At 40.2% G+C, this 58,152-nt stretch overlaps 1 protein-coding gene and 2 long non-coding RNA genes across 5 annotated transcripts; 2 read left to right on the top strand and 1 right to left on the bottom strand.

Annotated features, from left to right (window-relative positions):
* Positions 1–3,687: 3,687 nt before the first annotated feature.
* Positions 3,688–15,941, bottom strand: LOC117454924 (serine/threonine-protein kinase Sgk1). 3 transcript variants are annotated; one of them, XM_071204784.1, is made up of 13 exons: positions 15,842–15,941; positions 11,243–11,318; positions 9,978–10,055; positions 9,842–9,883; positions 9,676–9,733; positions 9,488–9,571; positions 8,974–9,105; positions 8,773–8,885; positions 8,543–8,666; positions 8,333–8,428; positions 7,785–7,940; positions 6,610–6,699; positions 3,688–6,137 (listed from the first exon to the last, which is right to left on the bottom strand). In XM_071204784.1, the coding sequence occupies exons 1-13, from the start codon at positions 15,855–15,857 to the stop codon at positions 5,973–5,975; spliced, it is 1,230 nt and encodes a 409-aa protein (XP_071060885.1). In that variant the 5' UTR covers positions 15,858–15,941; the 3' UTR covers positions 3,688–5,972. The 3 variants fall into 3 exon arrangements, with proteins under 3 accessions (XP_071060885.1, XP_071060884.1, XP_033950099.1); XM_071204783.1 differs by lacking the exon at positions 15,842–15,941 and adding an exon at positions 11,797–12,024; XM_034094208.2 differs by lacking the exon at positions 15,842–15,941 and having other exon boundaries at positions 9,842–9,882; positions 10,000–10,055.
* A 13,436-nt stretch (positions 15,942–29,377) lies between these two features.
* LOC139434746 (uncharacterized) lies at positions 29,378–31,826 on the top strand. Its single transcript, XR_011644047.1, has 3 exons — positions 29,378–29,411; positions 30,233–30,312; positions 30,648–31,826. It is a non-coding gene; the product is annotated as an uncharacterized lncRNA (long non-coding RNA).
* A 5,195-nt stretch (positions 31,827–37,021) lies between these two features.
* On the top strand, positions 37,022–53,845 carry LOC117454794 (uncharacterized). Its single transcript, XR_004553030.2, has 6 exons — positions 37,022–37,100; positions 50,605–50,674; positions 50,758–50,866; positions 51,064–51,162; positions 52,758–52,939; positions 53,713–53,845. It is a non-coding gene; the product is annotated as an uncharacterized lncRNA (long non-coding RNA).
* Positions 53,846–58,152: the final 4,307 nt, after the last annotated feature.

Here is a 58,152-nt window from a genome sequence, read left to right as displayed (position 1 = left end):
ATTAAGGAATTGTTGATTTAGGACTACAAACTGATCACTTGTACCCAGAGTTCCTTTAAATACAATAACATAGTTGTCGTACTTTTCTCATAACCTTCGAGAGAATTTACAGTCATTGTTTCTTCCAGAAAAGGTATTTGTGACTAGGGGTGGGCGATATTGAAAAATATGTTATCACGATATTTTCAGGCAGTATCACGATAGACGATATATATCACGATATTTTTTCATGTCGGTTATTATGGTTATTTTTCAAGTTACTTAACAGTACAAGCACCTACAAGGTAACGGAAACTAAAACAAAAAGGAGTAACAGACCAAAATAGCATTTCAAGCTGGTTTTATTTCAGAAATGAAACCCTGAATGAACAAGTGAGCAGTGAACATCAATAAACATGAAAAGGAGGGTAAAACATAACTAAGTAAAACATCAATGAGGAAAAGTCAGTGCCAAATAATTAAAATGTAAACTTTAGAGTAGACTTGAAGTGTAATAAAAGACTTTAGCATAACTGAAGGGAAAAACATAAAACGCCACAGCGTCAGTTATGTCTTTCCACCGTTTGCTAGTCTTTTCATAAGGAGCCCCATTATGAAATGCCTGCCCTATGGTTGCTCGCTGCAAAGAAAGGGGGCGGGGACTTTGGGAGCGTGTCAAACAACTCGGACTGAACGAAAGCAGAGGTGCTCTGACATTGTGAAATCGATCGGGCTTGATATATGGTGAAATTAAAATCAGTAGAGGTGAGGCTGGGGGAGCGGGAGGGGAAGAGGCTCTCCGTCCACTGTCATAGCCCCCTGCGCCGCGCACGGAGAGCCTCTTCCCCTCCCGCTATTTTTTTTTTCCAATTTTTTTTTTTTTTATCACGATAGGACGATATATCTGAAAAAGCATATCGTGGAGACCTAATATCGTCACGACGATATATATCGTCATATCGCCCACCCCTATTTGTGACCTATACATTTTTTTACTTTAAGGTCTTCCGCAGAACTATTGTTGTTAAGTTACAGAGTCTATATATCCTAAAGGACTGTTGTAAGTGAGGTTCCAAACAATATTGCTGGCAGCCTGGTTTGGTACTTGTCGAGTCAGGATCTGGATGTCTCCATCACTGTAGTGTAGACCCTCTAACCCTGGACATAACCTCTCCCCTCTGGTTACATTACAGAACTCTGTAAGCCAAATCAACTGGGCACAAGAACAGTTACTTTCCAGACATCAATCATAAAGTCCCTTCAGCATCAATGTCTTTGCACCAGTTGTTCCTGCTCTCTATTCTTCACCATTTGTCCATCTCTGTTGTCCTTGTCCTTGATGTTATTTCTATTTGTTTTGTAATTGCATTTTGAGCAATGCCATAAAAAGAAGTCCTTCCTTGTCTGTGTAAAGGGCGGTTCTGATCACTTTCTGGTTGGATTCAAATTATTTCACATTGGTTGCAGCAAATACATCTCTTATGAAGACAAATACTCTCGACACCTCAGTGCCAACACCTCTGTTTGATCTAACACCCATGTATGCAGTACTGTTTGTCCTGCACAGACAGCCTTCACACCGTTTGGCAGACATCCAGGCAAAACATCGACTCAAAGTCCCTCTCCATGTCATCTGCAAATGTTAGCCGAGAACCGTTCCGTTAGCTGAATCCAGCAAATAACCTAGTCGAGGACAGTTTGCTGTGAAGGTGAAGTCTGACATCAGGCTAATTCCTGGGAGAGTAGCTAATTTATATTTAATTTAAACGCAGATAGGAATGAACATAATTGTCCCAATCAACACATGAAGTTAGATAAAGACAACTAACGCCATCTGCTACTATGAGTTATTATCCCAGGCATTAATTAAGCTTAGCATTGCAGCATTTAGACGCCACCGTGCAGGCTTTCCAGCAGAAACGTTAGCTTGCTAGCGTTAGCAAACAGAGTCAATACATTAACGCGCTTTAACGTCAATTATATTAACAAAAAGTGTCACTCTCTGAAGATTTTCCATGTATACTAGCTTACTTGTCTCGGGTTAAAGGAAGTTAAATGACTACGCTGGCTGTAAGTGACTTAGTTTTGCCCGGGCATGAAAGTTTTCCGCTCCAGTACTTAGTCGGAACCCGCAGCAGCCATTAGAGTGGGTAAAAATAATTAAATCCAGTCTTACCATTGAAGGAGTGCACAAGAAACGCTTTTAATCAAGCGACTTCCACTGAATCCACAAGCTTTGTCTGTTGTTAGGGAGCACTATTTTGCAGGAAGTTTTCGTTGGGCCTACTGCGCATGTGCAGCATGTTCATTCACAGTAGTCCTTTCTTTGGCTCGACGGGGGACGACAGGTGTGGCGGGGCGTCAGCAACACAGGTGAGAGATAGAGCTGTAAACATTTGGTATTTGAACATATTAACCATCTTCTTACGAATGATTGTGTTAAAACAAAGTGTACAACATGTGTTGGAAATTGATTGTTAATTCAGTATTATTATTTGTCTATTCAAACAAGGACTATGCACAAAAAATAACTAACTCAAAGAAAGAGATGATTGATGACATATAGTTATTAGACAACATCCATCTTTACTGAGGGCAGGTAGAACAATCAGTAGAAACCCCATAACAGTATTTACATGCAACAACATAACACAGTACTTACATAGTCAAATAATAAGTATACAGCAAATCTACAAACAGGCACATTAATTCAGTTCAACTTTAAAAACATTTTAAATAACTTGAATTATAGTCAAATTGATGGACTGGATGCTACCTTTTTTTGCAACATCGAAAAAGAGCGCGAGTCTATGATAAGAGTCATTTAAACATTAGTTAGGAATCACAATCTGAAGTTATTGGTCCCACCATTTCCCAGCTGAAACATTTAGGTAATGAACATCAATGTGTTTATAATTATAATCCAATACATATTTTCCATTCTGAACAACAAATAGCCTACTTTTACTATCTCCCAAGTTTGTTTTGTTGCTTACTTTTGTTTTCTCACGTACATAGAATTTTGAAGGCAAGACTTTTACTTCTAACAGATCATTTTTTACACTTTGGTATTAATATATTCCACTTGAAAGGTCTGAGTACTTCTGATGAGTTCAGGTTTAAAATGAAAGTTTAGGCAATTGTTTCGTTTTTAATTGTAAAAAATTATATTAAATTAACTTCAAAACTAGATAAAATAAAAAAACTAGGAGGACATCAAGAAAAATAACATATCATTCTATAAAATATGGGACAAAGAGTTTAAAGATAGAACAATAAAAAAGGTAGTAGATCAACTGCACAACCCAAACGAGTTGATAAACTGGTTAGTCGACCAGATAATTATTCATCAGCTATTTATAATAGTTTTATTCATTTTTTCATATAGTTTCAGTAGGCCTAATACTTAAGCATAAGCTCAAATTATTCTCTGGTTCTAGCCTTACGGATAACCTGCTTTTCTTTGTGTTAATTTAAAATAAACCTAATATTTTATGGTTTTGGGCTGTCGGATAAAACAAGATGCAAATTGAGCTTTAATTTTTGATGGGCATCTTTGTTAATTTTCTTATATTTGATAGATCAATCAATTGATCACTTAATGAATACAGCAGATTACCCGGAAATGAAATAAAGCTATTGGTCCTGATGAAATGATTGTGAAAAGTAGCATCAATAGAATTTCAAAACAATAACAGCACACCTTCATTGAATTTAGAGAATTTATTTGCCATTTCTGACACATTACACAATTCAATATTTCACTTGATCATGTCAATGTTTCTTCTTTATACAGTAGCAGTGGGTGAAAATAAATATACATACAAATACAAAACAGAAAAAGGAATGCTTCCAAATATGGAAGAAAATTATCTAGAACTGTGTGTCGCCTTATTATTTATTTTCAGCAGGCTTGAAAATCCACTTCCAGTATGCAAACGGCTAACGTGAAGATTAACCATTCCATTGTCTTCGTGTTCCCCCCCCCCTTACTTTGGTTTTCGCGGTCAAATTTGACCGGTCCTGTTTTAACTGCTATTACATTAACACAAAAACCATTAATCATCACCAAATGTCATTTAACACCCTTTCAAAGTGTACATATTGGATCAGACTACTGGTATACATGAACAACTGCAGTACATATACAAAGAACAGACACTGAACATGTAGTGCGTGTGCCAGGTGTGATCCATGTGGGGGGATGGGCACATAAGGGGGGAGAACACATCTGGAGTGTGTGTGTGTGCGCGTGTGCGTGTGCGTGTGTGTGTGTGTGTGTGTGTGTGTGTGTGTGTGTGTGTGTGAGACCGGGAACACCATGGGTGTTACAAAGTTGACTAAATCATCCAAAATTCAATGAAATTGGTGATCAGTAATTTTCTATGTTCGAATGTCTCCTGTGAAGGATACCATGAAGCCTGAATGCAATCGAATGTAAAACAAAAAAGTTATGATTGATGAAAGTAGTAAATCGGTCAAATTTGATCCGAAGACAACAGGAAGGTTAAACAAGCAAAACATGAGCAATCCGTTTGAGAGAACATCCTCGCTTAATAACTTTATGAATATCAGATCATAAATGACTATTTACAAAGCCAAAAGAGATGAAATGATCATTATTCTTGATTTTATTGCACTTTCCACAGCCTTACTATGCAGCAGGCCGGTGGCTAATCACTGTTAGCTTTCAGCCACGGCTGCTCCACCTAATGGATCTTTCTTCAAGTTAACCAAGGACTTTTTATACTGATGATTTCTAGAAAAGGGAGCCAGAGGATTAGGGAAAATAGATATGTACACACAGTAAATATGGATCAGGCCGCCTTGGACAGGCACGAGACATTCACAGTTCTTCTCTACACGATGCTTGAATACAAAAACATTGTTCGTCCCAAGTGTTTGCAAAAAAACAGCAAATCACTTCTATTTAAAGGAGTTTGATATACAGTATGTGCTATCATCGATGTGGGCCTGTTATTGCTGGTTGAACTCTGTACGCATGCTCCTGATCGTTCATAAACAGAAGATATAGATTAACACAGACACTGGTTGAAAATTGAAAAGTAATTGGAAAAATAAAAATAAAATATACAGCCATATACATATACCAGGAAACAGTAATAATTACTTTATAATATATGTGCTTCTTAAAATCTCTCTTAAAAGTAAATATTGGATGTGTGTTGGTATTTAAACATGGAAACCCTTTTGGTTTGCAATATAATATATGTCACTTTTTATCTTTCACACAGTACAGTAAAACGTTGATCTTCGGTTTCTGAGGACAAACAGGTCAAGACAAAAGTGTTTGAGTTGAAGCATATTTTGGTCCACCATCAAATACATTTAAATAATTAAAAAGCCAATCTGTTTTTTGTCCAAAGCAGAAATAAGAGTGTAAAGATATGAAGCGGTCTAATCTAAAAGCTTCTGACGTTTGAAGCAGAATTTTCCTACACTTTTCCTGACCTTTGTTTCCTCAAGTGCAATCGAGCATTCACATGAACATAACAATGTAACAAAAACAAACTGAACACATAGACATGTAATGAAGGCCTACACCTCAACGGCTCTCGCCCTGGTCCAAACAAGTGAAATGTTTTTGAATTCTTTTGATGAAGCTGGCTCTTGCCAACTCTGCTGCTGCTGCTGCTGCTGCTGCCGTTTAAACTGCCTTTAGAACCTCAGGCACTTCTCCTCATGTCACCTCACCAGAAGCTGTGAGAGTGATGCTTTTTGACCTCGTAGTGCATCCATACTTGGCACACATGTTTCATAGTTTTGGGTGGTTGAGGCGGAAGAGTAGGGTGTCAAATGAGAGTCCCCATCTGTACAATTGTCATGCACAAGATCCCTCAAAATCTTCCGCTCCTGTCCATTTGGAGCTCCGTAACGCCGCCCCACCACAGCAGGCTGCTCTGGCGGGGACCCTGGGGACCAGAGCGCGTGTCTCTTGAGTTCTCGCCGAAGAAGGGCAGAGATGTTGCCGTTTACATGAAGGCTTGCCCTGACGGAGCACCATAGGAGAAGCCTGGGAACGCTCCGGCTGCTTCCTTCACGCTGCTGGTCACCATCAGCGAGTCGTTGCACAGAGAGGCGGGGACGGGCATGTGGGTGAACTCGGGGTCGAAGTGACGGAGGTCTGTGGGGCCGCTCTGTGAAGCCAAGCAGGGAGGACATGATTTAGTTAGAAAATACAAGTCAAAACAGTAATACATGTTGCTGTTATGCATTACACTGCTGTATTTTTTAAATTGGTAGTGATGGGAAGATGAAGGCTTTCTTTTTGCACACATATAGCAGCCCTTTAAGAATTGTTATTATTATTACAATCGCTTTATTATCTGTAGATACAAACAATGTACAGTAAAAAAAAGAAATATATCTTAAATATATATCTCATCTGAAACACTACATATACATTACTTTTATTAGACAAAAGTATTAATCACAAGAGTAATTGTGTGAGTACTTGCAGCCGTATATAATGGTTGATATATTTTAATATATATATTTTTTTTCCCATAGGCCTTTAGTAAATTGTAGCCATTTGTATATATGTTGTTGTGGTAGTGATGAATAGAATATCAAACATACAGCTGCTGAGCTACACTCCTCTGAACTCACCACTGAGGGGATGAATGGAGGTGTGATCTTCTTGGCCATCAGGTCGTCCCAGTTGATTGGAGAGAAGAAGGAATGGTGCTTGAGTTCAAGCTGGAGGAGACAAGACAATTTAGATAACTTGATGTTCACATTCATAATTCATTAAAGATAACACCCTTTTCACCCCGGTTACATTTTCCATTTGCCCTGAGAGGCAGATAGTTCAGAGTTAGATAGTTCTCTCAGTGGGTGTCAAACGGTTTTATCACAATTTATGTAAACAAATATTTCTAAGGCACTCCTTTATAATTATTAAGATAAATAAAAACAGGTTTGAAATCATTCTAATGTATACTATAGGACAGTAACCAAACATATCCTTTAAAACTGGAGGGATTAAAAATATACATAAATAAATAAATGTTAACTAGGTAAAATAAGATATGAATGAACAACAACAAATAAAGTACGTTACATGTATTTGTTATTGGCTGTGGTAGGTTATTGGTTATGTTCACTACTTATTTGATTATTAAAATGCAAACCGATCTTTTTCATATGGGTGTTTAGAGTTGTACCCCCTAGATCTAGTCTCTAGTAATTCTGCTCAAAGTGCACCAGATTGAAGCATTTTACTTTAAAATGTTAAAGAAAATCTTCCCATCGGGTGCATACCCCCGGACCCCCCGAAAGGATGTGATGTCCACCCCTCAATTAAAACATGTTGATACAATACTAAATACATTTGAAGCCTTTTTATATAAGCCGTCACCATGTCAATACGTTTCGATCTTTATCTTTTCTCCATTACGTTTTTCAGGCTGCGCCAGCAAAGATCTAGCCTAGGGCAGCAAATTGGTCAGAACCGGCCCCGGTGCCATCCCCACAGCACTCCCCATTTGAAACATGTTCCCACGGCTATGAATGCCAGAAAACACAATGGCGGCTTCACAAAACTTTTCCGAGTCTTACGGGGCGTGGTTTGCAATCCACCCAGCCAATCAGAAATGGGAAAACATTTCTCCCATGAAAGTGCCTGAAAAGGTTCTCATGAACTAAGTTCTAGTTCCGGATTTGTTTGGTGTGAACGCAAGAACTATCGGAACTATTCTGGGAAAAGTACTCCGGTGTGAAAGTGCCTCCAGATAGAAAAAGTGGCTTCCAATAGCTTCATATGGTTCTGTTATGTTACTCACAAAGTCATCCTTCACTCCCAGCCTCTTGGTGCGGTCCTTCTGCAGCAGCCCCTCCAGCAGCTCCCTGCCGGAGTTAGACACGTTGGGCTTCAGCACGGGAGACTTGTGCAGGATGTTGTTGTACATCTCAGCCGTGTTACGACTGTAGAACGGGGGCTGGAGAGCAAAAGGGACAAGAAATTAAGTTTGCTTTAATATATGAATAAGCAGTCAAGTAGAGATGGAAGAATATAGAATTGCATCTTGTATTGTAATAATAAAACACCAATATTTAGTTGATTGTGGTGAATGTATAATTGTAAATGACCTCAAATTAGTGACTTTAAAAAACAATGTCGAGCTGGAATTCATTGTAGGGAAGTGAAAAATAGCCCGTTATCATTCACTCACACAAAGTTGCTGTTTTTTATATGCAAGGGGAACTTCTGAGTTATGATTATTTTAGATCACATTTATTTGGCTGGATACTCGTGACCTGAAACATTCTTATTGGCTCATGCCTACTACAGAGTTGCATTAAGAAGCTTAAAGTCACATGTTTCACTTACAAGTCCATAGAGCATCTCGTAGAGCACAGATCCCAGACACCACCAGTCCACTGTGCGGTCGTACGCCTGCTTCTGGAGAACCTCAGGAGCCAAGTACTGAAGGGGAGAGCAAAAAGGAGACAAAGAGTTGAACCGTGATCGACAATTAGAATTTGGTGAAGTCTCTTTAGTTTTAGGATGCACTAAAAAGCCTAGAGATGAGTTGTGTACCTCTGGTGTCCCGCAGAAGGTTGTTGTCGTGCCGTTGTTCTCAAGGCCTTCTTTGCAGAGGCCGAAGTCTGTGAGGACGATGTGGCCCTGGGAGTCCAACAGGATGTTCTCAGGCTTCAGGTCCCTGTGAACAAGCAGAATCATTTGTTTTTAACTTCAAGGTTAGTTCAGTTCAGCATCGATGTTGTTGACAGATGTCCACTAGGGGGCGCTGTAGGATCGCTCATTACCTGTACACAATGTGCAGGGAGTGGAGGTAGCCAAGTGCACTTGCAATTTCAGCAGCATAGAACCTGGCTCTGGGCTCCAGGAAGATCCTCTCCCTCTGGAGGTGGTAGAACAGCTGGAAGAGAAAACACAAGCCTGTCAGCATCATCAAAAGACTCTGATATTCTGTCCTGATGTATGGATGTTTTGAGATGATCACTGACCTCGCCACCGTTGACGTAGTCGAGGACAAAGTACAGTTTGTCAGTAGTCTGGAAGGAGAAGTGCAGCCCCACCAGGAAGGGGTGCTTGATGTTCTTCATCAGCACGCTGCGCTCTGCCATGATATGCTTTTGCTGGAAGGAAGATCAAGAAGTTGATGTCATGCTGTGTTCATCACAAACATTTGTTACAAAATCATACTTAAGTAAAAGCGGTTTTACAAATTCTCATAGAGCTTTAAGAGCGGTTATTATTGATATATTATTACTGAAGCTTAAATGTGTAAGCAGCATTTTAATGTGAAAACTTCAGCACAATTTTACACTATGTACTGTTGAATATTTAATATAGCAGTTTCATATTTAAATGTCTCGTTTTATTTTAAAGTTCTTTATCTAAGTAACTTGTAACTTAAGCTCTTAATACATTTAGAATAATACCGTAGTATTAATTATATGATGAGATATGTGTCTTGTTCCGTAGATTCTTTGTCCAAGATATGCTATGAATACACACCTCTTTCTTCTTCATGATGATTTTCTTCTGTAGCACTTTAACAGCGTAATAATTTGAGGACTCCTTGTGTCGAGCCAACAGAACCTGTTACACATCAAACAGTTGCGTCAGGGACCGTGTGGCAGCAGGCGGTGAGAGACATCATAAAATAAGTGTCCACACGTCAAAGAGAAGACTGACGGACTCACCTTTCCAAAGCTTCCTTTTCCGATGATTTTCAGGTAGTCAAAATCACAAGGTTTTATCCTATTGAAGAGAAGCGAACGGAGGATGAGGATTTGTATTCACACACAGTGAGGTGTGCATGTTTTACACAATTCTTCACATTTCAATGATACTTATAAGGCTACTTACTGAGTGTCCTCAGCCAGTGAACTTCGTGAAGTTAGGTACATCTGTAAGAGAAATAAAAAGGAGAACATTTATAAATGCGTTGCCACATCTTGAAAAGGAAATGAGATAAATAGTCAGAAAACACTTCCTGCTTAACGAACTATCAGGAAGTTCATCACCGTCTTCCTGCTCGTTTTGATTCTCATCAATCTTCAGGAAGTTGTTGACTTCAACACTGAAAAAACAACAAAGAGCCATACATTACATTTGATATCAGCTATTAACATTTTACAATATCACTCAGTGTAAATGGTTTTCTTATTTTGTTAGATTGAATTACTCAAAATAAATGACATTATAATTGAGTTAATTAATTTAAGTCTCAACCCCCCAGATCTAAGCTGGGTGTGACTGAAAGCTGAAAGGAGGCTCCCTGCTGCTGTGGTGTGGATGACGGTCTGACACTGAGGGGTCAAGCTTCGGCCAAGCTCATCTGCATGCAGTCTAACCTGTCTGAGGAACACCTGAAGCCCCTGAGCCGACAGACAGGAGACGGCTCTGCAGGACTCAGCATTCCGTATCAGAAGCCCTTTCATTCTAGAAGGGGACACATGTAGCCTAGTGCAAATGTTTTCATTTATTATATTTCCACAGCCGCAGACCCCACCCTGGGAGTGCGCACCTTGTATCATGTTATATAACTGAATAACCGGTTTATCCCTGTCGAGGGAACATAGGGGATTTGCTGGTGATTAGGCAGCAGCGGTGGAGAGGTTGTTAACAGACTCGTCATAAAGGACTATTCTTACACCTGCTGCCTCCTTGGACCCAGATTACGCTTTTCACAGGATGTCCTGCCAATATAGGGTGGATGATTGGATTGGCAAGTGCAGGCTGCCCGTGATTGGGCTAATGATTGAGAAATAAATACCAGACAGGAACTGACCTAGGGATTCTAATTTTGCCTCGATTTAAACCCACTTTTTCTATTTATTTCAGAAATAGGATATACATACACCATACACTCCAACTACAACAAACAAAATAACACCAGCAGCAACATAAGGATCCTCCAATAATGTAAGGGTTATCCGGATGAGATCATATCATGCTTTTACAGCACACTGTGATGTTTTTTCTGTTTCATAGAATGCCATAATGTGAATAATATCATAGAGTTCTTTCTTAACAAACACCCATTTCTAAGAAGCCTGGGCTGTGATGTCAGATGTGTAAAAAGGCAGCTCTAAGTAGGTCATTCTCATGTTCTCATCCTTGCCCCGTTATTAATCGTGTATCTTTTATTCAAAACATCTCAAATATTTCTGTATAAAATAATATTTAAGGACAGCAGACCAGATTTGCGACCAATTCGAACATATTTCCCCTCTTGCGGAACATATTTTGAATGGAAATACTCACTGTTGGCAGATATGTGGGGTAGACACCAGCTTCTGGATGAAGTCATTCAACCCCATTTTTCTCTCCTTGATGAAGGCTGCACAGGAAAACAGAAGGGAAACACTTGATGTCAGTATCAGACATCACACATGATGCAAAGATTATTTCTAATTAGAGAAACAAAAAAGTCAGTGTTGAGATTGAATACTCTATTTCTGCAGTTCCTAATACCCTGTTACGGGGTAGATCTGCGTGCTGGTCATGGACCTCTAATGCTGCGGGCTTATAGGTTATGCAACCACTTCAGGTCACTCATCCGGACACCAGTGACTGCCAACAAAGCATTTTCCATCATTGATTCTAAATACAACGCAGATGGTGCGTTTTGATATTTTAAGAAAGATTTATTGTGAATTAAATGTTTACCTTAAAGTCAAACAAAAATGCACTTCGCTATTAGGTGACAGCCATATGGCTCACACATGAACACACATATGAATACATACTCTTAGTTCGCGTCTCATATCAATACATGATAAGCTTCAGTGATGGATTGTCATATTGTTGTTGCTCACCGGTGAGAACAGTAACAATCCCCCTCATTTTGCAGTAAGTTAGATCACATCCAGCTTCAGTCACCGCCATGATTGCGATGTTGTAGAAATATCCAATACAAAGAATAAAAACAGACAGTAGTATTTCCTGTAAGGTCCCTTAGTCGTCAGTTATCACAGTGTCACAACCTCTAAAAACTGACAATCCGCGCGCTTCACTCAACTGTCACTGCCCGGCACACTGTGGGAGCCAGCCACTTTATATATACGGGGCACGTGGTACTTTTCCGAGGTTACGCCCCCTCTCCCTTACGTCAACTGCGTAACCACGGCAACTGCGTGACATCACGGGATTCCGCTGCAGCCACACTGTGCATGTCGGAGATGACGAGAGGAGCTCACTGCAGAGGAGGTGAGAGACTGCACTCCCACCTCCTCCTCTTCATCTCTCAATGGAAACCTCCCACTGACTGTAAACACCCAAACAAAAGGGATTAAGTCACTTTAACGAATAACTTCAAACATGCGAGCAAGAGCTGCATGTTATTGCTCTTGTGAACAGTGGCGGTTCTAGACCAATTTGGCTGGGGGGGGGGGGGGGCAGGCTGGGGCCAGTTATTTTCTGAGGGGGGCACAATAAATGCAGAACGAAAATGACAAAGACAGTATGAAGTAATTGTGCATAAGAAAACAATGCAATACAGTTATTGGTATTTGTTTCAGTACACATATTTATTTCAGATACTTATAGTTACAGTTTGTACGCTCTAAAGCAGGGGACAACCTTTTTTAGGATGAGAGCTACTTTCAAAAAATAAAACAAGTCGTGAGCTACTTTTACTCCTCCTCCTCCTCTTTTTTTTTTTTAGTGTATATGTTTAGCACATTTTAACATTATTATATGCTTACCTTTAACCTTTGTGTGCTGTTTGGGTCTGTGGGACCCGTTTTCAGTGTTTACTAAAAGAACATGTATGCAATTTAATTATTTTAACCTGCTTTATTTGGGGGGTGGACCTCACATCCTCTAGGGGGGTCCGGGGGCATGCTCCCCCGGGAAGATGTTTTTTTAAATCACAAAATGAATTTATGGATACAGCTCTTAACACTCAGATGAAAGGGAGCTGTGTACTTATCAATAATCCAAACATCTTTAGAATATGATCATAACCAATAACCAATCATTTAAACTTGTTTATTCTTATCTTACGTTACCTAGTTAGCATTCTTTCTTTTTATTTATGCATATTTTACTAATCACTCCCCTTTTAAACTGTTTTTTTTTTACTGTCTTATAGTATACATTGGAATGATTTCTTACTTTATTTGTTACAACAATATTAAATAGATAAAGTCTCTCTCTCTCTCTCTCTCTCTCTCTCTCTCTCTCTCTCTCTCTCTCTCTCTCTCTCTCTCTCAAGAAATCATTTAATCATGAACTTTAAAAATATATATATTTTCAGGGGGGCCACAGGGGGGTCCAAAGTCAGTGTTAGGGGGGCACTGCACCATTTCATATGAGCATACAGCCCGTTCCAAAACGCTTCACATAGTAAAAAAGGAAACCAAATAAATATTTGCAAGACAAAAAATTACAACCAATAAATGTTCAAATGTAAGTCAATAGAATAAAAATCAAACAAACATCAGGAATTAAAAACATATAAATAAATACCAATGATTAAAGCACACATAACAAGGATCAAATAAATAATAAATATAACGTTTTTAATTTTCTTTAAACAATACACATAAAGCTTGCTTTACTTTATGCTGTATAGACATATGCAGCATTACATCAATGCAATTCCCAGGAATCTCCATATGCATTGCATTCAAAATAATTACATTTTAGTGGCTGATGATGTCAAGGTCAAAAAGGTGACTTAGCACGGGTGACTTATATACATTCTGAGAAGTCGCAGATGACATCATCCCTCTGGTCTAAGTCGATGCAGTGATTATTCCAGCTGTCACAGATGTGCTCCACTAACCCTTAGAGTTACATAACTGTGTCATAATGCAGAGAGCGATACTGCCATGCGAGGAGAACCAGCCGCATAGCAAAGTTTACAGTTATTTAAAGAAATATTTAGTATCTGCAGAGTTGGGTGTAACGCATTACTTTGTAACGCGTTACTGTAATAATATTACTTTGTCGGTAACGGAGTAGTGTAACGCGCTACTTTTATAATCCAGTAATCACACTACAGTTACTAACATTGCCCCGACACGCGTTACTTCGTTACTTTCTAAAATCAGTCATAATCAAACCTCAACAAACACCTGCAAAGAACACATGCTAGGTGAAGCTAACGCACATAGCTGTTGTTTATTTATATCACACACACGTAGTTCTTCTTCTCTGTTTTCCGGTTGTTGCTTGTTTTGAATGACGAATACACACTACCGCTGCCTGCTGGTAAGGAGAGTTATTGCCACTCACGCATGCGCAGTTCGTACGTGCTCGGCTGAAGTCTGGCTCCAGTGCAACACATGGCCAACACGCAGGAGAACACGCTGACGCAACAGCGTGAGCAGAGATAGACTGCGCAAAATATACAGATAGCAGGAGACAGAGGACAGCCACGGTCAGATAGCAGGAGACAGAGGACAGCCACGGTCAGATAGCAGGAGACAGAGGACAGCCATGGTCAGATAGGAAAACATTCAGGAGCTATCTGGATCAGTCTTATGCGACAATGGAAACTGAACTAAAGAGAACATTTGAAACTTTAGCAGTCTGCGTGATCTGCCTGTAGGGAGGGGCGGGCCGGCCCTGCGAGTAAAGTAACGAGTAAAGTAACGAGTAAAGTAACGAATTACTTTATGTAGATAGTAACGAAGTAGTGTAATATATTACTTTTTTTTAAAGTAATATGTAATATGTAATATATTACTTTTTTTTTGTAACGACCCCATCTCTGAGTATCTGTTGATAATATATTTGATATCTCGCAGAGCAATGACTCTATTTTTACTTCATGTGTATTTATTAGAGGAAACATTGAACATTTTTACTTTACAATTTATTTGACAGCTTTAGTTGTTTTACATATAGGGATGAATATTTAAAAAAAGGAAATGTTTTTTATTTTGATTATAATGAAACTATAGGTCATTAATCATTTGATTCAAACCAATTACTAGAAGGATTTCAGAATTCCATCCATATTACAGACAAAAGAAATATGGAAAAAGGCCAACTATTCTCTGTTTCCACGTAGCTTCTCAAATGTGAGAATGTTCTGCTTTTATTGAATATTTCACGTTTTGGACTTTTGGTCTGAAATGTTTATCAAACACCACAATAGAATACCTTGGGTACTTTTTGACTGCAATTTAATTCATAATGAAATGAATCCTTAGTTGTTGCCTTAAAATGTTATAAATGTAACTATCCAAGTGTGTTTACATTGAAGTATACAATATGTGGGTTGTATTTAAAACAAAAACTCGATAAATGTTAAGTCTCAGTCGAAAGAGAGAAATATTTGAGCACTTTGTTACAGTACTATTCTTTTAAACATCTTCTTTATCAGAGAATTATTCATCTGTCACAGGGTAACTCCCCATGTGACGGTCCTGCATATTTTTAAAGGAAGTGAGACATCACAGGACCAGTCATTCTTATAATGAGTAAAGAGGAAGTTCCTTATCTCTGGCATGAGCTGCAGCCTGCAGCGTATCGTGTTCTCCTCTCGAGCTACCTGAGAAACAGCTCCTCTAACAGAAACACCAGATCCCACAGCCTGACAGTGACACCTCTCTCCAGTCCTTGTGTGAGGTCTGTCATCGGGTCATGTAGTCTTAATATGTGTAACCCAAGTGTATCATGTTCTCATCTCTGGTAACAGGTGAAGGGACTTTCCTCACACACCGTCACTCTGCCACTTCTGTGAAGTTGTTTCTGTGGTTTCTGTGATGGAACAGAAAGACTGGTGCTTTAGAGCATAACACAGCTGCCTAAAGAAGCGTTTCCCCTTTTTATAAATATTTGTTAGAGTTAAGAAGTGTGACGGAGTCTTTCCTGTTATGAGAAAGAAAGATTCCGAAGTGTACTTACAGTATGTAATGAACATCCATTGGAGTTGATATCACTCTCAGTTTCTCTATGAATGTCTCTTCACCGCTAGATTAAGGATTGTTTGTATCTAAAAGAAAGCTGCCACGCTGTCCGATGCCCTGTCAGACCGTGTCATTGATGCTGAGCACAGGAAGCACTTCTGCTCGCTGATGCTTGTGTGAGTCATCTGCCAACTGATGCGTTAAAAGTCTCAATGTGATACCACTTGTGCTACATCGTGCTCTTTTTATCCGTGAACTTTGTTGAACTTTTTTTCCTGGTCATCTCTCACATAAAAAGCCATACATCACAATCTTTGAAAACCGAGACGTTTGTTTTACACGACTTGTTGTTATTATGGTACGTCGATGGCTGATCTTTATGCTCCAATAAGTTCACTTGTCGGTTATTGTCTGTTGCTGAACAGGAAGTGTACAGTGGTTTCGCAAAAACAGCTTCCTGCTACGGCTGAAACCAACATCAGATCAGAGCGCCAAACAGTAAGCTACATCGCACTAAAAAGACCTCTTTCACATTTGTACATTGCTTCCACACTTTCACTTGATACATTGCAATTATAAAATCACTAGCTGATTAAACATTTTCCCAAACATTAAAAGGTTTGGGAAAAGTGTTGCGACTGTGTTTCTTGATAACTTGAAATTATGTCAGATGTCCTTGCTATTTTTTGCAAAACGCATTTAATATGATTGTCTTTGTTTGAATTGGTAGAAAAACTTCTCAGTAAATACCTACAAAGTTAAAGGGGCTCTATTATGCTTTTTGGGGTTTTCCCTTTCCTGTAGTTTGATGTAGGTTTTGTGCATGTAAAGGATCTGTAAAGGCTCAAATCCCAATTGGCTAACGTTCAAAACGTTGTATGCGATATGGAAAAAGGGCAGGACGTCTCTAAGCGGTTGACCAATCACAACAGACTGGGCTCTGGTTTCAGACAGAGCGTGAAAAGAGGTGCTGCAGCACAGGCAGTATGAGAAGAATAAAGAGCTTTTTTAACCTTAAAGGTGGGGTAGGTAAGTTTGAGAAACCGGCTCGAGATACACTTGTTGATATATTCCATGGAATGCTCTTAACATCCCGATAGCAATGAATATCTGAAGTGCTTTGACACAAAATCCATTAAAAAATGTCATCTGTGGAACCCTTAGCGCTGTAAAAAGCACGACCAATCATCTGAGCCGGCCCGGCTAAAATAACTGGATGGCCTACCTGCCTGTCAGCCTTCCATCGGGGCACACACTTATCTCGTGCCCTCATTGGTCATGTGCGCGTTCGTGTGTGTTGGAGGAGGGGCTCTGTGAGGAAGTGGCAGATTTTTTCCGGTTGTGTATTTTCAAATTCTAGCGATCTCCAGCTGGTTTCTCCAAACTTACCTACCCCACCTTTAAAGCATGCTCACAGTAGAGACACTAAATACAAATATGAACTCTCAAAACAAGCATAATATGTCCTCTTTAACTTTTTTTATTTTATTGGTCCTGCTGCAAACAAGCAAGAATATATGACTTTCTTTTTGGATTGATAAACTGTTAAGTGTTTCTGACAGAGCTAAGGGTTTTTACAAATTCCCAGGTTATTTATCAGTCTTAACTTAACTCTGTGAGTCAAATGTGATAAATCAGAGGAGACCTCTACCTGCTTTGCCTCCAGTGTTGGGGTAGGAGGCAGCAGCAGGAGCTGGAGGAATGAGTCAGATGCTAACAGGTCCTGAGTGACCGACCCCGGGCTGTCAGGAAGGCTGCAGGCTAATGAGGATGCAGGATCTCCAATTACCATGTTGAGCGGCCCTAAAGAGCCATCATGGCCTCGTGTTTCACACCCACACAGTCATGCCAATCTCTACTCTGACTGAGAACATACATCTGCTAAAATCACATCTGGAGAATGAAGTGTTCTGTTTGCATCCTCCACAGCATTACTAGATAAAGCTGATGCAGGCCTGAGGTCGGACAGCGCTGCAGTGCATCTTGGGAACAGATTTTGGCTCATGAAACCAGACTCAGATTTACGCCTTTCTATTTGTTTCCCTGTAGAAATCCCAGGCAAGAGATGAGATGTGCTTTCCCCCCCTCCATTCTCCATGGGGATTAACTGGCTGCTGAAACGCTTGCTTCATCAGATAAAAAAAAGAGGAAAGAAATGTTTGCTCTCTTATGTGATGACTCACGCTGCTGCCAAAGTATCCCTAATGAAGCATTACTTTCATTGCTGCCAAGAAAGTGGGATGATGGAGCCTATTTTGAACCGCAAAGCCTCTAGTCATTATTTTAATGTGACTTACTGCTACTATCATACATTACTTAATCCGCCATTATATGACTGCTGACTGCCATTACTGCTACACTGTGATGCTGTGTCATGCTATGACTTTTGTCTGGTATTAGCTTCAGTCTAACATTGCATTTCTGCTCTGTAGACATACTCTGGAGCTGCATGTGACACTGAAAGCTATACAAGTAAAAAGGAAGCAGATAAAAACAGAGAAGCCATTTTCATTCAGAGCATCATTCACAAACTGCACATAAAAAACATGAATCAGGGATTTATTATTATATTATATAACTGTTATTGCAGTTCCTGTTTTTCTGATCACATTGTGGTAAATGGTAAATGGACTGTACTTATATAGCGCTTTATCCAGTCTTTAAGAGCCCTTTACATACTACATGTCATTCACCCATTCACACCCATTCATACAGAGCAGTGTACCTTACTAACTAACATCCATACATGTGAGACTGACCGTTGAGCGGCCCGACCAATCAAGGAGGCAGAGGCAGAACGTTCAAATACAACCCGGTGTGGGTACATCGACATGTTGGCTGTACGGGCTGGGATCGAACCCACAACCTTCTGGTTGAAAGACGACCGCACTCCCTCGCAGCCACAATCGCGATGATATGAAAGCAACAAGTGGAACATCCAAAGTTGCCTCCACAGATGCACAAAAACAAGCCCAAACAAGATGACAAATGTTAGTTATTGGATCCAGCTTGTGGTCTGAGTATTGATAGCCTCGCAAATTCAGTGTAAAACCTCATGAGGTCAAATTATTATTATTACATCCTCTGGGACCTAATTGAGTCCTGCGGCCTGAAACTAAACCAATTATTGAAGTGTGTGAAATGATTCAGAAGATGACAACAAGCGACATTGTTTTATGAAGTTGAACTGACTGCCAATGTGTGGCTTGGCATGTCTAGAACCTTGTAAAAAACAAGATGTGGATGTTTAAAAATCAAGCGTGGTTTTCTCACTTGAATCCAACTTCAATTTACAGAGCAGTTTTCAGTCATATGAATCAGTTGCTTAGAGTCTGATCCAATCACCTGCAGACTATAATAGGACTCTACGCCCACTCATGATGATGCCACTAATCCAAACAAATTCCTACTGAGCTTTTTCAGAACACAATGAGCAAAGGGCTTTGTCAGGCCAAATATCCAAACACAAATACAGCAACTGTTTGATGAAAGTATCAAAGTAAATATATGAATAGGAATTTTTTTTAACCTTTCTGTAAGCATAGGAAAGTGTAATGGAGTTTCACATCTCTTGCAACATGTTTACATACAGTAGGTCGTTTGGGAGTAGAACAAGAATTGCCTTAATCAGGTTCTTTTGAGAGTAAAATGAGAATATTAATACTAATCTCATGTCTTGGACGATAATCTTCTTTGTTTATTTCTTTGTCTTCTAAATCTAGATTTGATGTAGAATTTGGTTCTTTGGATTGTCGATATTGTATTTTTTTTTTTTTATTATAATTAATTTAATTTGAGGTTTCCCTTCTCTAAAGCGACATTCTAAAGTTACATCTTCTAACTTGCTGTCGAGATTGTGAAGCCCCTTCAGTGTTAATGGACTTTATGATAGGGTGACCAGACGTCCCCGTTTTCCGGGGACAGTCCCCGTTTGTATTGGCCTGTCCCCGGTTGAAACTGTCCCCGGAAATGTCCCCGTTTGTTAATATACAGGATACACTGGGTAAACAGACTGTGGTCAAGCCAGCCTCCACTTCGGAAAACACACTCAAGCCAGCCCGCACGTTGTATTGCGGTGCGCGAATATCCTATGCATTACGGTATGAAGGACTCTGGTCCTTCATGTTTTTGATGTCTTTGATGTGATGTCTCCTCTGTATTTGCGGGTAACCATTGCCATTGTTATTGTTGTTATTGTTATTATTATTATTATCATCATGCGTCGCTTTCCACCTTCTTCTCCAGTAGGACTCAGATGAGGGTGTTGCACTTTTCTTTTCCTCATACATGTGATGTTTTGGTGTTGTTTTGTTTCTTTCCGTTAACCGTCAAGTGGGAAATAAGTATTTTGTTTGTGTTTCTCTTAGTAACCTAAGATACTGTTATGTTTGGCTGTGAAAAAGTATTATTATGAAGGGCAGACCATCTATTTGTATTTATTTAGTTTTTTTTAGAAAGGGGCAGGTCACAGATTGTATTCTTCTCCCTGCTCCTTTTCGCTCAATGGTGTTTTGGTAGAGTCATGTTTTGTGGCAATTATTGTACATTTGGTTTTGCGTACCATGAGCGGGACAAATAAAAATGAAATGAAATGAAATATATACTGGAGCTTAAATTAAGAAATATGTACTATATAATGTGATCAATAATAATGTAAAACAAACTACATATAACTACCACATTATAACTGAGTGAATGTGAAATGTAAGGATACAGTTATGAAGACGTATCGGACATTTCCACTGGGTGACTAATTTCAATTGATGTTGACACCATCTCACAACACTCCTAAAATAACATTACTTTCTGAAGCACAATTTAAAATGTATGCTGTTTAAAATCTCAAATTAGATCTATTGTCCATCTATATTTTGATTATTATATAATGGAAACTGTCCATAATCAAAGAGTCATTCGAATTCAATAAAATACTTAATTCACTTCAATAAAATACTTATTTCACTTCTTTCTGTTTTTGTACAAGAATAAATAAAAAACTGTCAAATTATCAAAGACTTATTTCACTCCAGGGTGATAGCAGGACACCCCATCTAGTCACTCAGAGAGAATCAGGACAATCTGATGTAGAGTTTCAAAATAAAAGACCTTTGGAGTCTCATATATTAGCTATGATCCCTCTATTTTTAGATAAGAATAAAACAAAAACTATCCAGTATCAAAGACTTATTTCACTTCAGGGTGATAGCAGGACATCCCGCCTAGTCACTCAGAGAGAATCTGGACAATCTGATGTAGAGTTTCAAAATAAAAGACCTTTGAAGTCTCATATATGAGCTATCGTCCTTCTGTTTGTATCCAACAGTTCAAATGTTCGATTTACATTGAACCAAAATTGTCCCCCTTTTTTCTTTAACAGTGATGTCGCCAGGGAAAAGAAAGTTTGGGGCTCTCTGCTGGAACTGCTACCCCCGCGACCCGACCACGGATAAGCGGGAGAAGATGGATGGATGGAGTGAAGAAAATTGGATATGTTAATGATATATTGAGAGCAAAACTCAAAATGTCCCCGGTTTTAATTTTGAAAATCTGGTCACCTTACTTTATGAATACAATGTTCTGGTCTGAAAGTAGTAGCTCGTTAGCCTAGCATAGCATAAAGAAGGAAGAAATTGGCCTACAGCACAGTAATGTCTACAAAACCAAAGCGTCATCCAGGAAGAAAAAAATGCTATAGTGGTGGGCTTTAGAGGTGCTGGCAGGCTTATTTTGTTAGGTTCGGATGTAGTGAGGCTAGCTAGTTTCCCGCTGTTTTATGCTAAGCTAACGGTGGCGGTGGTGGCGAAGTCGATAGGGACTTGGCTTGGGAACTGGAAGGTCACCAGTTCAAGTCCCCGAAAGACCAAGTGCTACCGAGGTGTCCCTGAGCAAGGCACCGTTCCCCACATTGCTCCCCGGGCGCCGTTCAAAATGGCAGCACACTGCTCCTAACACTAGGATGGGTCAAATGCAGAGAAATAATTTCCCCATGAGGGATTAATAAAAGTTCATCTTAATCTGCTAGCTTTATTGACAATACGAGCAGTTAGCATTTTCTCAATTAACTCTCTACAAGCTGCTGCTTTAGGGTTAAGGAGGTATTAGAAAAGACCAAATGTACTTATTTAACTAGGAGCTGCATTTCAATATCTATGGAACCAAACGGTTTCTTTTGGGCTATCGCTGAATCCCTAAACAATCCAATCCTTTCAGCCCTGGTTTCTATGTGGAGGCCTGGCATTAGCTTTGATCCTCTCGTGTGACAAATGAGATGAGTAGCAAGGGTGCTGCAGGGAGGGGAGGAGGGGGGAGTCTCTGTGTTGGACATTACAAAATTAAACAGACAACGCAAGCACAGCACAAGAGAGCTGGATGAATCGAGTTGTTTGTTTGCCAAAAAGAAATCGAATCAATGACGTCAAGGCCAGCAGAGTGAGTGATGGGTAATACACAGCCATACACATACATGAGTCACATGATTGAATAAGGAGGAAACAGGATCATATTTAGCTGTTTGATCGACCCACAAAAGAGGAAAAGTTGCACGTGTCGTCGATGTGCATCCTCCTCTGCTGTATTGCGTCTTATCACACAGAATTAAAGGAGCTCCTACCTATGAAGGATCTCTTGCCGGTCTTCATGTCCTCTTAAGTGCTTGATTATATTAGCTGTCGTGCGTCTCTTGTGAAAGAGTGCGTCTGCTGCAGAGCGTCCAGGTGATGTCGTGCACCAGAGAGATGTAGTCCTGCTGTAGATATGCCTCTCTCCTCTCCGTCTCCGTCTTCTCTTCCTCACTGCAGCTCTGGTTGGAGAACCCTTTTGATTCACAGGCGAAGCAACTTTCCCCTCGCTGCACTTCCTTTCTTTCCCCTCGCTGCACTTCCTTTCTTTCCTCTGCTGCTTCTTCCTCTTAATGCCCTGACTGCTCTGAGACCAAATAGCTGAAGCGAAAGATGTGTGACGCACCTACCTCTCCTCCTCGGTACACCCCCCCCCCACACCCTCGAATGTTCTTTTATCTACCTGAGAACAAAACAAAAGCAGGTGTGTGGTTACGGGTCCCATGGGAGTCCCTCCGGGGGGGAAACCAGTCTCCATGACACGGGACCCACCTGAGGAATACTTGGGACAGACAGCAATGTGTTTTAATTGTTTTTTTAATTGGGCACCGCTGCAAAGTTAAGTTTCGCCTCCTCTCTACCGCTTTCATTTTACTGTCCCGGAGGAGTTAGAGGGTAAAGTCATCCTGTTAGTCACACTGTTGCTTTGTGAAAGGTCTGTGAAGGTCGACATACAGAACAGTAGCAGCATCCGTGATGAGTTAGTCACACAGAGAGGTGCTGCATTGAATCATGGGTTAGAAGCTGGACAAGTGGAATGCAATCACGACAGGATGTGACTAATTGATTGCTTACGTTTGCAACCTGACACGCATTAAAGCTTTAAGGACAAATGGGTATTTGCTGCATCACTGTTGCATTGTATCGTAGGGTTTACGTTGTATTGTTAACCCATCTGTGTACTCATGAGCTTGAAAAGTCAACACAATGATTAAAGATGTCATTGTGTTGTTAATTCAGCTGAGATCTGCCACCACACAGAAGGTTTTGAATGAAAGAGGACATATAACGCTCCTTTTCAGGTTCATATTTGTATTTGTCTCTCCTCTGACATGTCTCCATGCTTTAATGTTCAAAAGCCCTTTATTGTTCTCATACTGCCTGGGCTGCAGCACCTCTTTTCACCCTCTGTCTGAAACCAGAGTCCAGTCTGCTCTGATTGGTTAGCTGGCCGGCTCTGTTGTGATTGGTCAACCCCTTAGTCTATCACGTACAATGTGTTGGAGCGCTAGCTATTAGAATCGAGAGTGTTACAGTGATGTCACTATGTTACGGAAGTAAACAAAGAAGTCCAATTGAGGTGTTTCAGGCGGGGGAAGGGAAACTCCCTCTGGAGGTAACACAGGGATTTTAGCCTTTGCAAACCATTTACGTGCACACAAAGCTATAGATCTCACTACAGGAAAGGGGAAACCCAAAAAGCATAATAGGGCCCATTTAAATATAAAATGCAATGTAGTAGTAACAGATGAGTGAGAAATGAAGGGGAGACACTAGAGGAATATAATACTATGAAACTACCAAGGTTGATATCTAATTTCAAAATAATGTTTTGTTTGACAAGTTTCCGTCATGTTATGTTGAAAGATGGAGGCATACTCTTTTAACTTCTGGTGAATTAAGGATAACTCTAGAGTTTGTAAAAGGAACACTTTAATGTGTATTTTGGAGGGTTATTCTTCCACTTGTCTGAAAGAAGAAATGTCATTGAAACAGAAAAGCCCAATATTGACTAGATAAGAAAAACAACGTTTTACCAGGAAAAATGTATCTTTGTGAGATGTAAGAAATCTTGCAAATACAAATACTGTAGCATAACTGATCAGTCTGACTTTTCTATCCTTATTCTAACATTACATTCTCACAGATAATGATAATTGTGCCAACACACATTGTGAAATGCTGTGTGTGACAATGTGCATATTTACGATGTAAGACATTTTACAGCCCGTTCATTCTGCTTTAATTGATAATGAATCAAAACATTCCTGCCCTGCTGCTGAACTCGTACTTCACAGCACACAGAAAGCGCTCGACACCGCCGAGTCGACTAACAAGCATTATTTAAATGAGAAAAACCCAGAGAGGTCAGAGAGAGTTTATAAATGTACTTATTCTAATGAGCTGTAAAAGAGAACTGGCTCTTCAAAGCTTTCTTTGAGTCATCCTATATCTGCAGCCGGGTGTTGAAATGAAGCAACTCCGCCAACAAACATGTTTTTTGTAGCTTTCTCATCACCTTTCACAACACTGCACGGCATCTTCACAGGGAAAGGACAAATAAACAAAGATTGATATCATGTAATGGGAGAAAAACTGCAGAGATGTTTGTTGAAAAATAGAAATATAGCCCACGTGTATCCGGTCGAGTTGGAAGCAGAGGAGTAATATGTGCTAAAACAACTTTGACTGGACAGATTTGCATGTAATTTAAATAAGGACAGAGTGCGAGAGACGGATATGAGTTAGTGTGAGATGCAGTGACACAGACACAGACTGATGTGGTGACTCAGACATGTTGTCACTGACTGCTTCAATGTTGAAAAATCTAGTTATTGAGTGGTCTTTTTCTGTCAGACTCAAACACTAAAATCAAATTTGACTCACCTTTAGTTAACCCCAGTTAACCTTGATGTACTATGAATGAAAGTTGGCTGTAAAGGCCCTGACACACCAGGCCGAAATCGTCTGTTTTCGTTAGTCGGACGACGGAGCGTGCCCTGTCGCCCAAACTCAATTTGGTGTGTCCCGCACCGCCGGCCGTGACACGCCTTATTTGGCCTTTCATGGCAAGAAATCACTCTGATTGGCTGTTCAGCTAGCGAATCAGTGCATGAGAAGCGAAACGGTTGCTTGAGAATGTCTTCCTCAAGCAACACTCCAATGGCTGATAGCTCCAGTACCACACGAAACATGTTTTTGATAGACGAGAGTGAAAATGGAACGCACACGCTATTTGTTGTTTGTTTATATCACGTAGTCTGTTCTTCTTCTCTGTCTTCCGGTTGTTGCCTCTTTTGAATGACGAATACACACTACCGCTGCCAGCTGGTAAGGAGAGTTATTGCCGCTCACGTATGTGCAGTTCGTACGTGCTCGGCTGAAGTCTTTGCGGTGTGTTCCAGTGCGACACATGGCCAAGACGCAGGAGAACACGCCGACGCAACAGTCGGCATCAGCGAGTTTTCCGGTGACTGCTTGGTGTGTCAGGGCCTTTAGAGGAATGAAATTAAAGTAAAGTTGTTTTCTAAGTAAAAGACTTACACTTCCTGTCTCTAAAATGGGCGTGGTCTAATGTATGTATACTTTATGTAGACAACATAATATAGTTATACAGCTTACAAACATGTTTTATTGCTACAAATATTGGTTAGCTTGAGCGTCCAAATGTATTTGTTGAAGTTAGGCTAAAACGTTGACAAAGTTTGACTACTTTATGCTACTATGTTTACTGCTCTGTGTTGTCAGATCTCTCAAGCGTGTTGCTGATTCCGCCAAATCAGAAAAATGTGCTTTGAATGTGTTCACCCCTGTCTTTTGTCTGTTTGTACTTCCTGTCTCTGTGTTTCCTGCCTGTTTGATCATCAGATCAGATTCCTGTGCTCTCTAGTTGTGTCTTGTCCTAGTGATTAGTTATTCGAGTATTTAAAGGTCCCATGTCATGCTTTTCCGGTTATTACCCGTCCCCTTGTTGTTATGAAGGTTTTTATGCATGTAAACGGTCTGCAGAGTCAAAACTCTCAAAGTACACCCTGTAGCGAGTAAAACTCGAACACAGAAAATACCTCCCCAAAACGCCTCGTTGGAGATACGTCACTGTCCATTGATTCTTCCGGGTAACTCATGATGTCATGCGTTACCCGGAACCAAATGGGCCAATCCGTGGAGCCGTTACGTTACGTCCGCGGAGCCGTTACGTTAAGCCCCCGCTGATTGGTCCAAATTGACCAATCCACGGACTTCCTCACACACACACTAAGTGCAGGCAGCTCTGCTGATCTCTCCTCCCTGGCTGCAGGCTGATGATAACAGACAGTTGGGATCGCAGCGAAATTCTCTCCACAGACCCATTCTCACAGCGTTTATCAACCTTTTTCTTACTCAATATCAAGCCACACTTATTGTTTTTACTTCGGCTGTGACTTTGTGTGTGCTCAGGGTGAGTTTGGCTGTGTTTTGCTGTGTATCGCTAAACAAGGAAATCACACCTCCATGGAGCTCAGCTCGATTCACAACGTCCCAACCTGGTCCCAACCAATCAGAGCACACTGTGCTCACAGGGAGGGTGGGGGCTGGAGCTACAACGAGCCGTTAAAGGCAGAGAGTGAAATGCAGTGAATACACGTAGTTTACAGAGATGCTGTATGAGAAACCAAAGTGATTTTGGAAAATTGCACAATGTAAATCTATTCTAGTATACCTCAACAATGGAATTATGATCAGTGGAAATGGCCATGACATGGGACCTTTAAGTTCTGGTTTTCCCTCCCTTTTCTGTCAGATGCGTCTTCATCGTTCATGGGAGAGTTCTGCCCTGCTCTGTTTTGCCTGAAAAACCTATCAAAGTTTTATTTTTATTTGTATGTATTCCTCGTCCTGCACATAGATCCACCCTGCTCTATTCTCGACTGTGACAACTTTAGTGTCAAAATGCTTCGGATAGTAAAATTGATACAATATGTACTACTGTGACTATGGAGCGAAAGCATCAGTCATAATCTGTGCTGCTCATGTTTACTTTTCCCATTGAAACAATTCGAGTCAGACTTGTCTCAAGTTTTCTAAAGAGGCGGGGACAGAAATACCTAGTAAACCAATTAAAGCGACAGAGGCAAATAAATGTCTGATAAGCTGATAAGCGTGGACTTGTGGAGCAAGGAAGCAAAGGGATTGAGATCACTCTGAACAGTAGGTCAGTCTGTGGACAGCCCGGCTCACCTGCTGCTATCTTTAACCGGATTAGCAGCTGGTCATGTTGAGGAACGACCTGTCGTCTGTGTGTGCCGGGGGCGGGGCACAGCCCTTCCACTGTAAAAGTCTGCAGTTTGCAGTTTTTTAAAGCAAATTGTACGCAAGGGTATTTTCTTTAGGCGGTAAGGCACAGTAAGAAAAGGACAAGTTGCTGAATTCCATTGAGCTGCTTCAGTTTTAGCATCCTGGTATGGTACATTCTGGTTCACTGTAACTGTCATGGTTTACTAGGACACTTTATTACAATGGTGCCTAAGTTGGTTTTATAAAGGGGTTCAGGAATGAGTACTAAAACACAGAAATTACTCAGTATTTAACCATTTTCAGTTCCGTTTTTTTAACGTGTTTTTGGTTAGAAGCTTGAAATAAGGTTTGTTAACAAAAGCTTAAGAGATTTCAATGTATTGTTTTGCGCTATAAAATACTTCCACTCGTGAATGTCCGAAGCTTCTATATGTGTCATTAAAATAGCGGTTGCTAACAAATAACAAGTGATAACTAAACTTCAGCACGCCAAACAGTAGCCACCTTTAGCTTAGCGGCTGTGACGTGTAGTGATCAAGCGGCAAACTCTGGGGAAGAGCCGGGAAGCCAATACGGAAGTGCCACACACTGCAGTTCATATATTGGCCGATAGGCGATGGCTGCAGAAAGGAGCAATTTCCATAGACCCCCATGTTAAAATGCCCAACTTTACAGCGGAAAAAAACATGTTTTTCTCCCTGGCTCCATACATTTTATTATCGATACAGTTAGATTCCACCTTCATGATTATGGATCTGTGAGTGAATTGTTTTCTAACGCGACCCTTTTATTTATATTAGGTCTTAAAGTGTTTGCATTAATTAGGGCGTGGTCACGTTGATGGACCCGCACATGCCTCACTGTCAGCTAACAGCAACTTGTCCACTCTGCTAGGCTACAACCATAGAGGCTACAACGTTAGTTAGTCATAGTACTGTACTTGAGCCTTTAGCTTTAGCCGTGTTCGTGGTGATATACCAGACAATTAAGATGTCGTGCTGTGCGCTTGAATGTACTAACAGAACTTCCAAGAAGTCTACTCTCAGCTTTTTTCGGTGAGTAAAATGATAATATTATACATGTTAACCCCGTTAGCAGGTGTTTGTGTGCTTGTTAGCTTAGCTTGTTATGTAGCTAGCTAAGGACGTAACCCTTTATGCATGTGTATATATATATACAGTTTAGTTTATGATTCAGCCTTGGGTAAGACTTTTATAGTCTATGGCTATGACGCCCATAATGCTAAACGGGAGCAAATGTTAAAAGGGGACCCAATTATCCCAGTGGTGGGATAACCGAAGCTAACCGGAGCCGTAGCTAGCCCTTTGCGGCTCCGTTAGCTTCGGCCAGCGGCGGAGCCTGGCGTTATAACTGGAGATCAAGGAAGGCAGCGAAACGCGGACTTGGTTCGCCTGCAGCCCGCTATAGTATTAGCTAAAGAAATGATGTTGAACAAGTCTTATTAAGCTGAACATCGCCACAATTGTTCTGCTATGTATCGGTACTTATTTTATTTTCTTAACGTGTGAATGACAAGCATTAAGAATAACAACAAATAGCTATTTATCTTGCATATTGTCTCGTTTGATTATGAATGTAACGTTTATATAGTGGAACTACACTGTTTTATCAAAACCAAAGTTCCACGCAGTAACTTGGTAGGCCCATGCATGTATTTCAGCAGGAAATGTGCAACCTAGATTACATTTACCAACACAGACTATATAGAAATATTTGTAAAAGTTGTTCATGCGTTATTAAGTGAATATGGCATTAACCCTCCTGTTGTCTTTGGGTCGGTGTTCATGTATTTTTGAATAACGGTTTCCTTTAGGTGATCCAGACAGGCTGGACCAGTGGGTGCTGAACATCCGGAGGAATACATGGACCCCCAACGTTTCTTCTCGCCTGTGCAGTGCACACTTTGAGAGTCATCCCTTCAGCACGGACTCAGGGGTACAGATCCTTTAAAAAAAAAATAACTTGGTTCCATTTGTGAGTGTAAATTGTTGTTACTAATTAAATACATGTTATACATCATACAATGCTAAATAATTGTTATGGCACTGGTTGCACATCAGTGATGAGTAATGTTCTTTTGATTAAAGGCCAAATTAAGATTTAGCCAGTTAAGTAAAGAAACATAGAAATCGATCCCATCCCATCACATTTCTCTTCAATTTATGCAAAGACTCTTTATCATAGATAGAGAATTGCCATTTCCCCCACATACTCTATGTTAAAAACAGATGAATTATATTACCTTTTTTTACATTATTTTAATAGCAACATTCATTCATCTGTTGTCATCTTATAACTTATTTATCTTAACAGCTATCACTGTAAAAAAAAAATGATTTAAGTTAATTTTACTATACAATATTTATCTTTACATTCTGTTCTTGCATATGTCTTATTATATTTACGTGTATATAGATTTCTGCCTGCACTAATTTATTATTCTTAATTTAATTTAGAATTTATTTTATTGTTTTATGTCTTATATAACTATGTTGCATTGTTGGAGGAGCTCGGGACAGATGATTTGCATTGCCATTCCTACACTGTAGCCTATGTGCATATGACATAAATCCTTTGAATCTGAATCTTGGAAACACGTAATTGTTGAATAGATTAACTGCATAGTTAACATGTTGGCCCTCTATTGTCTTTTATAATGCACTCTTACATTTAAAACAACATTATTCAAAAGAAAGTTGAATATCTACAGACCTCAAAAAGTTATTTTATGTGTTTTTGTTTATTATTTTTATTAGGGAAGGAGATGCCTGAAAAACACTGCAGTGCCCACCATTTTCTATTTCACCAAAGAACAACAGCCTGGAAGGAGAAGCAGGTGAGTAGCAATGACGAGGTAAGTGACACTCCTAGTTCGACTGTTAATAGTAATGAGGAGGTTGCAGATGTCGACCATGGTAGTGGTGAAAACAGTCTTGCTGCTGATCAGAGCAATATCATTATGATACAAGGCACACCTGAAGAAGCCTTTGTTGTTCCACATGTGGAGCGTAATGACATTCCAACAGCCAATACTTGTGAGGAGGATGTTGGTTTGGGTAGCAGCAGCCAACACACAGACTCCGCCTCTGTTCACTCTCACACTTGGGCTTTAAACCAAGTACTGAATAGTTTGTGCACACATTTCTAACATGTGATCTTTCTTTCATGTAGGACGCTTGAGGGAAGTTGCAACGCCTCGGCCAATGGGATGTCTTCTCCACGTGAAAGAGATTGAAGGCATCACTTATAACTTAAGACAATTTTCCAAAAGTTATGACTTGTATTGGCTTAGATGGTAATGGATTACATCTAACACGAATCAAGATCGTATTGAGAAAAATGAAAGTGTAATCCTTAGTTACATAGGAAAAGATGTAATCGGATTAGTTTTACTTTTTTTAATAATAGGGAAACTCAGGATTACAATCTTATTCAAAACCTAAAAAGAGCATATATATGTAAAATGATCAAATGGTATCTCTTCTCTGGAAGCGGTACTGTTCTGTAGGCTAATACTAATACTAATTGTGAATCTATACACCTACTGCCTGAATCTGCTATATGGTATTATATTATACATTTTAAGTAAAAAAATCATATTAATATTTCTTCTCTCCTGTGTTTATTTGCATTGCATTTGATATTGAGGTAATCCAAAAGAAAAAGAAAGTTATCACGTTACATTACTTTTATATCTTGATACTCACATTAAGTTACTGGTTGTGTTTTTGGCAAGTAGCCCTCTCAACCCTGTACATAAGTTATATCATTTTAATTACTGATACAGTTGTTGCACATCTTTAATTTATTTTCTCGTGTACTTGAGTCATAAAATGATTCGAAACCTTTACTTTTCATAAAATGCAAGATGTAACTTTCAATGTGGCTTTATCACATTTTCAATGTAAATAGATCTGATTAAATAAAGAGTAAAAGCACAATCTTAAATGTTGACAGTTATCATTTGCCTATGCTTATTGTTAATGTAGTGGTGTTATAAACAAAATGTTGTCCTAAAGGAAATTAAGATGTTTTTTATTTGTTGACAAAAGATTTAAAGTTGATGCTCACAACATGTGGGAACATTTATGGAGAAAAATGTTTCTATTGTAAAACAAATATTTATCTGCATACTGAACAAAACTCTCTAAAAGGTATTATCTTCTGTGACGTTACGACCCTGTAGGGATTGTGGGTATTTCACTTCATAATTACATTCTATGGTATGCTTATGACATTGATGCCAAAATACATGGGACTAGGGGAGACCTTCCTGTTGTTTGCATTGTCGCTGATAAATGACGGCGTAGTATTCATTGTCAAGATTTGTGTTTTTAAACTTGGGACTCTTTTCAGACTGCTCCGGCTTGGGAAAAGATTTGAGCCTTAATGTGTAATGTTTTCTGTATTGTATGGTAAGCTTATCCTTTCATTTGATAGTCCCATTTGGATGTGATAGCTAACATTTTCAGTAAGCAGTAGACAAAAGAAGTGAAAATATGAATGTAATTTATTTTCAATATTTACATAAATACATAATCATTTTAACAAATCAAATAACAAAAAACATCATAACAAATACAAAATAAAAGGTTTGACAGACAGCCATGCCCAGCATGGGCCTGGAGAGCTGCAGAGTCCAATGGGGGTAAGAGGGGGGGGTGGGATGTGGGGAAGAGGAAGAGCAGCCATGTTAACAGTGTTATGGCTACAGATGTAATATCTAACTCAACATTAGCCATGACAGTCTGGGCTTAGCAAGGGCCTTAGAATACATACTCTAAAGGCCAAATCCAAAGACAGTGATACTGACATTTTAGCAGTTCACAGTCTTTGGAGGTGGTCTTTCAGGCAATTGGCTAGTGACTTAAAAAAAATATCATTTCCCCTAGGGGTGAAATGAACTCCATCTCGCAAAAACAGCCCAGGACTGTCATGTCTAATGTTGGAGTGGTCAACAATGGCACCATTTAGGCTATGAACAAAAGTAGCCATAACACTGTTAACAAACTTCCGGGCCTTGTCAATTTTGACAGGATTTGCACCAGCCCTCCACCGGCGCCTCTGGGAGAGCATGATCTTCAAGCCAGGGTGCCGATGGTGAAGCTGGTCCAGGTCCTCCTTCATCTGGTTCAGCAACTGAACACTGGGCACATCCCCCAAGTCATTGCCGCCACAGTGGATGAGGAGGACATCCGGGACTGCTCTTCCTCGCGGGGAGTAGGAAAAGAAAGGGAGGACACCTCTCCAGCACAGTCCACCCCAACCGAACCAGCACACCCTCAGGTCGACGCCAAGGTTGCTGCTGATGGTCTCTGTAGCTCTCTGGGCTCCACGCCGGACATAGCTCCCGATTATCCATAGTCACTATGGGAGGAAAATAAATGAGAGTAACAAATGCTTCAGATCATGAGGAATATCAAATAAAGGGTTGCTCATTTTGTTCCTTTGACAATAACATACAAAATAACTATGAAATCACACCTGTATGGTTAAAAGTAACAAGAGAGCAAAACCACAAAAAACAGATTAACAGCACACAGTTTATATATATATATATTTATATACTGTGTGCTGTTTATCTACAATTGTGCATACATGTATATGTATAGTATGTTTGTGTGTAATGTCAACCATCTGAAGTCCTGTAAAGTAAGCCAGGACCATCAACTTACAGGTTGTGCAGTTTGGCGTGGATCTTCTTTTTTCTTAATTCTGAAATAAATAAAAATGTTTTAATCAATATAAAAGCACCTTTCTTTTTCTACAGTCATATTTCATTAATCACATTTAATTCACGCAACACTGGCCATATCTCTGCTAGTTTACAAAGTTTAGTTACAAATGACATTTATATTAGAAAAACGGTGAAGCACTTAAAAAACAATTGTATAGTGTAGGTTCAAGAACCTTTAAATCAAAAGGACAAGTTTTGTAAAGTTACAGGGTATCTTACCTTCAGAATATGCCGGGAACGAGGAGCAGTGACCGCAAGCTGGGTTGTTAGCATAGGTTGTTAGCTTAATACTTAATAGATGCATGTTAGCTTAGCTTCTTAGCCTGAGCTAGGTCTGGAACGTCACGCTCGGTGGCAGCAGGTCCCGCCCTGTCCCACCTCGGCTCCGCCTCAGCACCGCCTCTTTGCCCTTATTTGGAGCAGGCGGGAGAAGGCGGGAGTTAGACTCTGACGTCACTGTCGAGCCGTTAGTGGCCGACTCCGCCTACTAAGGGCTTCACGGCAACTCTGCAGAATCCTATGGGTGACGTCACGGACCCTACGTCCATTTATATATACAGTCTATGGTAGTGATACAGTTGCCACTTCTTCTGGCATTTACGCTCAAAAATCATATAAACAGTGTAAATATATAAAGTTTATCCTGCTGAACAAAGCGTGTCAGTTTCATGAATGTCACAGATAATTTGAAATTCCCATTGGTTTTTGCCGAGGGAGCAAGCCTTGAGAAACTTTTTTCCGGTCAAATATAATGTCTTATACTTTGTTGTATGACAAAATACCTGCAAACTAATGACATTGAAATCAGCATCAGTGTATAGTCTTAGATAATTAACACATGTTAGCTTGCTGACATTCATTTTACTCTCCATGAACCTGATAGCATCTTCGGTGTAAGCTAGTCGGCATGCTAAAGTTAGCATTTAGCTCAAAGAACCAAATGTATTACAAGAAATGTCCAGATTAGTATTAACAAATATTCAGACGTATTGTATGTCCCCATGCAGCGTAGGTTGGGTTGTGGTAAATTGTGTTACCAGTTGGGAGAAGTTTATAATAAGCGACAACATTCTACCAGTCATATTAAGTGAAGGGAACAGCAAATTAGCTGCTTGTTTATGCGCAGGGACAACTTAAGTTAGTTAAGGAAACAAGAACTATGCCAAATAATTTAAACAAATTGATTCTTGCTGAAAAAATGAGCATAGACCAGTTTAAGATGGTTGCTGGTTTTAGCTGGTTTTAGCTGGTGTTAGGCTGGTCTGAGAGTAAAAGCTTTCTCGAAGGTTCGTTTTGCTTTCTTACAATGTTACTGTTACGGCTGCTGCCTTCCGGGTTGTCTTTATTGTGTTAATCTATGTTGTATGTCACATACAATGTTGTTTATCAATGTTTGTCATTGGCTGCCATCTCCTGGTCCGCCCCCTGGGGATTGTGATTGGAGCGCGACGGGCCCGATGCACTCCAATCACAGCGCACAGCCGGCGCGCACCTGCTGGAGATGACTTCAAAGCCTGAGGACAATCATCACTCTGGAGGCTCTGTGATGTGGGACAGACGCCTCTAGCCTCTTGGTGCATTTACTCGTTTGGTTGACGTTCAGTGCTGTTGTGTTATGTGTTATAAAGTTATACTGTTATACTGTTTAGCAGCGTGTTGAACTAGTGTTTCTGTGTTTAGTTAGGTACTGTAGTATGATTGTGTAAATAGGATCCAGGGTAGCTTAGCGTTTAGCGCCTGTCGATTAGCAGCAGCTGTGTTTTTGCATAGCCTTTTCAGTTACATGTACCACGTTTAACGTGAAGTTTTTGTTTCCCTTTTTGTGTACTAATTATTACTCTGTATGATCTGTCAAACTCCCTTTTTGGAGTCCTCCTTTTGTTGATTGTTAGCGATCAGTATTTGGCACTTTGTTTATACCAGGCTGCATGCCTTTATTATGTTGTCACCACTATTTAACTATAATAAATCCTTATAACTATTACCAATTCCAACTGGTGTGTGTTGCACTTCCTCATCCCTAGTGGGGACGTAACAGTTACGTTAATGTTAACTTAACCTTAAGTTTGCTAGGAGGCTATTGTTACTTCCCTTAACAAGAGCTAGCTATCTTAGCTAACAACACTTAGCAGCTAACGTTTTCTGCAGTTTGTTTCCCGTGAAAAATGTGATGTAGTTATTTAAGGGTAAGTTAACTTAACGTTATCTTACAAGTTGAGAGAGTTACGTTTTGTTTAAAATTGTCAATGTAATGCACGTTAGAGCTTTTGTGTTGAACATGAAGTTAGCTAACTGTAGCTCACTACCAAAGGTTGGTTGTTGCTGTGGCAGATCGCTTAATACAAAGAGTTTGCTTCATTGTAAACTTTTCTTACAAATGTGTGTTAATCTACCTGAAATTGTACGGACAGTTTTTTTCTACTCAATGATACAGACCATTATTGAGGAGATGCAAAACATACTGTAAATGATGTCCGACATGTACTTTGAGTAATGTTACTTTGCTGCTAAAAAATGAAACATAATCAGATGAGGACATCACCAAAGTGTGTGAGCCTGTCAGGGGATTTGATCTGTTCTTTGCATGCCATATGTACACACTGCTCTGGTATTCATTAAAAATATAATTGTAAAATGTAAGTCTCCCGCTCTTGTCGTTGTTCAGGCTTTGCATTTGAACTCCTATGACTGGTTGCAGACTTGAAGGGAACGCCTTCCTGACATCCAGGAAAAAGGTGAGATTCTAATCCATTTCAATGCCAAAAGCAAGTTATTGTTTTTAACTTTTTTTAATATGATATTTTGGGGAATTTCAGTTTTATTGGACAGTAGAGATCTACTGGAAACAGTGGAGAGGGAGGAGATGATATGCAGCAAAAGGCCCAGCCGGACGGTTGCTGCTCCGTGTGGAACCTGTTCTCTCAGGTAAAGCACTTTGGTACCCAGTTATTTATGGTATTGAGTTTGAATTTAGCTTTTGGAATGTAATTTCCAACAGTGCATTGTAAAGACTGAAAAAACAGGCTTGGGGCTTAACAGGTTAAAGCTTGACATGATTTGGTCTTTTACTTAAGAGGATGTTTGTCCTCCTCCGGTGTTGTCTTATTTCCTTATCTTTCTTTCATGTGTAACATCTACCAATGGTTGTACATGACATAGACCCATTTATCTGTATAATACCAAAACTGCAGCCCTCAAGTTTTACTCAAGGTCGTATACATCAGTTAAACAAGATTCATCTTTATCAAAACAGGTCACCTTAGATTTATATCAAATAAATGTTTGGACAGGACAAATAATCACACTCAATGCCCTGAGAGACGAGAGGAAGGACAGCTCAGGCCAACTGTACCACTGCACTTTGAAAAATGTGACAGCTTCATTTCCGTCAGTAATGAGGACACGCGCTTTGCTTGGATTATTATTAGGGCATCTGGCCAGTCTTCACCGAAGTACAGAGCAGGATGGAAAATATAGCATATAAAAATAGCCCACTGATTCCAATTCACTTGCATGCAATTCTCAGAAGTTTTTCACAGGTCAGAAAAACAGTAACAGCATACATGACATCACACTAAAGGATGAGGTCATTAATGTCCATGCTGTAACCCTGATTTATAATCCCTCCACTAGAAATGTCATTATCTGCCAATTCCTCTATGATTATTGTATAAGTGCATAAGAGGGGTCTGCATGTGCCTTTGTGTGCGTGCAATCATGCATTCTATACATGTGCACGTGTGAATTGCTGCAGAGCAGTGAGCGTGAGAAATTGGAATGTCTCTCATAAAGGCTTTGTGTGGGTAAAGTTACACAACACCTCTCGTGATCTTACCTAACTATCTACTGGGGAGGATTACACTGGTGGAACTGAGAGTAATATGATGGTGAGTGCACATTCTTTACACTATTAATAAGTAAATAAAGCCTTTTCACGGAATCTGGCGGATTACTTGATTTTCTCTGTATAGGGAACGGTAGTTGAGATCCTTACAGTATGCTCCCAGGGTCCTGACTTCCTGCATAAACTACCATTGTGAGGGATTAGTATGTGCTATCCTTGCTGTTCAAATGTCAAAGCCACTGTCTAAATGTCAAAGACAACTATCCTGCCTGCCAGTAGGGGGATTTAGATATAACATAGGTAAGCTGTAAGCAGTAGATAGGGGAACATGAACATTTGACCGAGTGCAACAAATGATACTCCTGAGAACATCAAAATGTATGAAAGCTCTCCTTAATGTGTCACATTAAGAGGATTTTGAGCTGGGGACATGTGACTCGGGGAACATAGATAAGCTCCTGTTAAGCTAAATGTGGTTGCTGAAGTTTATGTTGATATACACGGTGTACAGTACTATCAGGCTAGCAGCTCTGTTTAGCTGTGTTTGGGCTTAAAGCTAAATGCTAACATCAGTGGGCTAGCATTCTTCAATAAGTATACTAATATGCTGATTTTAAACATAACGACGGATATAATAACTATGGATACCATCTTAATATAGCATGAAAGCATAGTCACATTTAGCAAATTAGCATTAAACCCAGTAGAGCTGATGTTCTTGCAGGTATTAAATCATATAAAACATATGACATTTTGATCTGATGATTTATAACGATTCACATAAGTCTGAAACCACATTTGACCAGATCATGACAAAATGTGTTAAGATATTTAAATAACAAACCAACATGTTAACCTGCTTGTGGTGCTCGACTGAAAGTCAAAGTATACCGTCATTACGATTCATCCACTGGGGAACATGAATACCTTCACAACATTTGATAGCAATCCATTTAATAGCTTTTAGGATGTTTTAGACTTACCATAACAAGGTAAAACCAAAAGTGACAACCTGATATTGTTAACACCTTAAAGTGGAATATGTGCCATCATATTTTACTTGCCCTACTCTTTTAGAAAAGTAATGGCAACTAGTAGGTTGAAGGCTTTTATTGGTCATAAGTACATAGCTACAGTGTAGTTATGACGATGAAAATCTTAGGTCACAGGCTCCTCCAACAGTGCAACACAATAAAAAAGAAAAATTGTAAAAAAGTGAAATGGTGCAATAAGAGTCTATATACAAGTGATTGGAATATATATATATATATATATATTTATATATATACATGATATATTAGATAAAGTTGCAGCCAGATGAATGTTGTGGATGTTGTTTCAACAGTTCAGGTGTTTAACAGTCTTCTTGCCTGTGGATTGAAGCTGTCCCTGAGTCTGGTGGTTGTAGTCCGGATGCTGCGGTACCGCCTGTCAGACGGCAGCAGACAGAACCGTTTGTGGCTGGGGGGGGGATGGGGGTCTTTGTAATCCGGAGGGCTTTCTTCCTGAGCCGCTGGGAGTAGAGGTCCTCCATGGATGGCAGCTCCGTCCTGGTGATGTGCTGTGCAGCTTTCACCACCCTCTGTGAAGCCTTACGGTTGAGGGCGGTGCAGCTGCCGTACCAGGCTGTGATGCAGCCAGTGAGGATGCTCTCTATGGAGCACCTGTAGAAGGTCAGGATCCTCTCTCTGGTGCACCTGAAGAAGGTCAGGATCCTCTCTCTGGTGCACCTGAAGGTCAGGATCCTCTCTATGGAGCACCTGTAGAAGTTGCAGAGTATCCTGCCGTATGCCACTGCAGTTGAGCAAAACCATAGATACCCTATTGATCCTAATTCAAAGCTAATAAGTGTAAACTATAAGGTGTGGAGCTTCTTCTCAATTAGGCCTTGAACATATGTGTCGCTTATCCAAGAGACTTCATCAGTTTACTTTCAATCGGTGTGTTTTTTGAAAGTCCTTGGAAAACACTGAATCGAGTAATAACACCATTGTGTTGTCTGTGTTGGAGTAAGTATTCTGGAATGTGTCAGGAATGTGTCTGGAATGTGTCAGGAATGTGTCTGGAATGTGTCAGGAATGTGTCAGGAATGTGTCAGGAATGTGACGGTGAGAGTATGTGTGGAATCCGAAACCACCTGTTGAAGTTATTCAGCACAGGTGACTCAGATCTCTTCCTGTCTGTTCAGTCTAAAGTCTGCGCTGAGTAAATACACACGTCAGTCTTTAGTTTGCTCTGTATTTATATAGGAACCTGTTCTTCATCTTCATCAAACTAACCCTGAGCTCTGCTAAGCTCAGCAGAGACACTTTGTGTTTCAAAAAAGCTCCTGAAGCAATTCTTATTGGAAAGAGAAGAGCCACGCACTGCCGGAACTCCCTGCATCAGATAAAGGAGAGAATAAAGGAATTTAAATGTGTAATCATTCTCTACTAATCGCTAATGATTTAGCATTAGTAGAGAGCATTTAAAGTTACTTGTCTGTTTTAAACAGTTTCTATATTTTTGTTGAACATGAGCAAAAAAGCTTCTTAACGTTATATTGAGTTTATGATGTGCAATTTTGCCAATTGTTGGTCAAATAAAGTTCAAACAATTGCTTAAAATAATAAATAATTTGGAAATGCATTGATAAGTCCTAATGACTCGGCTAAAACTAGCTAAAATATCAGAAAACAGTTTTAAAAAAGTTCACAAATCAACCAGATGTATTCAAATAGCTTTTATTTTTAAATGTACCCTCTTAACAAACAAATACTTAATTTACTGTCATGACAAAAATCTTCACATTTTAAAAAGCTGGAATCACAAAACATATTTGTCAGGAAAGCGACCAGCTATTTAATCAATTATAAAATGAAGCAAATCTATCTTCTACTTATCGTTGCAGCTCTGATATTCTTGAAATCATTACATATTCAATAAAAATAACTAGGGATGTAACAATATACCGAATATCGCGGTAAATAAACGTCCCAATACCGTCGTGAGACTGACAAAATCTACCGCGATTTTCTTTTTTAAACTTTTTTTTTTTTGAAACCTTTATTTAACCAGGTGGTCCCATTGAGAGAGAGACCTGTCCAACATGGCAGCAAGTAGGTTACAACATGAACATAAAACAACAGAACACAAAAGGACATCGTATTTACAGGGCTACATGTACACACCTAGAGACATTGACAAGTAGCTAGTAGCTACCAACAGTATATATATATCTCTGTCAATAAGCCTCACCTTCTTGGCAAACACTGTATTGTTTTTGAAGTGGTGGAGAGACAATGCACAGTTTGACCCACTGCTATCACCCATGGCCAAAGCATATCTCTCCGTCCCACTGAGGTGGCGTTAGACTTTTTCGCTGTCCGTCATTTTGACAGACAGGATCGTAAAATATCCGTCATAATCCCTTATTTCCCGTCGGGTCTGAACAGAGAGAGAGAGCACGCTCGTGAACTGTCAACGGGGGGGTGGGCGGTGTTATCCCGTGGGTGCATGCACCTCGCGGGAGCGCGCACAGCGTAAAGCAAAACCTCCCAGACATGTGTTGATCTGTAGGCAAAGTACGGTTTGGAAACCATATCATTTCCTTTTGGAGGGCATGCATACCACGGCATAACACCAGAGCCTCGCTGCGGGGAGACGCTGGCGCTGTTCCAAATTTGTTCCAATCTGTCAAAATGACAGACTGCTTTCAGATTTTTCGGTTAACGCGACCACTGCTGATATTATCATCGTACCGTGAGTTTTGGTATCGTTACATCCCTAAAAATGTATGATGATGCATATCAGTACTGCAAACGAGGGATCAATTTTCCCAGTTGACTCGGCGCTGCAGGCTTTCATGTGTTTTACATAACACTTCTGATTGTTATGCACGCTTCTTCTTCAGCCTTTAATTTGATGGATGTACCCACACTCCCAGCCAACAGGAAGTGCAACGAGAAGACAAAGCTGCCAAAAAGTAGATGTTAGAACTTGCAATGTTCCGCTTGAGATGAAAGTCAAACAAAGAAGTGCTGCGTCAGTGTGCAGAGCCTTTGAATCCAGATGTCACAGTTTCATGTCCACTGGGCATTAGATGACATCACTGCCGTTCAGAGCAGGAGGATTACAGCGGCCTGCAGCCGGAGCGTCATATTAATGAGCCTGTTCACCATGATGTCAGAGAAGGAGCAGGGAGCAGGTGCAGGCCTGCAGTGTCAAGTGCTGCATGTCTCCCCAAGGACATGACTGGAACATTTACATAATCTCTGTGTGTGTGTGTGTGTGTGTGTGTGTGTGTGTGTGTGTGTGTGTGTGTGTGTGTGTGTGTGTGTGTGTGTGTGTGTGTGTGTGTGTGTGTGTGTGTGTGTGTGTGTGTGTGTGTGTGTGTGTGTGTGTGTGTGTGTGTGTGTGTGTGTGTGTGTGTGTGTGTGTGTGTGTGTGTGGCCTAGCATTACTATCCTTGTGGGGACCTACATCTGTTTACACAGTCACTCGCTTCCCTTATGGGGACATAATGGAGGTCCCCATGAGGGAAATCATTAATTTTAGGGTGAATGCTTGGTTAGGGTTACTCCTAGATTCCACTTTTTGTTGATTTAGGCATATTTCCTGCAAAGGCTACTTTGTGCAGACAAAGTTAATAATAATTGTAATATTCCAGTTATAAACGACATGAATCCAAGGTGTGTTGCAGTATTTTAGTGGTAAAAAAATGCATTCATCATCATAATTATTCTATATATATAATTGACACAGTGCCTGTAAACCGGAGGAGAACGCTGGCATTTCTCCTCCTACTTGAAAGACTACCGAGGGATAGGGTCTGCAAAATTAGTTTATTTGGGGGATGGGCTGGATGCTCTGACCGGTCCACTTCCTGCCTGGCGCCTCTGCAACGCCTCGCGTCGAAAAATAGACTTCAATCCTATTTTGAGCAGAGCCCAGCGCCGAGCTGCTTCTGGGACACTTCTGACCCCCAGTTTCCACCGGGTCCGTCTGCGCCGCGGCGGTCGTAAGGATGTCAATGGGTGCTATTCCACCACACGCGCCGCGTTACGGCTCAGGCGCGTCCCAGAAGCGGCGCGTCCCAGAAGCGGCTCGGCGCAGCGCTTCTCTAAAATCGGGATGAACCCTATTTTTGCCGCGGCGCAGCCATAAGGTCGGGCAGCCCCCCCTCACAGGAAGTGGAAAGGTGAGCTTCCGGGCCAGGCCCATCCCCCACACATACTAATTTAGCAGACCCCCCTCCTTCATCACAACACCTCCACTACGATACGCACAATGGACGACGAGGTTTTCATCATGGAAGTGGACTATTACAATTATTATTAACTGTCTGTAGACTACAACACAACAAAATAGGAAATTTATAACAACAATAAACACAATTTAAACAGACACAAAAATAAAACATTTAACTACATAGCCTACTTACTTTCTTGTAGAAGTACAAATGTCCAGGATGCCCGAATCAATAACAAAACTGCGAGCCTGCACGCACGACGCTACGCTTCTGAAACGCGTCCGGTGGGTTATGGCGCGAGAGGAGGTCGGACCAAAGAGAGTGGCTGCGGTCCTTGCGGATGCCGCGGCGTGGCCGTAACGTGGCCGTAACGTGGCCGTAACAAGACGCAGACGGACCCGGTGGAATCTAGGGGTTAGTGTTAGGCATGTGTTGGTTATGGTTAAGGTTAGAAAGAATAAGTCTCCAGGAAATGCATGTAAGTCAATGTAATGTCCCCTGCAGTGATGCATACATGGTGTGTGTGTGTGTGTGTGTGTGTGTGTGTGTGTGTGTGTGTGTGTGTGTGTGTGTGTGTGTGTGTGTGTGTGTGTGTGTGTGTGTGTGTGTGTGTGTGTGTGTGTGTGTGTGTGTGTGTGTGTGTGTGTGTGTGTGTGTGTGTGTGTGTGTGTGTGTGTGTGTGTGTGTGTGTGTGTGTGTGTGTGTGTGTGTGTGTGTGTGTGTGTGTGTGTGTGTGTGTGTGTGTGTGTGTGTGTGTGTGTGTGTGTGTGTGTAACAATGTGTGATCTTTCTCTACAGGATTTACGGTTTGCCTTTGTTTTATGTCTTTGTAAGTGAGCATCCATGGCCTATAACTATTTAATATTGCAGAAAACATCATAATAAAAAATACATCACAAAACAAACATCATAAAAGCTAATGTACCGCTGCAACAAACAGTAAAGCTCTTTTTTTACTGAACAAAAAACACAGTAACACCAACTTCAATCTGTCTTTTTTACTCGAGTTGTAAAGGTTTAAACTTCTCAAACTTTGTTCAGTAGTGTTCCCCCTTTGAAACATTTTCTCAGCCAATTACCCCCTGACCGACCCGAGCATTTTTGATAGAAAAAGCCTATATAAATAATTACAATATAACGATGTTCCATCAGTGTGTGTTTTAACTCCTTCATGCATGAATTACAACAAACTAAGGATATTTGTAATGTTTATGCTTGAGAACCAATTTTAAAACAGATTTTTAAGTATGTTTATCAAACCAATAACCAAAATGATATATAATGCAAAAACTATAAAATAAAATACACAAATATTATAATATGATCCACTGTGGTGCCTGATGTCCAACTATACCATCCAAAACCCCAGTGTTTAGAGTATAGGTTAGGTCCTGATAATTTATTCCGGTAAATTACTCTGACCTTACTAATTGACCGAAGTTACTGAGTCAATGTAAGTTTACTGGTTGGCTCAGATCCACCAAACGTCAGCAAGATCTCACCTCTATTAACTCCCCGAAGAACCAGGTTCAATTAACTGCTGTTTCTATTCAGACAACTCTTTTAATCTGTTTAAGGGATCCCGAAGGATTTTGGTATCAGTGAATGAGGTGTGTTCCTACCTAAGCGTGTGTGTGGCAGGGTGCAGTCTTACCTTTGAAGCAGGAGAGGAGAGCACAGATTTTCTTTTTAGTTGTCCCAATCCAAAAGGTGAGATCAGTTTATTTGAAGAAAAATAGGTCCAAACTAATACAGAGTCTTTACCTTTTAACACATTATAATCATACTAAACATATCATGCTGGGGTTATATTTTTTATCTAAAACCTTAATTCATATTCATTTTATTCCTGTACGTTTCTAATAACGCCTTCCAGGTCGATCTAAATAGTCTTATTCATTTGATTCCTGTACGTTCTTAATAACGCCTTCTAGGTATATCTAAATAGTCATAAGATTCCCGTACGTCCGAAGAACGTCTTCCAGGTAGATCTAAATAGTGTTATTTCTTTTATTCCTGTACGTTATAACAACGTCTTCCAGGTATATCTTAATAGTGTTATTTCTTTTATTCCTGTACATTCTAACAACGTCTTCCAGGTATACCTTACCGAGAGCCATCTAACCCAGCCCTGAGGGCCAGAGATTACAGGGAGAGAGTATACCAGGGGTTTCCCCCTCTCTCCCCCTCGAAATCCAAAAAGCCAGTCTTTTTATGCTCAAAAAACCGGATAGAAAACCCACAAACACCTCCTCTATACCCAACTAACATCTTCTATTGGCTCTGGCATAAGACACACCTTCCCAAGTTTGTGTAAAACAAAACATGACTAGACATATTCTATGACTATGACATAACCGCCTTTTTGAGGCCTCAATGTGTTTCTCCTTAAGTCCGGAGCCCCCCTCCCTGCTGTGAGAGGAGAGGAAAGAAACTGCCTACTCTCTTATCAGAGAGCAGGGCATAAATCATTATAAGTTTTACAGTCAACTTAACAAACCACTTTGTTTTGTTTATGCTGTAAATATAGAAAAACCTAAAATATGAAGCATTTTTATTGTGGGTTATACAAGAATATAATTGATTATATTTGATTACAACTAACTTTCGTTTTAAGTATTCAACATACTATGAAGCTCTCAACACCCTCTTTTTAAAATGCAAAGTTATCAAACAGCAACAACTAAAATTGTAAGCATACATACATATTCAAAAACCATCAAGAAGCATTCTCACTATGGGTTCATACAAGAATATGATTGATCATATATGATTTATAATTAACTTTCATTTTAAGTATTCACTTGATGAAGCTCTCAACACCCTGCATATGCAAGAAAACAGCATTCAATTAGCATTCTCTAATGTAGTGACCACAATGCATGAAAGGGTTAAAAAACACTTTGTAACTAAAATGTGCAATTATAAACAAACTATGTAATAACACTGCAATGACACTATTTAGGAGTTTTAGGTCCTCAGCGATTCTGTACGGCTTTTTGGCTTAAGCGATAAGCAGTGACACCGCATACGATGCCTCCAGTGCTTTGGCTGATGCTGTGGAGGCTTTTCGCATCATCTCTTGCGAGGATCTGTACTAGGGATGGGTATCGTTTGAAATGTATCGATTCCGATTCCCGTTCTTATCGATTCCGGTTCTTATCGATTCCCCGTTTCGATTCCAAAATTGTAAAAGAAAGGTCAAACGTTTATATAACAAAAATATCTTTATTCTTTTAAGCTTTAACTGACATTTTTACAAATAATATATACAATAGCTATGCTTTATTTTAACTGAGCTATGCCTGTGGCAAGCTATTAACAGGCATTACACTGTGCCTTGTCTTTTTCTTTTTTAGTGTAGTGGAGCCTCACTTCAGAGCGTTTACCTCGACCCATCTTTGGTGTTATGAAGTGACTGAGCTCGTGAACTGTCTACGGGAGGGCGGGGGGAGCCTCGCTGCGGGGCAACTGTGGACCTCTGTCGCCTGTCAGCGCAACTTACATGATGCCGTTATTAAGGGCGGTGCCGGCCGTCAACGGCCCGCTGACGACCGGCCAATCATTCAATCATTTTGAATGATTTTAATAGTTTGTTTTACTTCGCATATTGACTGGCTAATGTGCCATTTTATTTGTGTTTTACAGCTGTATTTGTCTGCCTATCATGTCTGTGTTTTATATGTTGTAACTTTTTACATGCTGCCCTTCTTGGCCAGGTCACTCTTGGAAAAGAGATTTTAATCTCAATGAGTTTTTTACCTGGTTAAATAAAGGATATATGGCCGTTCTGTGATTCTCCAGGTCCGCCCTGTATTCCACCGGACCTGGTGGAATACAGGGTCTACCGCGTTTAGGAACCGTTAAGCAGAACCAAAATTGTGTATTTTGTATGGGTACCCAGTACCCGGCATTTTCTTATCGGTTCTCATCTGGAGTGTGTGCTGGTTTCATCGAGCTGTTGGCTAGTTTCTCCCCACAGAAAAAACACAATTGCACCTAATGCCTGGGGCGGGTTGCCGTTTGTTGACGTGAATCCCATCAAAGCATACGCCTCCTGATATTGACTCCGTTGTCCACGTTCCCTGCTGTAGTGCTGATACGTTTTAACCACGATTCCATTTCAATGTCTATTTGTTATAATCTAATATTGCAACTGGCTTCCCGCTCAGCGTGGTTCCGGGCTAGAGCCTGATTTAGCTCTGGTTCTTCTTGTTTCCACCGCAGCGGCACAGGCTCTAGGTACCGAAAACCGGTTCTTAGCTGGCCCCACTCGACTGCCCGGCAAGTACCAGTACTTCACGCTTACCTCGGAGGGGGGCGAGATTAACCTGAGCAATACCAGTTAATGGTAAATACAAGTTGTAACAAGCAGTAGCGCTGAGCAAAGTGACTAGAACGTGACCACACACTTGTAAAAACAGAGAAGAACCAGTGAAGCACCAGAAAAGCACAAGAACAGATCTTGAACCCTTGATGGTTCTAGGAATATTTTATAGAAAATTGCTCTTCTTAAAGCCATCGGACTCAAATCAGACAACATTAGAACATAATTGTAGCTTTCATATTGGCGTAAAATACTTTGAAAATTCTATATTTTGTTAGTCATTTAACTGTTCAAACAATCACCATCGCTAGTAAAAGTAAGTAACACATGAAAACGAGCACCAGACTGATTGGCAGGATAAGGCAGAACAACAAAGTTGACTGGCAATGTCATGTGTTTTTGACAGGTTGTCCCATGTTTACAATACTTTCATTAACACCCTTCTGTTGGTGATAAAAAGGAAAATATATTTGCCATTTAACATTGTGTGTGGTGTTTTCAGGTCATATGACGACCTCATAAATGTTGCTTCAGGTAATGTCACATAACAGTCTTAAGTCTTTAAAGGAATTCAGTAGATGTGTGAAGCCAACAGGACAGAGTTTTGACTTAAAGGTCCCCTATTATACTGTTTTTCCTCAATATATTATAGATCTCAGAGATTTACAAATCATGTCTCTGAAGTGTTTGGCTCGAAACACCAAACAGATAATAGCAGCATCCCATAATCCCCTCTATTTCAGCCCTGTTTCAAAAGTGTTGATTCTCTGTCTGTTACCTTGGTTGCTGATTGGCTAATGGTTACACAAGCCTTTGTGACATCATAAAGTCGCCAAAATCTAATCAGCTCATTTTCAGACAGGTTTTTATACAAATGGATCAGGACAAAAAGAGAGAGAATCTTTCTTCCTTAAACTTTCAGAATCTCTTAACGCAAAGGGGACACATGTTTACGTATAAAAGACATGAAAAAAATGGATTTTGCATAATAGGGGACCTTTAAATAACCTACTTTTGAAGTGTAAATGCAATAGGCAGAAGTAGATGTCTAACGTTAGGCTATTAATAAGCAACATGATGGACGCATGGCTGTGCATTACCACTGCTAAGCTAAAGGTGGCTAATGTTCGGTGTGAAGACGTTTAGTTATATAATTTAGTCATTAGCAACCAACGTTTGCACATAGACGATTCAGTAATCCAAAAGTGGGGTATTTACTGACGTATTTTGTCATAGCACAAAGCGTTAAAACCTTATCTTAAGCATCGAACCAAAAGAATGTTGACTTCGAGACAAGCGAATCGAAGTGCCAAAATGCAAATTCATACCTTGGTTTAGCACCAATTTCTTTACCATTCTATGGCGACACAAAGTAAATAGGCCGATATACTAATCGTCTATTTACTGTACTGCATACTGCTGCATCGGCTCTCCTTGTAACGGCTTAAACAAGTTTCTATCCAACATTATATTTCCTTTGTGTAATAATGTTAATAAAACAGTGTGTATGTTTTTGCACTATCCCCTGAGCTGCAAGTGTCCCTGCTGAGGGAGCAACAAAGGATTGTCTTATCCTCATCAATAAGACTTAGGCTGTGTGTAAATAGAAACTGACAGTGCTGTGACAACAATCCCTTTGAGCCACAAGTAAAGAACTCCTTCATTATTAACAAGGGGAAAACTGCTCAGCGGCCCAACGTGACACCGGCTGGATCCATGACCCTGTTCCTTCCCACGTACACACACTCTCAGTATGTCTCCTGAGCACACGTGAAACCACACGGCTGGTCTCATGCCGCGTGCATGTGCAGTCACATTACTGACCCAGGGTCGGCATGACAGAGGAGTTTCACATTCTTGCTGCTAACAAGGCTGCAGCAAGGGCCTTTTTGTTTGTCATCTGTCATCATGTCAATCCTGTGACGGGATGTAAAGGCCTCCCGGGTAAATCCATCGACGCCAAATACATACCGCTCGTTTCAAAATGCACAACACGGGTTCAGAGGGGGGGGAGCTCTTTCTGGGAATGTTCTGTGGGTTTCCAAGTTATCGTGGTTTTCCAGGGAAACGATGTCGTGAAAAGTCAGAGTGCTTGATGTAGGATGAACAAACAAACCCATGTAAACCAGCCACGGTATGCAAAGCATCTTCAGGGGGAAATGGAACATGACTCACTCTGGATTCTCAGCAACAGGAACGCGAGGGAGCTGACTGGCAGGAAGCATTTGAATATTCAAACATGCAGCACGGTGTGGTTCAGGTATCTGCTGATCACGTAACACTGACCTACTTTACACTTTTGTCTTGGACACAACTCTGCTTTCACCTATTTCAACTTTAACCTTATTGTCCCTAATAAGCAAACTTTAACATAAGGTACTTAAATCATCATAAAATACAAAAACAAATATGAAATCGCTTTACAGAATTGTGCACATGAAAGTGCAAAAGTTAGAAAACGAAATGCACAATTGAGGTGCTTTATTTAAATGGAAAACTGTTTAGGCAATAACCTTTATAAGACGCATTCTGCTACAAATATAAATTACTAGAAATACTATTGTATCTCTTATTTATTTAGTGATGACATGATAATAACATGTTAAAAACGGAACAATTGTGGACCCAGCATAAATATTTTTTACATAAAATTAGGATCAAGTTACATTACTCAAAAGCCTACAAAGAAAACCCAATAAAAAATGTTTGCAGACAAACAAAACTGATAATAGATATGCATGAACACAACAAAAATATAACCCAAAAAAACCAATAATGATATTGAAGGAACTTTTTTTTAACGAACCATTAAATGTTCAATGTCAGAATTCTGACACAATAGTGGGCCGGTTTCAACGGATCAAGAAGAGAATCCATTTTGTGTCTTTGTTTTAGCAGAGGGATTTCCTACTTTGCGAGAAGATCAAGAGTTTTAGAGCCCAAACTGTCTTTCCGGATTAATTGTTCATGTTAATCTGATTTATTACATGTTGGGGAACCAAAGGCTGCAAGTGTTGCTCCTAAGGGATGAAACCGGCTCCTAACTGCTACGAACAGGTCATATTGGGTTGATCATTGTGTTTTTGATCACCACGGTACCTGCAGTTTAGTTCTCTTTGTGCTTTGAGTTGTCTCATGTTTCTCTGAAAAACCTGAATATCAAAGTCCTGACTGCCCGCCCGTTTTTTGTAGCTGACAAAAGCTGTTTGATCAGCATTTAACCTGATATCATCCACCTGCTTCAATCCTTTTACACAATGTGCACACAGTACTGCGTGAAGCTCTGTATTTTATATCTGACATTTAAGAGTTAAACTAACATTCAGTGATCAGGTGTGTTAACAAAACTGAGTGTTACCCCTGCTGAAAAAACTAGCATAGACCAGCTTAAGATGGTTGCTGGTTTTAGGCTGGATTAGTTGGTTTACCAGCTATAGACCAGCATGGATGTCATGCTGGTCTATGCTGGTTTTACCTGCTAGTTAAGCTGGTCTATGCTGGTTTTACCTGGTAGTTAAGCTGGTCTATGCTGGTTTTACCTGCTAGTTAAACTGGTCTATGCTGGTTTTACCTGCTAGTTAAGCTGTTCTATGCTGGTTTTAGCTGCTAGTTAAGCTGTTCTATGCTGGTTTTACCTGCTAGTTAAGCTGGTCTATGCTGGTTTTACCTGCTAGTTAAGCTGGTCTATGCTGGTTTTAGCTGGTAGTTAAGCTGGTCTATGCTGGTTTTACCTGCTAGTTAAGCTGGTCTATGCTGGTGAAGCTGGTATTTATGCTGGTCTACCAGCAGTCTTGCTGGCGAAACTGAAACAGACGCAGACAGACAGAGGGGGCGGGACACGGGGTAGCGGCGAGCCGGCAGTGGTTGAAACAAAGCGGTATGATTTGATCTGTTCTTTGCATGTCGTACAGGGCCTATGTACACACTGCTCTGGTATGAATTAAAAATATAATTGTAAAATGTAAGTCTCCCGCTCTTGTCGTTGTTCAGGCTTTGCATTTGAACTCCTATGACTGGTTGCAGACTTGAAGGGAACGCCTTCCTGACATCCAGGAAAAAGGTGAGATTCTAATCCATTTCAATGCCAAAAGCAAGTTATTGTTTTTAACTTTTTTTAATATGATTTTTTTTGGGGAATTTCAGTTGTATTGGACAGTAGAGATCTACTGGAAACAGTGGAGAGGGAGGAGATGATATGCAGCAAAAGGCCCAGCCGGACGGTTGCTGCTCCGTGTGGAACGTGTTCTCTCAGGTAAAGCACTTTGGTACCCAGTTATTTATGGTATTGAGTTTGAATTTAGCTTTTGGAATGTAATTTCCAACAGTGCATTGTAAAGACTGAAAAAACAGGCTCGGGGCTTAACAGGTTAAAGCTTGACATGATTTGGTCTTTTACTTAAGAGGATGTTTGTCCTCCTGTCTTCTCTTATTTCCTTGTCTTTCTTTCAGGTGTAACATCTACCAATGGTTGTACATGACAGAGACCTCCTCCACCTCTTTGCTGTCCTACTAGTCAACCCTTCTGATCAGGTCCTTTCCTACATAGTGGTAAGTTGTTTTACAGTTCAGTGTACGTTAATTTAGCAACTTAATGCTTTACTGCTGTTGAATAAACCCTATATATATATATATATACACATCCATCAGCAATCAATAAAACAAATCATCCAACACAAAATAGAAGAAATCTGGACCTATTCTATTTCTTTTTATTCAACAGCATGTATTGTGACTGCTAATTGACGTCATCAAGAGCCATTGAGGCTGCGGCCCCACGAGGACGAATTCGGTCGTTTGCGTTACTGTTTAGTGTCATATAGACCGTTCGGCCACACGAGGACGACCGAATACGGCACTAAACGACTGAGGAAACGACAACGGGTCCCAAGGTGGATAGAAATGCATACGCCACTCTCTGGGGGGTCAAACAGCTCCGTGTGTACGCCCTATACGACCATTGTCTGATCACTGATAGTGATTGCGCAATAGCCCCGCCTCTCCCCACCTCTTCTGCTCACCTCCGCTTACCCCGCGCCAGTGCTGAAGTGTTTCGCCACCAACAACAACAACAATGGCGGATCGCAGAGTTGCTATCGTGCTCCGGACGCTATTGACCATGCTACAGTTGTTTGTGCAACATCTACAGCAATAATGACGAGGCAATAGCCCCGCCTCTCCCCACCTCTGCTGCTCACCGCCGCGTCAAAGTAAACTGCACCCTGAATTCAGATTATTTATCTTTCTCTCGCGAGTGAAGTCTAATCTGACAGGACGGAGACACACAGCTCTGCTCACCTGCAGCTCCTCCCGCTGCAGCAAAACACACACTTCAAGTCAGATCATCCCCCTTAGCTATTTTAATTACCTCTCAAACTCCCTAAACTAGTTATAAATATGTTTATTTTTACAGTCGGCCGGGTCACTCGTTACTGGATGAGCTGCTGCATGAGACAGACACTGGCGCTGTCCGAAGAGAGGGAGGAAAAAGAGAGGCTCCGTGTATTTTATCATTATATTATATAGAGTCGTTATTCATTTGTTTTAAAGCTCAATAAATAACAAAGAAGACCTTTGACCGGCACTTTTATAATTGTGTCCGGAAGATTTCAACTTTAATACACGCTGACTGGCGGAAAACTCTGCCCGGTTCCCTCGGCCCCCACCGCGGAGAATAAACAGAAGGGCAACCATGACAACCTTCTTCTTCGCTGCTTTTGTGGAGGAAGTTACAGCGCCACCTACAGGCTCCTGCATATGTACTGCAGCTTCTCCAGCGGTTGGAGCTAAACGGAGCGGTCTCGTGTGGGCAGACACTATCCGGATAATTATTGCGTGTGGACGGAAGCCGTTTGCGATTGCGTTTGCGTTAATCCAATGCGTTTAGCCGTTTTCGTCCTCGTGGGGCCGCAGCCTGAGTCTACCTTTTGTAGTCGGCCTCTCAGAATGTTTATCATTTCTTTGTCTCTTAACATTCCTATAATTTGTTTTTTTATTGTTGATATTGTTTTGTTCTTTATTTTTGTTGTGAGAATCACTTTGCAATTGTGTAAGTGCTATATAAATAGTTATACTAATATTATTGTTGTTACCATCATTACTATTATTAATAATGTTTTCTTTGTTTTCTTTATTCATCGCTGCAGAAAGGATCATGCCCGCCCACATCACGCACCTGATCAGGAGCTTGTGAGTCTTCAGGCAGAAAAGACGAGAACACCTGTTCAAAGTTCCAGTTCCCTGTACATGGAACCATGCCTGTCCTCTGTTCCACGGTCCGTTCTGGACCCCATGACTCGGACACTAGTTCTACCAAGGCTTATTGGAGGTAAGAGTGATAGGAGAGGAGTGGAGTTATCTTTGTATTTAGGCTGCAAGTCGACAAGAATAGATTACAAATCGCTTAAAAACAAAACAAGAGGCACCATGTGTTACGCAGGTGTGGCGCTGATATAGTCTATATAATATGCGGTTGAACTTTAAAATTAAATTATTTCCGGTGCAGAGACAAACACTCGAGGTGGATGTAGAAAGTACATACTGGTGTTAATAAAATATAGCATATATCCCTCAATTTATCGACAATACATACTTCCGGGTGTAAAGTAATATATCTATCATGTAGATCCTTCACCTCCACTGGAGGTAGATTCTGAAAGTCAAATATACACTTCTCACTAGAAACATAATCATAAAGTATTATTATGGCCAAACTATCCTACAATTTAGGATTTTCCACTGAAAAAAGTGTTGGATTCAATATTCAAAGGTGTTATCATCATATGCTCAGCAGCTAGTGTAGAAATGTCAATGAAATTCTTTTGACCTGAGCTCCTCCAACAATGCAACATATATAATAAAATACAAAATAAAAAGTAGTGCAAAAAGTTTATTTACATGTAATTTAATAGAAAATGAAATTAAATAATGTAAATTAAGAAAAAAATTAAATATGTTGTATTGCGTGGATAATAGACCCAATCACAGTGAATGTTCAAAACTACATTTGATACATTTTTCTTTTTCATATCACAGTGCACATGTTTAAGTAATCATAACACAACGCTAAAAGTTAATCTGTTTTTTCTTTCTCTTTTTAAGAGTGCTTCAGAGGATGGCTGAATTCACAAAACGTGGAGAAGACCGAGAAGGAGAAGTTGGCCGGTTACTACATTTCACAAAAGATACAGGACCTTGTGAAAAGCGGAAAGAAACAGTTGTAGAAAAATATGAAGTAATGGGTGTTTTGAAAATGTTTTCAAATTTGTGTTAATGTTCATTGTGTGTTATAAATTATTTTACTGCTTCTAATCATTTGATTTATGAGTATTTATTTACAGACAATACATTCTATACATTCTGGTACCTTTCTGGTAAGGTAGGTGCTCTGATCTGAAATGATAGATGTCCATTGAGCTACTGCAATTGGGTGAGAGTGTTTCATCATCATATATGACCAGCTTGACGATCAAGTAATCCCAGCTAAAGTTCTACTCAAGATCATACCAGTCTGACTAGCTAATGGTGACCAGCTATAACACTGTGACCACCAGCTTTTACCAGCTATCCTGACCAGCCAATGGTGACCAGCTAGACCACTGTGACCACCAGCTTTTACCAGCTAAACCAGCTGAAGTGTCCAAAACCCCTCTAAACCAGCAAACTAATGCAGCCAGACCAGCCTTGTTGGTCTAAGGTGTATTTTTCAGCAGGGACGCCAGAACAATGAAAAATGAGGACAGACCAGAAACACTGGATGAATTCAACCAGGGAGCAAGAGGTATCATTCACTGACTCATATATAGTTACAACTTTATTATTTAGTTCATTCTGATGGATCATTTTATGAGAAGCTACTTTCAATGCTTTATAAACTGTTGGGTAGTTTGGTGTTATGGGCTGCAGTCGAATAGTCCAAAAATCAGCTCCTAAGTTCTAACCCTATCTCCTATTCCTTGACCTCTGAGTGAAAGGTCACGGGGTTAAGGGATAGTGGACAGGAGAATTCAAAAGGATTTAGGAGAAGAGACTTGTGTACTTTAGAGAATCCGATTGCACTTTCACTATCCGACGTGTTTATGATGCGCCAGCGGACGTCATGACTGTGCGTCTGCTGCTGTGGGGAAACCATGGAAACCACAGTTTTCTATACAGCGGACTACAACATGGATGTTTAATAAGAACGACGGACTCATCTAGAGACTCTGCACCGTGCTCTGATGCTGCTGCTTTGCTTTATGAACGTGGACAACAGAGAAACATATTCTTCATGACCAAAGTTGGAATTGAAATAAAAAAGGAAAGTGAAACTTATGCTCGTCACCCTCTCCCTCCGGTTCACATTAATACCAATGATCCCAATACGTATGATTGTATGAACTAAAGATCTTAAAATCAATACAGATGTATTTATTATAAACGTTAGTCCTTAACATCTATCACTGTGTATATCACCATTCAAACATCTTTCAAAAGTTGAACAAACCCCACACAGCTCAGTAAAGACTGTGAAATGTTGACTTTATTTGATCATTTCAGTAAAAACTAACGTTCATATTTCTCTTTTTGATTATAATACTGATGAACGTTCAAAACAAAGCACTTTGGCAACTTACCACATACGTTTTAAAAAGCTTAATAAGCACCGTAACTTTCATGATATCATTTCTCCGTCATAATCGTTTGTTTCCGTGAACGGCCGACTGTTGTGTGACGGCAAATGCTGTGGCCGCAAGGCATTGTGGGGCAGTATTTTCTCCTCTCCTTTCGTCAAGGGAGGTTCCTAAGCTAAAAGAGGTTATAAAGGAAGTTTGAAACCTCCTTTCCTATCATCTGCAGGGGTTCCCAACCTTTATTGTGCCAAGGACCGGCAGATAGGCTACATTAAAAAAAAAATCGCTGACCGGTTTTCATTTCATTTCAAACCTTTATTTATACAGATAAATCCCATTGAGATCATTGATCTCTTTTTCAAGGGAGACCTGCTCAAGTAGTTCCACATGAAACATAAAAAAACCTAAACAGAACAACAAAAGGACATCATACAGCATCATTTACATAATTATCCACATAAACAGGTACCAATAGCTTCCGATTGAGTAGCATCCAACCGAGCTTTAAAAACATTTAGTGGCACCAGATTGTTCAGTTTCCATTTAATTTGCAGACTATTCCAAGACAGGAGCTGCGCATCTAAAAGCTGTCTTCCCTAAGACAGTCCTAGCAGTTGGCACATTTAATAAAACCACAGCATTCGATCTCAGGCAGTAGCCACTTACAATTTTCCGTGAGATCAGGGAGCAGATATAAGATGGAAGTTTCCCTAGCATGGCTTTGTATATAAAAAAGTACCAGTGACTGAGCCTCCGTACAGTTAGTGAAAGCAAACCAGCCCTTGCATACAGGGTACAGTGATGGGTTAATGCTTTACAGTTTGTCACAAATCTCAGTGACTGTGATACGCAGCATCTAACTTGACCAGGTAATTGGCAGGTGCATTCATATAGACCAGATCCCCATAGTCCAGCACAGGTCAAAGGTCACAGTGACTAGCCTTTTCCTGGCCTCAAGCGAGAAGCAGGACTTGTTCCTGTAGAAGAAACCTAGCCTAACCCTCAGCTTTTTAAGCAGGTTATTGACATGAAGTTTAAAAGTAAGACAATCATCAAGCCAGATACCAAGGTATTTGTAACAGGTAACCACTTCAAGTTTTGTTCCTTGCGTAGTTACAATATCTAAAACAGGCTCTGGTGTCTTTTTAGCTTTAGAAAAGAGCATTACCTTGGTTTTATCCACATTTAAAAGAAGCTTTAGTTCAGAGAGCTGAGTCTGAATAGTGTTAAAAACAGCCTGTAATTTAACACCAGCCTCCTTAATGGAGGGACCTGCACAGTACATCACGGTATCATCCGCATAAAAATGTAAAGTAGCTTCATCCACATTTTCACCTAAACTGTTGATGTAGATGGAGAATAAAAGTGGACCTAAAACAGAACCTTGGGGAACACCATTTGCAATGTTTAACCACTCAGAAGACAGCCCATCAAAGTGAACACATTGGGACCTTTCAGAGAGGTAGTTCACAAACCACCCCACTGCAAGGCTGGATATGCCAATACTGAGTAGCCTCTGCTTTAAGATGCGATGATCAACGGTGTCAAACGCTTTGGAAAGGTCAATAAATAGAGCTGCACAACTCTGCTTATTATCTAAAATACTCGCCACATCATTCACCACTTTCATTGTCGCAGTGATGGTGCTGTGTCGCTTTCTGAAGCCTGACTGATGTTTAGACAGGATGTCATTTGTACATAAAAACACCTTTACCTGTTCACTCACTAGGCGTTCAAGAACCTTCGCCAGAACTGACAACTTAGAGATTGGCCTATAGTTATTTAATAAGGTGGCCTCCCCTCCGTTTAGCAAAGGCAGGACATTCGCTGACTTCCACAATTTTGAAAATTGACGGTTGTCAATTTTAACTGATTTTAATATTTACTCACCACCAGCAGTGTTATGCAACAGATGCTATGTAACAGCCTGAAGAAATACTAGAAGAATATGCATCCAAAACATATTAACAACGTTTAAAAAAGAACCGGTGTCGTTTTTTGGTTTTTCGGAAAAACGGAAAACCGACGTTATTCAGTTTTTAAACCAAAACGGGAAAACAGATAAATCAACGTTTTGGTTTTGTTTGTATGATTTACGGATAAACCAGTGAATGCTGGGAAAACGAGGAGAAGGCGCATTATGAAGGAGATGTCCAGTCGCCAGGGTGTGTGTGTGTGTGTGTGTGTGTGTGTGTGTGTGTGTGTGTGTGTGTGTGTGTGTGTGTGTGTGTGTGTGTGTGTGTGTGTGTGTGTGTGTGTGTGTGTGTGTGTGTGTGTGTGTGTGTGTGTGTGAGACACTGGCATTTTTTTTCAGAAGATATTATGATAGTGACGTTCGTTCCGGTGCACGTCCGACAGCATTTAGCACTACATCGAGATTAAGATTTACACACATCTGGCTAACTCCATAGGTAGCCTATATACTTTGCAAATATAATTCCTGTTTATTATTATTATCAACACAGTTACTTTTGTATACAGTGAGGTAAATGGTAAATGTGCATGTATGTCGTTCAGTATGCGTTTGCAGGTGAATACGTCTGCATTTCCTGCCAAATACTAGCCTCAAAAAGATTAAAATATAATTAATGCAAATAAAAGACTTCTAATAATAATAATAATCATAATCAATTCAATAATATAAATAGTATATTATTTTTATTATAATATTATATAGTCAAGACAAAACATGCTTATGAAAAAAAAACTGATATTTCTTAAATCTGTATTCAAATGTAGTTCCCTCTGTCAGCAATGTATCAACAACTACACACACATTTCTATCAGTATTTCTCTGTGTTGTGGTTGACATGATGATGACTGTTAGGGGTTAAGGGGAGAGGCTGAGCATCACCATGAAATGTGCAAATTGACATAAAAGGGGAAAAAACTGTTATGTAAGCCAACTAGACAGACAGTTTATCACTCT

The sequence above is a fragment of the Pseudochaenichthys georgianus genome, chromosome 11 (genome assembly GCF_902827115.2).
Source record: "Pseudochaenichthys georgianus chromosome 11, fPseGeo1.2, whole genome shotgun sequence".
In the NCBI taxonomy this organism is placed as follows: Eukaryota; Metazoa; Chordata; class Actinopteri; order Perciformes; family Channichthyidae; genus Pseudochaenichthys; species Pseudochaenichthys georgianus.
The sequence above is the reverse complement of the archived record's forward strand: the minus strand, read 5'-3'. Positions and strand labels throughout refer to the sequence as shown.

What these genes read in the sequence shown, in the direction of transcription:
- LOC117454924 (XM_071204783.1), bottom strand. Translation starts at nt 11,866, where the DNA reads ATGGCGGTGACTGAAGCTGGATGTGATCTAACTTACTGCAAAATGAGG. An exon ending in GATTGTTACTGTTCTCACCG is followed by an intron (nt 11,319 to 11,796) that starts GTGAGCAACAAC and finishes TTTCCTGTGCAG; the next exon opens with CCTTCATCAAGGAGAGAAAA. An exon ending in CTCCATTCATCCCCTCAGTG is followed by an intron (nt 6,138 to 6,609) that starts GTGAGTTCAGAG and finishes TTGGCTTCACAG; the next exon opens with AGCGGCCCCACAGACCTCCG.